Source organism: Python bivittatus, unplaced genomic scaffold (genome assembly GCF_059951505.1).
Source record: "Python bivittatus isolate LINGU-HERP-01145 unplaced genomic scaffold, Pbiv_v1 ctg000040_np1212, whole genome shotgun sequence".
NCBI classification, from domain to species: Eukaryota; Metazoa; Chordata; class Lepidosauria; order Squamata; family Pythonidae; genus Python; species Python bivittatus.
The window spans coordinates 2,575,096-2,646,308 of NW_028277032.1; the positions used below are offsets into that span (position 1 = coordinate 2,575,096).

Consider the following 71,213-nt stretch of genomic DNA (forward strand, 5'->3'; position numbering starts at 1 on the left):
TGCTGCTCTGCTCCGCAGCCTGAAATAGGACCGGGGCTGGAAGGGGCAGCCGGTGCTGGAGGAAGCCTTTTCTGGCCGATTCAAGGGCAGGAGAGCAGCGGGGAGGGGGGGCTCCAGCGGGACTTCAGCCGAAGAGTTTCGGGCTCCTCTGACCGAATCACGGCCGGCTCTGCAGCAGCCCATCCAGCGGCCCCCGTGCCAGCCTGCTCTTCACCGTTGCTGGGTAACCGCCTCCTGCCTCGTAGATCCTTTCAGCCAATGGGGGCTTCCTCGGGTGACGTCATGCCACTAGCTGATGGGTCACTGGCCAGCACTGAGCTGGCCTTTGAATATTCTGCCAGGTGGTTACCTGGGTGAAGGTTGATCTTGGGCTGGACCAGTCCTGCTGCTTCCAGGCGGGCGGATGCGTGGCACCTCCGCCCCCCCCCCCGAGGTCCCTTGGAATCGGCAGCCGGGGGCGGAGGGGGGGGTTGTTAGCGATCGGGAAGATTCACAAGTTGCGGTCAGCCTTCCAAAAGAGATGTCAGGCAACGCTCCGCCTTGACTCTTTCCCGGCCCCTTTAAAAACAGGCGCATGCCGGATCGTGCCCCAAGTGGGCACTTTCAGGGGAAGGTTTTGGGTTTCGAAGGAGCTGGATTTCTGTGGAGTGCTTCTCCCCCTGCCCATCTGAAAGCAGAGGCAGAAACTCAAGTATCCTGGCTTGGAGCTTTCTAGATCAGGGATTCACAGCATCCCCCAACTGGCCTGCAATCCTGGCTTTGGCAAGGCCAAAGAGACTGGCTATATATTGTTCACAGACCATGATTTATCCCGGCCGCTTTGACATATCGAGAAGAGCAAGGAGGACATCTTGATGCTGTTATTCTCTCATAACAGTAAGGGGTGGTCTTCACTAGGGACCCCTAAGGAGGAAAAAGGTTTCCTTTGCTATCTTCTACATGTGAAAAGTTTGGCTTTGGAGTGAAGGCCAACGAGCTCATCATAGCTACAAAATCCATCAAGGGTGCTCTCGCTTCCCTCTGCTTTCCCTCCCCTTCTGGAACAGGGGATCCCAGGCTCTGTCTAGAGAGCACATTCACAAGAAAAACAGTGTCTGCCTCAACATTAAATTGGGATTATTCTGCTGGCAATTCCAGGAGATGTAGTCTCCACCTTTGGTGGGTATCAGAGTGGAGAAGGAAGGAAGAAGGAGCAGAGCCCGGATGTGCCACAATGGAATAGGATGGCTCCTATCACCTTCTGTCGCTCTGATTTTGTTCAGCAGGATGGACCTGAATTACAGGTTTTAATCAGTTTGTACTTTTAGACACATTACTTTCAGAGGTTTTTATTCAACTACCATTTCAATTGTTTCAGTTTATGGGATGGTATTATTGTGGTTTAATTGTCAGGGTGCTGGGGTTGCATGTCTGCACATTCTGAATTGAACCTGAAGGACTGCACGGCCCTAGCTTTTAATGATTAAAAATCTGGATTTAAAGTCTGTTAACAATATATGGGAATAGATAAACATCTGGATAAAGAAACCTCTGATAAATTAACCTCTGAGGGCTCCTTCCTTAGAGGTGACTGATCCTAAACACACAAGTCATTCTCTCTCTTTCTGCAAAATTTGCAGCTTTTCTTCCGCTCAATTTTTCCCTCAATCTCCATGTTTGTTTGGTCACACATAAAAAAAAGGGCAGGCTGATTCCCACGCTCATAGTCATCATCTTGACTTGTTTTTTTCCCCTTCCGAACAGCCCTGCAAGACACAGTGTTCATGCTGCAATTTACGTTTTAGATGCAATTTTCTCCCCCAAAGCCATGGGGGTTTTTTTCCAATCTCCGGCTGCTTTTAGGACTAAACTTTTTAGCAAACGTGCTTCTGTGCGCTGCAAATGCCATGTTTGAAAAAGAGCGACATTATCGCTATTCTTTCTGGAAGCTGCTAGAAGAAGGTGCCCATTACATAGCAGAGAAAATAAAAGTAGGGAATTTCTGATCAGCATTAGGACACTGATTATATAGATATGACATTGACCACATCAGATTCTAAAATTGGATTTTCAAATGGAAAAAATGCCAAGGGGACAGTGACGGTAGAACTCTGGAAATCTTCCAGGAAGATTCATGATCAGGAAAATATAGATTTCTTGTTGAATCTTGTTAAATTAACATCAGCATGCAAGACACTACAGTTCAAGCCTGTACACATTGAGAGACAGAAATCTGGATTAAAAGATAAGCAAATCGGGTGGTAAGTGGAGGCTGTCAGCCCCCAAATCACTCACTGCTCCAGAATAATGAGGTGTGTGCCTCATTCTCCAAAAATGGGTCCTACATTGTTCCAGTTTGCCAAGATCTTTGCTCTTTCCCCTGCTCCTTCTGTTTTTGGAAAGGAATCAAGACCTTCCTCTTGAGCTGGCCTTTCCATTTGCATCGTTTACCGGTGATAAAAAGTAAATTGTTTATATTTTTAGAGATTCCGGTTTTATTGTAGCCCAGAGATTCAGCTTGGCCCAGTGCTACTAGGATTTAGGAAGGCAATCAAAACCTGGTTATTTCAGCAGCCTGTGGAGGGGGAGATGATTTGAGGGGAATTACTCCTGGGTAGGAATATACAGTTATATAGGTTTTGGGGATTCCTCAGTGTAGGAATATTTGAGCTGCAATCTTCTTGAGTTATCCAGTTATTTCTTCATTGTCTATACGTGCCAGGATTGTAAAAACAATCAACGGATCCGTCAGGGTGGGGCTTTGATCATGCCTCATGGCTGCATTGTGACTTTCTGAACCACCTGCAGACGCTTTGGGCTTAACCCTGCTTTGATTTCAAAGACCCGCCAAGGTGCATTAATTGTTCCATACACTGGAAACCTGATGATTAAACAATGAAAAGTATTGTAAATGGCTGGCAGTTCTAACGAGGATGTATCGATCTGCTTCTGGATGGGCAGACATCCTTCTTGCTCGCTCTCTCTCTGTCTCCACCCACAACTTCTCCGTCATATTCCTAATTTTTTCTTAAGACTAAAGGCATAAACTGTGTTGTTTGGGGAGCTGGGGGATGTGTGGAAAATGCAGAGATTTATTTACATTTTTCTAGCTTTTTTTTTTTCCTGTAGCTCATAAGAGGCCATAAACAGGTGGGTGATTGGCAGTCGATGGCACAGGGGAAAGAGAAACAGAAAAGAAAATCAAACTCGGCTCGATTCTTAGCCTCTTCCTGGTTTCAGAAACTTCTTCCCGGCTTCTTTATTGTGCTTTCTGGAAGCTTCATCCGCCTCAGCAACCAGGGTCCGCTGTCCCTTTTATCTGCCTCAGCTCCTTGTCTCCCCCACCTCAATCTGCTGGTCCCAGATGGATCTCCTCTTTCTCCATCTGTCCCCCCTTTAATGGGGTCTTGGGGGAGCTCCAGCATGAGCAAGAAGCACCTTAGAGCAAGGAAGGGAGGCTGAGAGCTGGAAAGGGGGTCTCTGCCAGTTGGTCGGCTCAGCCACGCAGCTGCCTCCTTGGGGCTTCTTGTGCTGAAAAGTGCCCCCCCCCCCGGGAATCTGAGCTATCCATGGAAAGGGTCAGGTTTGGCACACCTTAAGGGAAGATACCGTTTGGCCACAGAGAGTGGTGGCCAGTGGCATCACTGGGAAAAATAGAACCAAATTTTCCAGCCCATTTTTCCCTTAAAAAAAAATATCACAATTTGCCAACAGTTTTTGGAAGGTGGAGAAAAACTGGGAGGAAGAGAGCTGAGGCTGCTAGAGATTTGCCATCCCTGGCCGAAAAGGCCGTGGGGTATGAGCGGCTTTTCCTGCCACTCTGCACCCAGTCCCTGTTCCTATCTCTAAGGCTGGGCAGGAGAACACAGCGTCAGATCCCGTGTGGATCGCTCCAGCTGTGTGGGAAGTTTGAAATCCTCCGCTTCTGCACCCTTTGCAAGGCCAGCAGGGAAATTTGGGAATTGCAGTCCTAACACACTGGGATTAGATGCACTCTGTTTGGCCACACAGTCGCTGGTGGGCCATCTGGGTTTTCCAGCCCCCTCCCACACAAAGGAGATTGGCAGAGAATGGCAGAAGAGGGCATCACCCTAACTTCTTCCCTCCAAACCAAAACATTACAAGTGAGACAGGAAGGTCCCCTCTTGTTTGCAGAGCAGCTAGTCTGCAGTGGTATACTGCTGCTGCCCGTGGAAGTTCAGTGGCAGACCTCTGGTATGGCCAGTACGCCCAAGCTGCCTCCTGCTGGATACAGAGCAGGATTTGTTCAACATGTTGATCCAAGCCGGCACTTGTGTTCAGATCAGGGCTGTGTAGCACTTTGAAGTCACAATATGCAAAGTGCAGTTACTTATAACCTCGATTCATTTCCTTGTGGCTTTGCATATGCTGGTGAGTCGACTGCGTAAAGCCAGAAAACTGGTTAATTCAATCCCTGTGCTAAGCGCATGATGCATAATGTGTCCGTCGCAGCCCCACCCCTCTCAAGGACCAACCTCTCCAGAAGCAAGTGCTGGACTTACTAGAAAGTGCAGCAGCGGTACGTGTGGACTCAGGCCAAGATGACCTTAACTGGGGAATTTTCTCCGCTCTGCAGGGAGAGCCCCCGAGTCTGGGGTATCAGGAAGACTGACAGGCGCCTTTATGAAGGAGCAAGTAAGGTGGTCTCTCCAGGTTAGAAGAGAGTACATCAGAGCAAAGATGTGAAGCCTCGTCTGCCCTTTGAAAAAGCAGCAGGCCTTGGGAAGGGAGGGAAGCCGGGGGGGGGGGGGGGAGGAAGGCCCCATCGCTCAGCTGCAGCAAAAGAACAAACACGCTGCAGTTTGAAGCCGTTGTAGGAGGAGAGCCGTGTCGGTCGGTGGTAGCCAAAAATCAGGAATCTGGTCGCACCTTTGCAGAGGAACACATTTTCTTAAAAGGCATCTGCTTTCGTGAGCTGCAGCTGCAGCTGTTAAGAAAATGTTGTCCTCTGCAAAGGTGCGACCAGGCTCCTGATATGCTGCAGGTTGAGTGGCCAGGATGCAAATCAAGCCAGAGGGTTGAGCAAGGACTTCTTGAAGGCTGGTTTTCACCATCTCTTGGTCAACCTTGTGCCAATGTCCCCAAAGTCTGGCCTTTCCCTTCCTGAGGGCGAGGCTTGCCTTGACCTGAGCGAGTCACGCAGCATCACCCAGGTTGCATACAACAATCAGTTGGTGGCAACTGCCAGTCCCTTCCCAGCCACTTCTGAAAATAGGCACTCCTCCAAGAACTTTAGGCACAGCTGGAGGCCTGCATTAACCTGCAGCCCTCCAGTCCCCCAGACAGTAGAAATTTTGCCAGCTTGAGCCATAAATGAGGCTGAGGAGCAGCATGGTTCCAATGTGGAACAATTGATGGATAGCGTTGGGTAGTGCCTTCTGACATCATGTCTTCTCCCTCCCAAGCATTGCCTGCTGGTGGGAAAAACAGCCACCAACTGGCCTCCTTAACGGGGTTGAGCAAAGGTAGGTGGGAGCCTGGAAAGTGGGTTTAATGCTTGTCCAATTGCCCCTCTATGTGACAGCTGTGGAAGTGGTCTGCACCCCTGGCCTGTTGGTTGGGCACCTTCTGGAGATGAATCTGGTGCCCTTCTCAGATCTGATCCTTTGTCCCAAGGCTGACAGTTCACAGTTATGAAGGGGTACTGCAGTGCAAGTGAAGCTGGGGGAGGCGGGGTGGGGGGGAGAAATCAATCATGAATGAGCTCCAGCGGAACCACAATGCTGGCAGAGGCTCAGTGTGGCCAGCAGCACCTGGATCTAGCCATGGAGTAGGCAAAATGGCACATCCCCCCACCCCAAAACAACAGGAAATAACAGGAACTGAAAAAAGTAGGAAGCAGCATAACTTCCGTAATGCGCTCATTGGCAACAGAACCAGAAATGCACAGCTAGCAGAACCCGTTTCTTTCTCAGTTTAAACCAGTGTTTTTCAACCTTGGCAACTTGAAGGCATTGCTGGCTGGGGAATTCTGGGAATTGAAGTCCACCCGTCTTCAAGTTGCCAAGGTTGAAAAACACTGGTTTAAACTGACCTTCTGTGTACCACAAGACTAGCATTCTCTGAAGAGAGCCCTTCACACATGTTCTGGGGCTCTTTCTAAAGACCATCGAACCTGCTTTTATAGGAAGCCCAGGTAAGAATTGAGCAATTTGGGAGGTGCCCCTCAGGCATTGCGGAGCAAGATGCCACCATGGAAGTCAGGAGTCAAGCCTCTGCTTAAGCTGGAGCCCAAACAGCCTTAGAGGGCAGTTCCCCCAGCTGAGTGAGGACAGGGGGAGTGCCTACAGACTGACTGGGAGCTGGGCAGACTGCCCCCTTGGCCATGCCAGCAACCCATCATTGATGAAGCATTCCTCGTTTTCATGTGGCGAGAGTAACCCCCTTCTTTCAAACTAGAATGAAGACAATCGACTGCCTCTGCTGCGAGGCGGGTTGAGAGGAGGACATCTTGAGGACATGGCGTTAAAAAGGGGGTGCCTGGGCGCTGCGATTAGGGGGCTTGAGGAGCGGGGCTGCCAGCCCCTTGCGGGTGAAGGGGCTTTTCCACATATTAGAATGCAAGGACTCCGAGGGAACTTCAGCCAGGTGTAGTTCTGCAGATCCAGCCTGCATTTTCCTGCACCGCTCGGTCCCACACACATTCGGCCCTCCTGAAGGCCCCATTTAAAAGGTTGCCCCGAATCTTCCTGCTGCCCCCAAGCGCAAGCCGTCACCCTTCGTAAAAGAAGCTGGCGCGGATGGCGCTTCCTTTTGCACCTGGTTCCCAGGCGCACCTGCTTGACTCATCGCCTTCTGCCTGCCACATGGTATTTGTGGGGCGCTGCTCGGGCGGCGGCGACACACAGAACGTGCCGGGCCTCACAGTCTGGGCAGAGAGGGAGGCAGCAGCCGGAGGAACAGCTATTTCGGCTACCGAGCAGCGCCAGAGCAGCCCGTGGCCCGCGCCGGAGAGCAGGTGGCTCCCTGAATGACGGCATCAGGCTTTGCTGCAAGCAGGCAGCAGATGGGCTGGAGGGGGAGGCTCAGCTCCGGGGAGGGACCTTGCTCAGCCAGCTCCTGACGCTGCCTATAAATACCGCACGGCCTCCCAGCTCCCTGCTGATATGGAACTGGCGTTGCTGACTGGTCTCCAGGTCCCACGGGGGAGACCGAGCTACAGCTACGAAGGAGGAGGCGTGGGCTGCGTGCTCGCCCGTCCTCTTGAGCTTCCAGCTCTTTGTTGCAGACAAGCGCCTGCCTTCTCCTCCGGGGACCCCTTTTCAAGTTCAGGAGATTTTAGCGGGGTTCAGCGCAAGATTCCCCGCCAGGTTTCAAAGCATCCGGAAGAGTTGGCAGTAACAAGGCCAAGGAGCAAACCACCTGCTCTGTGTACACTGTGTGCTGGCTGGTTGTGGCACACGCACACAACCATTTGATGTGGCGGTTATCGAATCATCAGCGTCCGGGTGGAGCCCCGTCCAAAGTCCGTCTTGGTGGCGAATGGCAGTTTACCCACAAAAGCCCTGGAAACAAAAGGTTTCTTCTGTGCGTTTCAGGAAAAAAGAACACCAGGCAGAATTCTTGCGTGAGCTGGCTACAGCCCTGGTTGTTCCCCTGATCCCGAGCAAGCAGGAACAAAATCAGCCTCCCCCACTGTGGCTCTTGCTGAAAAGCTTGGACTGCAATTCCCAGCACTCCCAGCCATCATGGGAACGGTAGTCCTATAAATCTGGAGCATGCCGGGTGGGCAAGGCTGTTCAAAAGGCTGGTTTGGGCAGGTCAGACCTAATGGTCCTGCAGCTGACACCCAGCCCATTAAAAGGCAGTTCAACCACTGCTTTTCCACCCTGCAAGCTTAACCACTTGAGTCCCATCCTGAACCACCTGGACACTAATGCAAGAACTCCCTTTCTGCATTAAAACCTCTTCCCCTACGTTGGCCCCGGGGACGGCCTGAGTTGGGTTCTGTTTGTTTGGTCCAGGCTGTGGTCAACGTGGCCTGCAGTTGGTGGGTTCTCCTGCATCTTTACCTCTTCCTTTCTGTGGGCAGCTCTTTGACCACACGTGGTTTCTACTGATAACCCTTTTCTTTGACTACCACCGCCACCGCTACCCTTGTACCTGACACCTTCCGGTCTAGTGGATGCTATGGTGGACCAGTCAGAGGAGAAAGAAAACCCACAGTTTACCACCATTCATGGCTCTGTCGTTCGGAAGGAGGGAGGGAGGGAGGAAGGAAGGTCCGCCTTTTTGTTGTTCCATCAGTGAACTTGAAAGAAGAAAAGATCACTATTTTATCATTATTCCTATTACTTGGCCTATAAGGAAATCTGATAAAACTCTTGACAATTTCATTAAAAAATGGTTTCATTAAAAAATGGTTTCATCAGTCCAGCCACCCAGGATGAAACGGTGCTGGAGGGTGGCTACCACTGACCAAGACTGCCACAGGAGCCATCTGGAGGGCAGGGGTTTGACTGCAGAGGAGGTGAGCCGAGCAGGGCACCAAACAGCCTCGACTGAGCCAGCAAAAGCTTCCACTTTCCACTTCTGACGGAGGTGGGAAAGGCAGGCCGTGGCTCCTTTGCAGTGGGAGTGACTCGGTTGTCCTGCCTTCCAGAAGTAGCTGGTGAAACCAGCTGGTTGTGCAGATCAGCCCCATCGGCCATGTCCAAAAGGGCACTTTGAGTCCTGGGTCTTCAGCAACGGCCAAGCCAGGCAGATCTCACTCGCCTTGTAGGAAAGTGGGCTTTGGCCATTCCTACAGGCTGTTCCTACCTCGGTGGGTCCAAAACTTCTCAGTAGTAGCCCCTGCCCTTTGGGGCACCCTCCCCCCCGAGATCCAGCAGGCCCCCACCCTTCTGGCCTTCCTGAAAGCTGGCAAGACCTGGCTATTCCCGCAAGCCTTGGGGTGTGGTGAGGCTGGAGCCCAAGATAGCTTTACAGCTGCTGTCGTATGTGGGTGTGGGCTGTGTTTGGGGCACGGGAATGCTCCGTTTTGTGGTTTTTATGCTTTTTATTGATTTTATCCTTCTATTGCTGTTGTGAGCCACCCAGGGTTAAGTTACATAAGATGGGCAGCTGTACAACCTTTTAAACGAATAAATCTTGAGAGGTGGACTGCGGGGCTGGAACGTCCGAGCATCAGCAGCTCTTGATAAGCTTTTTGTACGGAACTCCCCAGACAAGGATAAATTTGGGACACTTCCTTGGACCTCCATGTGTCCCCACCGAAAGCGCACGTCACACAAGGCGGCGGCTGGATGGGCACCCGGCATAAAACCAGGGCTTGCTTGACTATGGTTCATGGGTTCCATCTGGGTTCATCCAGCTACAAACATACTTTGCAAGCCAAATTAGCTGGACTAAACCAGATTCAAGCAAACCACACGCTGTGATTATGAACTAGGCCCCTAATTGCTATCTTCCTTCTCTTCCCCTTCTCCTTTCTTTCATCTTACCGCCGCGTCACGTTACTTCCCTTTTCTCCTTCTCAGAACCGTAGCATAATTTGCACAAGCGAACTCTGACAAGCAAGACTGCTGAACATAATGCTGTTAAACGTGGAGTTGTGGGGGAAAGGAAAGGTGGCGTACGGGTGTGGGAGAAAATGGGCAGTTTTTAGTCCAACGTATCGTAAAGCTGTTTAGGGAAAAAAAATCAGAAACGAACTCCTGTCTTGTTTTCATAATTTCTGAGCCTTGTCAGAGATTAGTCATGAAGGTTTCTCTGGACTTCTGCGCTTGTGAAATCCATGGCCTCGTGGCTGGGGCTGATCCTAGCAGCTATGCTGTAAGCCCTTTGCTCTGGAAAAGTGTCTCTTGGTTTTCACAGATATAATGCAAATATTTGGGTGCACCGGAGCCTTCAGCAGCCACAGAAAAACAGCTAGGAAATAAATGTAGCTTAACCACAAAGGTGCCAAACCGGGGTGACCGTGGAGTTGTCGAGAAAGTCAAGCTGACAGCCACAGCCGTGCAATTGAAGCTCTACAAATTTTATATGTGCAACTCCCATAATCTTGACTTTTCTGACTCCCACCCCTGGATGCCAGCTTGGGTGGTGAGAACAGACCAAACTCAGATTCAGCATTGTTTCTCAGGAAGATTCACTCTTTCTCCTCCTATAACCTCCAGCCCCTTTCCTTGCCAGCATCTCTTCTGCAGCTGCAACTTGGCATCAGGTATGCCAGCAGGCATGGTAAAAAAAAGTCTATGGTAGCCATGATGGCCACTCAATTTTTATATGCGTCCCATCAGCTTCAACCCCACGCCTAGTTTGCACTTGTAGAATCATCTCTGGTCTGGTCTGGTCTGCAGGATGGGGTTGCACTGCCAAGCACGCTCAGGTGATGGGCACCCCCGTCCAGCTCCGCTTGGCACCAGTGGAGTTCGCCTGGCAGCAAACCCATTGGGTTGGAAGGCCAAGCTGGACAGGGTCTTCTTCTGGGGGGTTGATGCCTGTTCCTTCTGCACCCTGGCACACCCTTTCTGCCCCCGAGTTCTACCCAGCCGCCATGAGTTTCCTGGGTCAGAAAGAAGCAACGGAGATCAGCAGCCAACGGGAACTCTATCTAGAGATCATCCTCCAGAGAGTGCGAGCGATAGGCCTTGAGTAGCAGCGGGATGCGTTGTTATCAAGGTGTCATTTTTAATGTGATAGAAAATTATTAAGCGCATAGTTGAGAGTCGTCGGGTTAATTCTAAGGAAATATAAATTGAAATGAAATTAAATGTGGGTACCAAATGCTGCTTTTGGAGAGGAACTCCTGGTGGGCCATGGACAACCCCGGGCTCACTGAATCACCCACGCTCTAGGGATCCTTATGCTCTGTGGGCTGTTTCTTTTATTTGCTTATGAAGTTTCTGGACCTGTGTTTCCTCCTGGAGTCCCAGGCAGCTCACACAGGATCTCCCTCTATTTTTTCCTGCAACAACAACCCTGGGAGGCTGGCTGGGATAATGGCCCCAGGTCACCTGGGGGTTTCCATGGCTGACGGTGGACTTGAATCTTGATCTTCCCAGTCTTCACCGCTCTACCACACTTGTAAAATTCAACGTTGGAGCCTTTCAGTCCATCCTAGCCATTGTATGGTATTGAAGTTGGGTGCCATGTCTGTGGTTCCCAAAGGAACAGAGAGCAAGTCTATGTTCTCCTTGCGTCTCTCCTCCATCCCTCCTGAAACCTTCAGGCCCATTCTCACCACTGCTCACAACTGTGACTGTGATTGCTCTTCCAAGCCAACCATTGCAAAGAGGGAAGGCTCCAGTCACCCTCCTGTGGGTGCCCAGGCCCCACCCTCCTCCACAGCCCTTCTTCTTGCAAGAAGACACTCCAGAGTCTGGCACAAGGGCACTGAGGCACTAAGGCCACAGCTGCAGAAAGGGAGAACACCAAGGAGCCAGACGCGAGATGGCAGGAGTTCCCACGGATGGGACACTGGTCCGCCCTGAGCCCCAAGGAGCTCCAGCAATTCAAACTTACATTCTGGCCAGTCGCACCTGAAGAAAATCAGGGCTGCTGCTTAGCTGGGACACCAAAATGGGAACCCAGCAGTGGGAAGCGGGCAAAAGCAACTCATGGAAGAGTCCTAAATGCCTGGATTCTGCAAGGGTCCCAGCTTTACCCCCAGTATTTGCAGAAAGTCTCCAAACAGGCACCTCTTTTAGAACAAGGACCTGAAGATGTTTTGGAGCTTTGGAACACAGGAACATAAGAACATAAGCCGAGCCTTGCTGGATCAGACCCCTGGCCCATCTAGCCCAGCGGCCAACCAACTACCCAAGGAAGCCCCCTGGTCTCTCAGCAGATGGCCTCCAGAGGCAGTCCCACTGCCATCAAGCCACTTATCCCCACGTCAGCCCAAGGTCTAGATCAGGCCAAGAAAGGAACTCCAGATTACAACTTACAAATCACCACAGTGCCTGGAACGACTTCATCCACTTTAGGACCATCTCTTACGGCTCCTGTTCCAACACAGCCTTGTCATTTCCATTCCTTACAATTCAGGAGAAATCTTTACCCTTGTTACCAACTCAGGAAGAGGAAACAGCAAAAGCAGCATCTGGGGAAACCTGAAGAGCCTTTGCATAAAAAGAGTTCCCCTTCGTTGATAAAAAAAAATTATTTGCGGAAGCTGCTCAGAAAATACCAAAGAAAGCAATCGAGTGAGTACAAATGCCTCGAACTCTGCATGAAAAACAAAGAAGACGCCCCCACTAGATATTTATTTATTTATTTATTTATTTGGGAATGTCACATGGCTGCCCACCTTAAATACCTAACTCCAGGCAATGAACTATCGGTTTCTAAGAAAATAATATTGAAAAAGCCCATGATCGAACTTAAAAATAATCTAATACAGAGAAGAGAAGAATGAGGCACTCTATAACGGTTTCATGAAACAAAGGTGTGTAAATGGGACTCCCCTAACATCTTAGCCCTGATACCTGGGGATGAAGCCAGGTCCTCCAGAAGGCCCAGAGGGTTGAGACCTTCCACATCTCAACTCCTCCTCCTCCTCCTCAAGCAGTGTTTCTCAACCTTAGCAACTTTAAGACATGTGGACTTCAACTCCCAGAATTCCCCAGCCAGCCATGGGGAATTCTGGGTGTTGAAGTCCACCCATCTTCAAGTTGCCAAGGTTGAGAAACACTGTTCTAAAGATTGGCAATATTATTCAAAGCATACTGGCCAGTGGTTAGTAAGAATCAGCCCCACCATGTCCTCACTGAGGATGGGGATCAAACCCCCCCCGAACAGCCTCCCAATCGAAGATGCCAGTTGTCAGCCCTTCGAGGTAGACCAGACTAGGAAACCACACGACACTGGTTTCCTAGTCTGGTCTACCTTGAAGGGCTGACCTCAGCAAAGGGGCAACCGGCCAGGAGGTTAGACAAAGGCCACTGGCCAGGAGGGGGGCGAGAAGTTGCATCTGCTGAGACCCTTTTCCTAAAAATACTCTTCACATGCACAGAGCACTGTGGGCAAATATGCTTGGAAGCAACGGCTCCCGACACACCAACGCTGAAATGACCAAAGGTGGGGCTCTTTTTGGGGTAGCTGGCTATTTTTAAAAAGTTGCCCCCAACCATAGCCCTTCATCCTGGCTGGGGAATTCTGGGAGTTGACGTCCATACAGCTTAAAGCAGCCAAGGTTGCGAAACACTGCCCTGAACTATGCGCCTAAAGAGGCCTCCGTTGGGTCTGCTTGGTGTTTAACGATAACCCGTCATGGGGGAGGCAATCCAGGTTGCCCCGTTGTGGCCAGGAGCTGAACCACGGGCAGCGCTTTGCTGCAGACCTCCGGGCAGCAGACCGAGGCGGGGGCTCTGAGAGGCCTTGGTATGGCTGGGGGACGCCTCCTGTTTCACAGGCAGCCAGGTGTGCTGGTCTGGTTAGAGGGGGGTTGCCAGCGTTTCCACTGGTCCGTGCTCCTGCGCAGCAGGTTCCAGCCAACCGGCGGGTCAGTTGACGTCCCGGCCAGTGACGGACTTTCTCTTGCAGATGGAAAAACCGCTGGCAATACCTGAACTATTACTACCTGGGCAAGAGGCCCCCCCGCCGCTTCTTCCGGGCCAGCTTCTGAACTCGACCCCAACGTTTCGGTAAGCAGAGGAGGCCGGGTTGAAGTCCAGCCCCAGGAGGAGAGGAGTCGGGGAGCTGGGCAGCAAATGGCTCCAGGAATGCCCCCCCCCGGGGGGGATCTCCTGCACCCTCCTGGGAAGAGGCAAGCAGCCCTCCTCGCGCAGCCTCCGTGCTGCTGCGGGATCAGCCTCAGCCCCCAGTTCTTCCCTGGACCCCTTGACCGACCCCAAGCCCTGAGCCCTGCTGGCCACGAACGCCGGGGAGCCAAACCCAGCCCAGCGGACCAGCCGGGATAGGCTGCTTGGCTGCCATGCACAGCCAAGGTGTGGGCCAGGGAGATCCAGGTCGGGAGGCGTCCTGGGGGTGGGGGGTCAAGGGGAGAAAATGCTGAAAGCCGCCTTGGTTGTGTGGGGCGCGGGTGTGAAAGGAGCGGAGTTTGGGGATGGAAATGCCCCTTCCAAGTTCATGTCCATCCTTGGCCATGGATGCTCCCTGGCTTCCTTTGGAGCTAGACACGCTCGCTCAGCCCAGCCTACCTTACAGGGTGGTTGTTGAGGAAAAATGGGAGGAGGGAGGGCTATGCAAGTTACCTCCTGCCTTTAAAGGGCAAGTGAGACATACATCTAACAAAAGAAAAAGAAAAAAAAAAGGAAGAGAAATAAATCATTCCAGCCCTTCACTGCAGGAATTGGCAAGTCAGTTAATATATATAAGCTATAAAACCATTTCGGAATCAGAATTAAAACCCCAGCCAGCGAAGCTATTCGCATGAGCTCAGGAATGCAAACCCTGCCGCAAAGTTAAGGAGTCCCGCTTCAAATCTGCTTGGCCTTTGAATGCGCTCATCCGCGATCTTTTAGCACAGGATTAAGAACTGGATCCCCCGATATCATAACAACTTTTACCCTGGCTGGTTCCTCATTGTACAGTCCGTATTCAGTGAAGCTGGAAACGGGTTTCCTGTGTTTTTCTTAGGAACCACACAGAATACTGCTACTGTATCCCTAATCTCTTGCATCTCACTTTTTTTCCAAAATCCTGCACTTGCCAAGAAAAGCGTTAGAGCGCAGAGGAAGAGCAGACCAGTTTTTCTCCTTTTCTCACAATACTTGAGCCCAGGAGCCATGCAATCAAGCAAAAAGGTGGGAGATTCAGGGCAGACAAATGGGAGTGCAGTTAAACCACAGAATTTACTGTCACAAGATGCCTTTAAAGAGGAAGGTAGATTAATTCACGGAGGAAACGGGAATTGATAGTTTCTATTCTAGCCTCATTTGAGGCATCTGTTGGTTTTAAATAGTTGCGTGCTGCTCTTGAGGCAAAGCCTTTTCATAACCTTACGAACCTCCATTTCCAGGAGCAGTATACCCTTGAATTCCAAGCCCTGGGGAGCAGCAATTGAAGAGACCTCTCGCCTTTCTGGGTTGCTGTGGAACAGAAGACTCAGCCCGCAGACCTGGGCTCTGATTCAACTCCTCTGCTTGCATCCAGGCCAGCCTTTCGCAGCCTGCTGCCTTCCAAATTTCATTGCGGTGATAAGTGCAACGTTTCCAGAAATTCTGAGACTAGGCAAAAAAAAACCGGGGAGAAATTCCCCCTCTCTCTTATGCACACCCAAGCACCCACACAGTTACTCCAGACTTTCACATAGGTAGTTACGCACAGCAACCGAAGCCGATATCCAGCAGCCCATCAAGCTGTACAAACCTGCCTTGTCTTTCTCCAAATATGGCTTTGCACCCAGGAAACACTCTGCCATTGCAGCTCTTTGAAGGATGTCAGGGAGGAGGGGGGGCTTTGTTAATTTCAAATGCAAAAGATGATGCTCTCTGGCCTTCCCCAGCTTGACACCACCCGGAAGGTTTGGGCTACTAGAAAATTTACTCTGTATATGTTCCAAGACCCTTCTGTTATTGCCATACCTCGGCTCCCTTCACCTCCTCTGTGCATTATGCCAAACTATTCCGCATAGGGGTAGACTGGGAAAAATTCTTACTATCTCTTTCTGTCAGATTTTTTCACATTCTTTCCCCCCGGTTCAAGTTTTGTAAGCAGGACAAAGATGCTATTTACATAATTCCCGCTCTCATTTATCTGCCAGGACTATTAGACTCTTGGGGGCACTACCAGCTCCTGAAGGTGGTATGGGTTTCATAGCTTTATTCGAGAACTACCACCATAATAACAGCAAGCCACAGCTGCAGCAATTACGCCATAAGAAGAGCGAAAATGCAGGTATCAAATGTATCTTCTGATGTGACACACTATTAGCAACCCACCCAGTCTGAATGACCCATTAGCAATACAGTATATAAGTCCTTATGATATATGTAATCCAAAATGTAAATATTTTAAAACTAAAGGAGCCTAGAAAATGGGTTGACCTGCAGATCAAGCCCAGAAGCCTTGACCGGAGCGCTTCGAAGTCTTCATCTGTTGAAAACAGACAAATGGCAGATCTTCAGAGTCCACGGGGCAAATCGGGGCAGATTTCCCTCTCCACCGCTGTAGGCTCCTTGCTTGCCCCCCCCCCCCCCCCGCAGCCCCAAGAGAAGGCAGCCGCCCTCGCAGGAAGCTTTGCCGTGATGCCTGCGACCCAACCGGATATCCCAGTGGCCTGCTGGTGCTTGCAAGGTTTTGCACAGGAAAAGGCAGGCTGGCCGCAATGGGAAATGCTGCGGTCCAGCCCAGCCGCAAGCCCCTTGGCCAGCCAGCTCCGAGGCTGCCCCCCCCCCCGACCCTGAAGCTTCTCTCTCACTCCAGGGTGGCCGAAGAAGGCTCTTTTCAGAGCCCGGCTATGGGGCCAGGCAAAAGGGTATTCCGGAAGGAAACTTTCCTTCTGTTCTGCAACAGCTCCTTCTCGGCCAGGGAGAAAGGCAAGGAAGGGCCATTTTTGCACATCTGTCTTTCAGCAGCGTGGCTCCTTGGGCCAGGATAAAAAATGACTTCATTTGTTGACCTCAACCGTTAAGCGAAAGGAAGGATGGTGTGCAAACACCTGATGAAATTTCCCCGCAGCGTTTTAAGCGCAGCTCTCGGCTACCAAACAGTTGCCCAATCCTCCCCTACAGAGGGGTTGCAAACATTGGGGAGCTGCTGCCCCTCAGTGACCCCCCCCAAGACTCTTCCAATGTTTTAGTTTGTTACATCGACAAATAGATTTCTGAAACCAGACCCAGGCTGTGCATCTTGTCAAGTTGGATCAGGAGACACTGGGCAGGGACACTGTGAGTGGGTGGGTGGGTGTGAGAGAGCCAGAAGCATTATTGCCTTCACGTTTCATACTGCAGCTTCCTATGTCAGTAATATCCCAAAACTGCACTTTTGAGATGGGGCAAATTGGGGTGTCCATGGGGTGTGTTCCAAAAAAATCAAAACGGCTTCTTGAACACACCCCATGAACACCTTGGATGCAGAATAACAGAAGCCCTGCTTTTTAAAACACAGCCCATTGTTTAGTTTGGAAGTGGTAAGAGTGTCTCTGAGCGTATGCAGAAGTCATTCCTTCCCCACTGTGAAGCTCCCCCCCCCCCCAACGCACAAGGCAGGAAAGTGGCAATTGGACAGGAGGCATTTGCAGGTTCAAAAGCAGTGCCCTCGTCTTAAGAATTTTGTTTGGAAAGAATATAAGTAGGGAAAATGGAGAGCACATAAAGAGGTAGAAAGACAAGGTGCGGGAAGTGAAATGCAGACAGATAAATGACAGATCCAGTGTTTTGTGAGGACTGCCATCTTCCAAAGTATCTTTGAAGACTTTAAGGCATTGTCAAATATGTCATCTCCACTTTCCAGAGAAAACTTGAGTGTTCCTGTTGGGTTTAAGGCTGCAGAGGCTTACACAACAGCAACAGCCTTTTCTCTCCCTTTTCTTTTTTTAATGCCCAGACGGAGCTCCAAAATCTTGGGGGGAGGGGGCTGCCCCCTCGCAACTTGCTCTGAAATTAACCCCTGCCAGCCTGGTCCCGCCTCGCTCGGCTTCCCCCATCCTGTAACAAACCGAGACTCTTTGGAGGTCACCGCTGGGTACGCCCAGCAGCTGTTTCGGCCTGCCTGCCACCGCTGCACCTTATGAATGACGGCATTATGCTTTGCGGCTGCTCCCCGCCCCCCCGGCCGCCCTGTTATTTTACACTCATGCCACCCTGGCTGCGTTTGATCGTTTCTTGGCTGAGGCTGCACCTGCTGCAGCCGGCGGAGGGGGGGAGGGAGGAGGGAGGGAGGGAGGGAGGAGGCAGGTGCAGCCCCTGACGCTGCCCGTCGCCAGATGCTCAGCCCCAGAGGAGTCGGGGAGGATCCTGGCAGCCCAGCCCACGCTCGGCAAGGAGGCCTCGACGCGCTCAGGAGCCAGTCTGGCATCTCTGCAGCGCAGCTGGTGGCCTGTCCTCTGCGCAAAGAGGCCGGCGATACCTGGCTGGGCCAGATCAAGAGCCGCTGAGGTCAGAGAGGTTGGAAGAGGAGAGCCGGGCTGGCCGATGGGCGCAGCCCATCAGGAGGAGTCTGGTAGCCCCTTTTCCGGCTGACCCGTGTGACTGAAAGGCAGAAGCCCCCCGCTTCAAGGTCCTCTGCTCAAGGCCAAGGGTTGGGCTGCAGGGTGCTTGGGACACCCTGGCAGACACCGAGGCAGGGAGGTTTAGGAGCGAAAATCCAGCAGCCGGGAAGAACGTTGGAGGACGCTGAGAGAGACCCCAGCTGGCTAATTTAAGGAAAGGGTGATCCAGTGGCCGCGCTCAGCCCCCCGAACAACCAAGCAGGGTTGGATCTCGTTGGTCCTTGGATGGAAAACCGCTAGGCTGTCCCAGGCGGTGAGCTAGCCTGGAGTGGCCGAACCACCCCAGCGAACTGCCAAGAAAACGTCATCGGTGTGTCCGAGTGGACACCGGGAGATCAGCTGACTTCCAAGGAGTCTTCACCTTGATCTTGGAAAGTGGGACGGGATCTCGGGATGCTGCAGGTGAGAGATTCTGAACCTGGTCCTTTCCTCTTTTCCAAGGGGAGGGGTCCCCGGTGAGCCCCCAGGCCTGCATTCCTGTTCCTCTGAGCATGGTTCTATCGGCAGGGTTAATTTCTAATTAATCGCTTATTTGCATAGTGTTCAAATGCTTGTGCAGTCACACTTACATGATGTTCTAGCTGAGTTTTCTTTAAAAAAAACTAAAAATATTACATTTCTGAGGGCACTGTTTTAGAAGTAAAACTTCCCCGCTGCAGCCTTTACATTTGCGCTCTAATGCTGTCGTTCTACCTTTTAAAAACCAAAATTTTTGCATAATTGTTTCTATAGAAAAAGTGCCTGTTAACGTGAAACCAAGACTTGAGGTTAAAAACAACATCCTCAGAACCATCCTTCCCTCATCCAGAAAACAGCTTGTTAAAAGCTCACAAAGGGGAGGAGAACTTCGATGAAACAGGACGTACGTGTGAATGTGTATATTGGAAAAGCAACCAGCAGTTCTGGCCAACCTCTACGCTAGGGAGGAATCAGGGGAATTGGAACCAGTTCAGAGGGCAGGGAAGATGATGAAGATATTGGAAACGGAGCCTCAGGAGGAGAGATGAAGGACCGGGGGACGTTGAACCTCGAGAAAAGAGGACCAGTGGGGGTCACACCTTCGTGGACCTGAAGGGCCAGCACACCAGAAGCTCGGCTGCTTTTCCAGAGTTAATGCTAGTGGGGTGCAAAATTAAAGGAAGGCAGGTTCCAGATGAGCGTGAGGGCAAATTTCCTAACAATAAGAGTAGTTTGATGGCAGAATCAAACTGGCCAATGTGGAGCCCGAGCAGCCAACTAGCAGGGAGGAATTAATTGGGCTGAACCCGGGGCCTTCAAAAGCCTCTTCCCACTCTTGGATCTGTTGACTCCAGCACTCGTTCCCTGCTTGCACCGGCACTTAATTTCAGCAGTCTCTGCAAGATGCCAATTTTGACACCCCCCCTACTCGACTGCTTAATTAACATTTATTATTTGTTTGCTTGCTTGTCTATTAGACTCACTCCACTGCAACTCTGGAGGGTGTACGATATAAAGCAATACAAAGTAATGAACTTCAAGATGCAAAAAAACCCCAAAACCTGGCAACATAGTTTTTCTGTCACGTTAGTGACATTGCCTTTGTTTCAATGGTCTTTAGCTCTATTCCCATGGAAGTCCACTTTTCCTCCCTCTATTGCAGGGCTTCTCAACCTTGGCAACTTTAAGACGAGTGGACTTCAACTCCCAGAATTCCCCAGCCAGCATAGCTGGCTGGGGAATTCTGGGAGTTGAAGTCCACTCGTCTTAAAGTTGCCAAGGTTGAGAAGCCCTGTTCTATGGACACTGTCCAAGGTGTGTAAACTCTGTTTGGCTTTGTCTTTGGGCACCTGGCAGGGAAGTTGGCATCTGCAGGCCTCAGGGACGGAGGCCCAAGAGGAATCGGCAACGGGATGGCCAATTTCATGCCGCTGTAGTTTTCTTCCCCTTCAAGAGGGGCAGACAGCAATTCAACACAGCCGCGGGGAAAGACCCTGGAGCTCTTGGCCAGGATCTATCCTAAGCTATCATTGCCTACGTCTCGTGTGTCAAAGATGTGTCCTGGCTTCTTGTAGAAACGGCACTACTGAAGGGTGTCAGCAGGGAGAGGTCCAACAGATCAAGGGGGTGGCTGAGACTGCAGGATCCACCCCCCTTTTTTATATGCATCGGGGCTGCCATCTACACACCCACCCACCCCTGGACACCCTAACAAAGGAGTCAAGTTTGCGGTTCCTGTTCACCCCTGACCACCTGACAGGCGATGCACATGGTCACCACCATTACACGCATGTGGCTCCGGGAGATAAGGGCTCAGGGCCCCTCGGCTGAAATTCCCACCCCTGCTTCCTCTGTCCCTCTCGGCTCCAATTCCCAGGTCTTCCTGTTGACCCTGGGCCTTTTCGCACTGCCTTCCTAACCCCCACGCTGTTCCTTCCCCTTGCCATTTCCTGCCTTCGGTGCGCCTCCTGTGCCAATGCCACGCTTTGATTTATGGGCCATTTCCTTCGCCCGTCCCCAGCCCAGCATCCCTGCACGCCGGCAGGCGCCTTGGCAGGGATGGGAGCCTCTCTGCCCACAGCTCCTGCCCGTCGGCCGGACGTCTCTCCCGGAGGGAGCGTGCAAGGGGTGGGCCGCCTCCAGCAGACGCCTTCCATGCGGAGGTGCGAGCCGGATGCGCGACATATTCGGAGCAGCGAGGAAAGTCTCGGCGGGAGGAAAAGGGGCTCCTCCCTCCCTTCTGCATTCCTATCAGTGCGGTCAACTTCCCTTTGGGGCTTTGCTACTTTGCTCCATATCCCTTCCAGAGCGTATTCCTCCTGCCTTTTTCTCACAAGGCGACATCCGTTCAACTTTCACGATTTCCCCACAAGCCGCCTAAAAATGTGATTTGGGAAGGTCTGGGAAGAGATGCTTAACGCATAGCAACGATCCTTAATTCCACGTTAATCACTGGAACCGCCTCTTTAAAATAACCGAGCCAAAGGGTTCTCTTCTTTGGGATGATGGAAAGTCATGACCGAAAAGATGGGCTTGCAGAAAGCGCCTGGTCTTCCAACAGCACGAGGGCTTGGTGCTCATTAGTTATTTACAGCACCACCAGAACAGCTTGGCCACTCCAATTTTATCTTCTGGTTGCCATAACGCTCCCAGGCCAGGATTTACACAGTCTGATCCTGCTGTTTCTTCTGCTGCAAAACACCGAGGCGATGGAAGGGCGAGCGGGCGAGGCAGCATCATTAAGCCAGAGGTTTTCCATCACCTTGGTGAGGTTTGGCTTCTGCTGACGTTCCCAGTAAAGGCTCAGAATGTGATCTGCAGAACTAAGATCCCCCAGCTGTTCATTGTCACTACGTATCTCTCACATCGAGCAGAGTGAGGCAACATTATCATTATTTCCTGAACAAGTATTCTCTTAAATTAGAATTAATGATAAAGCATTGCTCCAAATCCTCCATCGTTCATCACCAGATACGACAAAAACTCCATTTCTTCCTCTTTGTAGTTATCCGGTGCTGTGTTTTAATCTATCAGCATGAGTAACATGTTTAACCAGCCATTAAATCTAAATGTAGTTATTAAACATTCAAATTTAGACCTTTCTTCTGGTCTACCAGGAACAATTAACAGGAAGTCAATGGCTTTTGTTTCAAGCAAGTTATGCTCAACAAAGGAAAATCCACATTTGCATCTGTAGAAGCAAAGATAACTCCTCCTTGTAGAAACAGGAAGAGTTGACCATCACTATATCAAAACCGCTTTTAATCCGTTAACTGTATTGCAGTTACTGTATTTCCCCCTAATACATTATTGGTATTAAGCTGTTCATTATAAAGAAATTGTCTTTGGACAATATCCAGGGCTCAGAATGAATGTATAGTTCTGTGTGTATTTTGAAGGTTGCTTTCAAGAATAAGATTGTATTTATTCTTGCCCTAGTGTTGGTTCCATGAACGCATCTCTTAACAAAACTTCAAATGCAGGGGAGCTTCAGAAAAAGTGAGGATGATACCCATGGCCATGTGAGAGAAAACCTGCCCCTTTTTACACACACACACACGTGCAGATAGCCCCAAATGTCAGCCTGGTCTGGACCCATCACATTAAGCCCAAAAGCCAACATACAAAGCAACGCTGACAGAGATGAGTGTCCCAAACCCCATTGGCCTGCCATGAATGTGAGGAATAGTGGAGATCGTAAGTGTGAAGATGTGGTCCCTGGCCTTTCAGGACCTTCTAGGTCATCCCATTCATTGTGCAAAGCTGCACTTGGTGTAACAATTGTGGAGTGAGGCACAATTTGCAGATTTGCACCTCGCTTGTACCAGATTTGAAACAGGAGGTGGTTTAAGTATATATAAGAGCTTTAGCAGACCAGATTCATAGGTGCCGAAGGTGATCTTGGAGGCAACGATCATCTTCAGATCCATCTTCACCTCATTTCTAGAACGTTTGGACTCAGTTACGATCAAGAAGCCCTGTGCCATTCAGTAATCGCACAGAAGTGCTAGGCAGTGGCATTTGGATCCAGTTTCTCCACTGATTTTCTGCCAGAGTCATTGCTTCCTGAAAACTACAAGCTTTCACTTCTGAAAAACAAAGTTTCTAGCTCCGTTGGCAGGAGAGGAGCCTGTCGCATTACACGACACAGGAGAGCTGGATGACTCTGGTTTCCATTGCATTCTTCCACACCTCTCCCACGACCAGCAAAATGAGCGATGCCTTAAAAGAAAAATTGCAGAACAAATGATGCAAAGTAAGGGAGACTGTGGAGAGACGTTCAGCTGGAAAGGGACGTGTGAGGTTTCTTTGGCAAGGAATTTAGGTTGCCTGGCAGCAGAATTTTGTTTTAATTTAATCTGCTGAGCTGTCATGCACTGGCCCTTTCTGTCCCAGGGCTGGCCACGGCTTCCATGAACGCTTCCTTCAATGCCACTCTTCTTCTCCCCGGCCCCACGCCGTGTCCGGATCTTGCATTTCCTGACTGCTGTTTCTAGCTGGCTGGCCCAGCTGGTCCCAAATCTGCCAAGTTTGCTTTATTATGTCAACAGCATTTCCGGCTTTACGCTAAGCAGGGCCTGGGCGAGATGAGCCCATGACTCAGAGGGTGACTCACCCCCCAAGCTCGCGAGGGCAAGATGTAGCCAGTGCGGACATGCCCGGGAGAAGCACGGGTCAACGAGGCAGCTCACGTCAGGAAGAAGATTCATGGAGCTGCAATGTTTGGTGCAACACAGGATGAACGCATTTCTGGTGCGGCTGTGCCAAAGTCCTAGTTCACCCCAGGGAAAGGGAAGAGCAGCAGCTTCCTTCGCCAGGTTGCGCCACCTCCGTCAGAAGCCACCGGCACAACTCTTCCCTCTCCTTCCCTCCCGGGTGAGAGTTTTCTGTTCTCCACCCAGGAGCGGCTGTGGCCCCCACCAAGAATGAAACAAAGTGGGAAGGACACGTCCTCCCTGCTTTGGAAATTCTCCTCTCTGCAATGGCCCTGGCATTCTTAGAGCAACCAACGGGCCTTCGGAGCGTCGCGTTGGAGGCCCCGTCATTCCTCCTTGCCATCATCCTGCAGGGTGGTCGGGGGCGTTCCCCCCGCTGAACCCAGATCGATGCGGGAAGGTTTGTCCAAGGCAGAGATTGGCAAACTGAGATTCTGGGCTGCATGTGGGGGGGGGGGTCACCAGAGCTCCCCAACTCGTTCCCAAACTGTCATTTTTAATACAACCCAAGGGGAAAAGGCTAAACAGATGGAACAGATGACAGGAGGGCAATCGTTTCAACTATGTTTAATGTTAATCAAATGCAAATGAAATGTAGTTTTGTTTCGGCCCCACCTGCTATTTTGGGGAGTCAGCTCCCAGCGCGCTCCTCCCAAGCCAAGTCCAGCCTGTGAAGCCAAAAAAGTCGCTCTCCTTGACCTGGGCCCATCTCTGAGTTCATGGCCAAGATGAGATCTCGGTAGCTCAGGGAGCCACCACTGAGCTGTGCAGATGAAGATGTTCAGCGTGACATGCTCACCAGATATTTCTGTGACAACCAAGATGAAAACTATGAAAGCCATGGTCTATTCCAGTGATTCTCAACCTTGGCAACTTTAGGCTGTCTGGACTTCAATTCCCAGAATTCCCTAGCCAGCAGGGGTTGAAGTCCAGACAGCTTAAAGTTGCCAAGGTTGAGAAACGCTGGTCTATCCAGTGGTAACATCTGGCTATGAAAGCTGGACTTTGTAAAAGATTGAGAGCAGGGCTGTCTGCAGGATGCAGTCAAAAAAGTCAAGATGGAGATCACAGCGGCACAACTGAAGCATCACAACACATGCACATAAGTACAGGCAGAGCTTTGATCGCACCTTGGCCACCATCTTGACTTTTCTGACCTACCCAGCAGACAGCCCTGATTGAGAGAGAAAAGAGACGTATTTCAGTATTATGGATTGAGAAAAGGTTAATATGAATACCGTGAATGGCACGAAGACCCAGTCGGTCACTCCTGCACCACCTATGGACTGTCTGCTCCCATCAGACCCTGATCAGCAAATTGCAATTCGTGCATTTGGAGCATGTGATGTGCGCAGTCTAGAAAAAATGGTTAGGCGTGACAAGGTTGAGGGAAGTGGGCAGAGAAGATCAAAGAGATTGTTGGAGTTAGGTCACGATGGGGAGGGTTTGCCACTGTGGGTCAAAGTCAGACCCAATGAGCAGCAACTGACTTAACCAACTAATCTTCCTGCTGTTTCAGAAGTTCTAGGGCTGAAGCACAGGAAAGAACCCCCCCCCATGAAAATATGAGGTTCAGCAACACAACATGTGCGCACGTGTGCAAGCCCTGGATTTGGGCCTGGAAGCACTTTGCTGTTCACTTGAATTCCTATCTGCACGTGTCTCTCTTGCAGGACCACTTGGATGTCACGCTCTCTGAGCTGTTGGTGGCCCCGTGCAAGAACTTGAAGCTGCAGAGCCTGTCTGCTGCTGGTGAATAAATATTTGCTCAAGTCCTGGGTGATAAGCCTTGGAGGTTTAAGAAGGGGGGAAATCTTGTTCACTAACACCCTGACAAAGTGGTCTGGGGAGTGAAAAATGCTGGTGAATCCACCCAGATCATTCCAGAACAGGGGTTTTCAAACTCTTTCTGGCCGCAGAACCTGTTAGTTAAAAGAGGGGGGGAGGGGAAATCCAGGCGCTGTTGATCAGGAGATAAAACTCCAGTTGGAGTGATTCCCCCACCCCCCAGTTTCTCCCCCACCTTTCTAGTGCTTTCCTACCCTTGACCTCTAAGGAAGATATACAGATTCTCTCTCCATGGGAGATGTGCAGAGGGCATCTTTAAAAGTAGAAAGAAGAAGGGGATTCAGGTTCTCAGAAGGGCGTAACTAAGTCAGGAATCAGCCAAAGCGACAGGTCTGAAAGGTCTACGTGAGGTCTGAAAGGAGTGGCGCCATGTCACTCACACACCCTGGGATTTTTCTTTTCTCTTCCTGTGTTTTAGGGCGTCTGCGGGGGGGGGGGGGGACTTTTTCTTTTTTTAACTGTTAAGCTCAGGGATAGCATGACACACAGAAAAGAACTTCAGTTGCAAGGTTGTAGCTCCCCTCTTGACTTTTTTGACCCCTTCCCATGGACACCCCCAAACAAGGTAAATCTTGACCTTTTTGACCCCCTGCAGACACCCCTAGATCTTAAATGACAGTTTGCATTAGTTTCCCAATTTCAAATGACAGAAAACCACAATTCAGTACTTCGATGACTGCCTTCTACTGCAGAAAATGGATTTCTGCAGCTGCAGGTTGCATCCCTCCCAAGAGGCCCACCCCCATTCCCATCACTGCAGTAAGAGTCAGCGGACGGCCTGATTGTGCTTGTGCAATGCACTGCGCTGCGGCCTTTGGCTTCCAGTTAGAGCAGGGAAATTGGAGGAACAACTTCTCTGTATTTTTTCAGGGAGGAAGAAATTCCCAACTGTTTCTCTGGGGCAGGAGCCCTGCTCAGCAAAAGCCCCTTGGAAGTATTCTGCGTGAGGGTTTTTCCCCTTGAGATTGAATGGGAGCGTGGGAAGTCAGGAGTCTGGAGAGACGGTTGTGCAATGAAAGACAGGACATTCACACACCCTCTTTGGCCACCTCATCATTAAATCTGTGCAGTCACACCACCCTCCATCTTGAGCTTCCTCCAAAATTCCCTTTGCCTTGGTAAAAGACTTCCAAAAGCAAGCACTCTTTCATCAGCTGGCAAGGGGAAAGCAGTATTTCTCTGCTCGGCACTTCCTCGGCACCCTGTCATGTCCGCCTTTGGCACGTCTCTCTGTGGGAAGGAGGCCCTTCTGAGAAAGCGACTCAAAGAAGCGCTCCCTCTCTTCTTAGGACTTACCCCAGACTCCGGTTAGGGTCACGGGCTCTCCAAGGAGGTTGAATGCTCTGAACTGGCCATCCGGTTCCGGGCCTGGGCGTGCGTGTGCGTGAGTGCCCGGGCAGTGACATCACGCTCTTCCTTCTCCTGTGCCCTGTAAAATCTTGGACCAGGGAGAAGACATGAAATTCAAGATTGGGGCTTGGGCAGCTGAAGTGCGGTCGCAGTGAGCCACATTTCTAGACCCCCGTCTAGAAGGCATTCCTGACACTTTCATACATGCACCTGGATGGATATGACAGTTGGCAGAGAAATGACTTTTCATTAACTTCAGCTGGAAGAAAAGATGTGCACTGCTCCCCTGTCACTGTAAATGCCAATCAGCGAGAGCCGTTGGGGTGCTAAAATGCCTCCAGAGAGCACAGACAAAAGACTGGGGTGCAGAATTCGGCTTTACAGGATTCAGGTTTCTAGTCCTTAAGGCTGCCAAGATAGATTTAGAAAATGAATGCCTCTTAACCTCTCAGAAGACCAAAAGACGGATAGATAAGAACGCCAGCAGTTCAAAGTGGGGCCTTTTTTATTTGCATAGGTTGGGCTTTGCATAGGTTGGGCTTCGTTTATTTGATTTATGTCCCACCTTTATTCTGTACTCAAGGTAGCATGCATAATCCTTCCTTCTGTATTCCCCACAACAACAGCCTTGTGAGGTGGGCTGGGCTGAGAGGGAGCGATAGGCCCAAAGACACCTAGCCGTCTTCCATCCCTAAGGGAAGACTTGAACTCATGCCTCACAGTTTCTCGTCCAACTTCTTCACCACTACCCTTTATGTTACACCGCTGGTTATGGTACTGGACCAGGACCAGGGAAATTCAGTTCAGGTCCAGCTGTAGCCACGGAAGCTCCGTGGGCGGGTAGGTGCCACTCCCTCCCTCTCAGCCCAACCTACCTCACAGGGCTGTCGTTGTGGGAGACAAATGGAGGGAAAAGTGCTATGGATATCACACTCAGTTCTGGAATAAAAATATGATCTAAATTTAAAGGACAGGCAAATATTCACGAAATGTTGTGCCTTCCTGTGTTCAGGAGGCAGGATACCTTACACCAGATTAAAAAGATCATAGCAGCTCCCTTTTGCACAACGCCTTTAACCTGGTTACTGAATTAACCCATTTGCAGGAGGGGATTGCCCAGTAGGGAAAACGCCCAAGGGGTCAGGATCTATTTTTTATTCCCAGAGAACCCCCCACCCACCCAAAATGGGTACAAATTGCAGCTTCTTATTTTTTTGTTTCAGTATAAAAAACATCATTCCGACAATAAGAATTATACAAAGGGAAACAGGGTTCCTCTGGCTGTTGGGGGTTCGTCATCAGGGGAGTTTCAGCCACATGGGGCAATCCCCTTTCATGCGCTGTTTAATTGCCTTTAATTTCCTGTGCATTGCAGAAGCAGGGAGCAGCCTCACAGGGACACCATAAGCCTAAAATGCGAGGCCAACAAGGGTGGGGGACAGAGCAAATGCTTCAGGAGCTTATTAAACCAGGGTTTCTCAACCTCAGCTGCTTTAAGATGGGTGGACTACAACTCCCAGAATTCCCCAGCCAGCCCTGCTGGCTTAACACTGGCTTAAACCATGACAACTGCAGAAATGAGCATTATTAGCCTATTCTAGGATTAGAGCATTTAAAGAGCCCTCAAACATATTTCAGCTCTGGGATATCGTAAGGATGCGCTTTCTGCTGATTGCCTGGCAGAGATCTAGAGCTCCTCCTGGCAACCCTAGGCAGAGAGAGACTTTCCTAAACCGCCCATCTCAAAGTGCCTGGGATTGCAAAGGCACAGAAGAGGCCACCGCTCTCCCCATGGACTTCGGCGCAAATCCTTCCCCCGTGCAGCCATTCCTTCCCTCCGCTATTCCCGAGCCCAAACGGAGCAAGTTCCCCGAGCTGTGCACATGCTTTAAAGTACATGCGCCGGCAGAGAGGGTAACAATGCACGCGCGCTTGAACACGTAGCATTGCTTACACATGGGAGACCTCATGCTCTCCTCTGGGCTCCAATTTCCTCTGCACAAAGGAAACGTCGCAGGCTGTTCCCAGCCGAAGGGCTGCCTCTGGTGTCCCAATTCCCCACTCATGGGGGTGGGGGGGGCCAAAAGGGTCAGGGAGCGGTTCTGCCCCCTTCCTTCTTGCACTGGGGTCAGTTCCTGGGGTGGGCCAGGCCGAGTGCCACACGGCTGAAAGGAGAGGGTCCCGGTGGGTGCCCGACGCTTCCCTTAAAAGGATCCTCCCAAACTCCTTGCGGCAGATCAGGGGAGGGCAGCGATCGACCAGGGAAGCCTGCAGGAGGTGGGCAGAGGCACGGCGGGGCATCGTGAGCCCAGGCACCGTCGCCTTCCATTCCAGCTCAAACCATTCAGGAAATGCTGTTCCTAAAGCTATATGCTGGGTGAATCGGGCGCCACTATCAATGGCAAGCATTGGGAAAGCTCTTTGATTTTCACAGTCCAGCATTTCCAGGGTCTGATTGCCCGTTTGGCTCCCTCGGACGGAGCGCTGGTGGGGACTGACTGCCTCTCTTTGCTCTTTCAGCCTCCAGGGACCCCCAGAGGAACCAGCCGCAGTCCCCGAAACTGCTCCTCTGGTTCAGATCGCAGTGTGAACGTCCTTGGTGCTGAAGGCACTTCGCTTTTCACCAGCCGCCTTCTCCCGGGGTGGCTGCTCCCAGCCCAGCATCGCTCGCCACTGCAGTAAATCACCGTTCTTTGATCAGCCGGCTTCTTTTCCTCTCCTCTCTCAGCAGCCTGTGGGGTTGGGCCATGAGGCTAATTTCAGAAGAGGGGGGTCTAAAAAGTCAAGATGGTGGACACTCCACTCCTTCTTTACGCATGTGTCACATGAATGACACACCAGAAAAAGGGCAGAGCTTCAATCGTGTGGTCGTGGTGCCATCCTGACTTTTTTGACCCCAGATGCCCCTGCTTTGGAAGAATAAAGGTAGTACAAGATTCACACAGGCAGATGTGAACGCCAATCCCAGGGCAGCACAGGTACAAACCCAAAGCCTAAGGAAGGCTTGGCATCATGCTAAACCATGGCTTGGTGCATGAATTGGCTGGGTTCTCATGTGGCGCTGAGCCAAAAATCATTGCTTACTAACCCCAACGGTTCAAAACCAAACCCAAGCCAAGCTCACTGCGGTTTAACATGATGTGTCAACACTGCCATAGGGTTATCGGGTTTTTCTCAGACCATCCTGTTGTGTTGAGCAGGAGCATGGAGCAGAATCAACTTTCCAGATCAGGGAAGATCTTTCCAAAGGAAACCCAGCAAAGGCGGTGTCGGATCCGTGTCGGAAACTCCTGCTCTGTTTGGGGTCACTCTGGTTTCTCCTCCCTCGTTGCCCTTTTAGCAACCCCGTTGCCTCTGCAGGGAGCGCCTGTCCAGGACATTGGTGTGTGGGTGCCTCAGCCAAGGATAGCCAAGGGTATCCACGGGGGGGACCCAAAAGGTCAAGATAGGGGGCCCACGTACAAACCAGACGCAGCTTCGATTGCCCAGTCATGCCTGCCCTCTCGACTTTTTGACCACCCCCTGCGGACACCCCTGCTTCAATCTGGCGGGGCTGCCCAGCTCTCTTTCCCTCGCATCAAATCCAGAGGCTGCTTGAAATTTACACTCTTGGGAACGAGGCAGCGAAGTCCTGCTGGCTGCACCATTTGCCAGTTGCCTTTCTGTTTTGCCAGAAGCTCAGCTCCCTCCTCCTGCTTTTATCTTCCCAAGAACCAAGGAAGGTAGCCAAGAGGGAGTGGGCAGCCCAAAGTTGCCCAGGAAGTAGTAGCCGTTGCCTAGTAGCCCTGGGCATTCTTGGTTGAACGCTGTGACCGCTGCACACAAGGTGTCTGAGAAGCGGTGCGTTGATAACCATAATGACTCAGTGTTTCTCAACCTTGGGAACTTGAACCAGTGTTTCTCAACCTTGGGAACTTGAAGATGGGTGGACTTCAACTCTCAGAATTCCCATGCTGGCTGGGGAATTCTGGGAATTGAAGTCCACCCATCTTCAAGTTCCCAAGATTGAGAAACACTGCCATATGCTAAACCCAAACCAAATTCATTACCTGGGGCCTCCTGGTTCTGCGCCTCCCAGGTTTCTGCTCCCGACTCTCTCCGGGGCCAATTCCAAAGAATCCGAGACCACCACGAAATGCCTCCCGGCCGTCAGGCTGAGTTCGCCCCCAGACAAACAACCCCTTGCTATTTACAGGGAGCCCCATCTCCTCGGAAGTCAGGGGCCAACTTCCTTGATGAAAACGAGTCAGGGCTCCTGGGGGCTTTCAGGACCCCCTTGCCGGCTGCCGAGGAGGAGAATTGTTGGGAAGAGCAGTGCGGCGTTGGGCTGTTGTTGATACAGACCCAGAGATTCTCCCAACATTTCTGCCAGCGAGTGCCCGCCCTGCCTCCTTCGCGGGAAATGACCCTGTTTAATGAATTCCCACGGGCATTAATTTAATCACTACAGCCAATTTAGGGTGGTTGTTTTTTTCCTGACCCTGCCCTTGCCTTTGTCCTGGGAATGTGGGCCACAGGCCATAAAGGATCACATCCCTTTGCTGCGGTCAAGGGGCAACCTCTCCCCCCATTTTTGTGCCATGGTTCAAGTCCCCTAAGTGGCCAACAGGCACTGCACAGACACGGCAGTCTGGGCTAGAAAAAGATGGTGCCAGGCAATGAATTTTGTGTACAGATCTGGTTGTACGCTTTTGGTCTTGCATAAACCCATACGGGGATCTGAGTGTCCACTGAAGGGGTGTTTGTGAAAAAAGTCAAGGGGGTGGCTTTGATCACTTAGTCATGGCCACCTTTTTTGACCCCCCCCCCTTCCAGGTTCTCCCTAACAGGGGCAATTTCTAGACGATTAAGAACAAGGAACTTTGGGGCTCCTTTATTGGGGCATACTGTTTTTATTTTTCAAATCCCATCCGATCAAACGTTCTACTTCACCAGATGCACGAAACGCTAGGCTGGGAAAAGGGGCTTGGATTAAGGTGGGAGATCGAAAAAAATTCAAACGGTGACTCTTCTTGAAGTATGAACAGTGGCCATTCTCAACATTTTATTCGTTTATTTATTGCACTGAGAACTTACTTTCCTGCCAAACCGTTGCTGTGAATAATAACAAAAGCATCCTGGAATTGGGTAAACTAATTCATTTAGCACATGTAGTGAGATGAAGTGGGGGGGGGGGACCTTTATCCTGATTCATGCCACAGGAAATCGAACTGAACTCCTCCTTTAAGCGTAACTCAGCAGTTTCTGGTCTCTCTTAGAAGTTTCTTTGTTCAAGAATGGCTATTTTCTAGGTCAGTGCCAAAGCTAGCCCTAAGTCTTTTCCCAATTTTTTTTTTAAACGATCCTTTCCTGCATCAGTTGTTTCTTTAGAGCACTGTTCCTCAAACTCGGCAATTTTAAGACATGTGGACTTCAACTCCCAGAATTCCCCAGCTGGCTGGGGAATTCTGGGAGTTGAAGTCCACATGTCTTAAAATTGCCAAGTTTGAGGAACACTGCTTTAGAGGGTGCCCTCTTTTCCCTTTTTCTTTTCACTTCTCCTGCCCCCCCTTAAAAAACAGGGAGGTGGGGTGGTAAAGGACTAAGAGTTGAATTTTCAGCCCTGCTGGGTCCCTGATTTGGAAAGTGTTTAGTAAAATACATGCATTAAGCCTGTGCAAGGCTTGGCCCTCTTACTTATTCATCACTGAGGAACGAGACGCAGAATAATTCACCAAATGTGGGGCTGAATCATAGTGCTATGATTTCGGGGTTTACAGGATCTAGTCCCGGGGTTTAAATGTGATTTGGCCAGGCTTTTGGGGCGGGGGCTGTCCACACAAGCGTAATATTTAGGCCTACCGTCCAAGCCAAAGGGTCCTTTGCAGGCTGTGCTACAGATTTCTGCTTACAGGCCCAAGGAGAATCCAAGGGACAGCAGCGTCTCCCAGGTGTGGTCAAAAAAGTCAAGGTGGCGAGTTGGCTGCGGTGTTGTGTCACCATCTTGATTTTTTTTAACCATACTCCGTGGACACTCCTGTAAGGGGACAAGGTGCACAACATCTTTATCTGTTCTAACTCTGTCCTGTAGCAAATCTCTCTCTCTCTCTCTCTCTCAATCGGGGTTGGTGCTTGGATGGGAGACCACTAGGAAGTCCCAAAGCTGTAAACTCAGCTAGGCAGTTGTGCAGTCAATTACAAGTGACTCTGATTGTGACTCAAGGGAGCCGTTCCCTTTCCCCCACCCATATTACAGATTATGTCAAGCGAATGAGTTGATTAGGGCTGAGTTAAGAGTTCCTGAGAGTTTTCCTGATGTAGCCTAAGAGTAGGAAGGAGCATCGTACATTCCACCAAGCTAGAGCCTCCAGATGTGCTGGAATTGCAACTCCCAGAATCCTAAGCTGTCGCATCTGGAAGGTCTCAGATGTACAAAATCGGGGCTGGAATTCAAAGACTGCTTGGCCAGGAGTGTCTGGACGGAGCTTCTGATCAGAAAACTCAAACCTTGTTCTATTCCAATAAACCTGCTTTAGGGAAGCTAATCTTACCTTGGCACAAAGAAACCTACGTGGCCTTTTCCATGAAATCACCAGGAATCAAGTCTGCCTTTACCTTTTATTAAGCCTCAGTTATCGTTTGTAGATTTTATAGCTGTTCTCGGTGGAAGAATATAAATATTTGTACCAGTACACAGGCTCCAACTATCAGCTGATACTTAGCTTAGTGGTGACCTTGGAAGATTAATCTCTGAGTGTGGAGGAATGTTATCCAGAGAATAAAGTTATTGCAGCTCTACCCCAGGTGAGGAAGAGATCCTGATTCTAAGCCAGACCTAAAGATTTTATCCTCCTTTAGGTGCAGATCCATGAACTGAAGGTCCATGTTCTCCTCAATTTAACCTTTTCGAAAATTACATCTTTGTTTATTTCACAGTATTTGTAGCAAAAGACTCTGTCTGGCTCACCACTATCAAACACATCATAAAGCATCATAAAAACATAATAAAAACACACAATCATTAAACATACCTAATAAACCTCATACAAGTGAAACAAGCCTTAGCAAAGAGACACCAGGGACAGTCACCGATCTTCAAGACCAACCGATCTTCATTTGTTTCTAAGCAAGCTGCAGAATAAAGTCCTCCCAACTTCCAGAGGAAGAAGATTCCACGGGGCCAGAGGGCCACGGAAAAGACCTGCCTTTGGGCTCCGGCCCCCAACTACCATGGGGAGATTCTTCTTGGAGGAGGCAGCCCTCCAGAAACTGAAGGCTTTGTTCCACAAAGGCTGCTTTTATAGGAATGGCCAACACTTGGAACCGTACCTGTAACCCTACAGTATTAGTCACCAGTGCTTTTCCTGCACAACCCTGCTAGATCCAAGCCTGTTAGTAGTTTCCAAACTTCAAGGGTGTCTGCAGGATGTATCAAAAAAGTGAAGATGGTGGTTGAGACAGTGTGACCGAAGTTCTGCCTGTCTTTTACGTGCAATGCAGCCACCATCAAACACGGAGATCAGGGCATCGCTGCTGCCAAAGCATCCTGCTCCAGAAATGGGTGCATCTGGTGCACCAGCCAAAGCTTGGTGAAGGCTCTCCTGGTTATGTTCTCCACGATACTTAAGCAGGAGCCATCAGTCCATCATAACCCCCTGGCCTGGACCAGTTCCTCTTGGGGTAGAGTGATCCCATCAAGAGCTAAAGATGGAAGAACACTGCATTCAAGTGATACTGGATGAACAAGTCCACAGCATCTCCTGGTTGGTCCAAGATGTACTGCTGGGTATTATCCATGCCCTGGTAATAGCTTACCCTGAACTAGCAGATGCCTCCCAGTGCTTTCATATAGATGGTGAATAAATGGGGCCTTGGAGTACTCCACGCAGGAATGGCTAAGGGCTGAACCTCTTATTCCCCTGCTATCACCAATAGGGCCTCAGGAAGGAGCAGGAACCACTTCAATACAGCACCTATTCCCAAACCTCACAGCTGTTCCGGAAGGAAACGATGCTTGATGATATCAAGGGCTATTGAAAGAACCTAGCTAGTTCCTGTGGACACCCTTCTGCCTCAGGTCATCCACAGGAGGGGCCAGTGCCATTTCAGTCCCATATTCAGGCCTGAAGCCTAACTGCCAAGACTCCAGATAACCCATTTCTTCAAGGATGCTGTGCAGACAAATCAACCACCTTCCTCAAAAAGAAAAGATCAGAGACTGGACAGAAGTTGTCTAAAACTCCCTTCTTTGGGAGCAGATCATCCTTGTCTCCTTGAAGATGGGAGGCAGTAAAGACAGATTTCCCACTCCTCAAATCAGTGCACTTGTTCTCTTTTGGCAGGTTGAATGAGCCCAAAGGGACAGGATCAGGGAGGTCTGCAGGCGGGCATCCAAAATTCAAGATGGCACAACAGAAACCCCAGTGCTTTTTACACACATCATACACATGACATGTATTAAAAAGGAGGAGGGTATCAATCATGGGGTTGCAGCCTCCATCTTGACCCCTGACTCAGATGCCCCTGGCTGAGCAAACACTACAGAGGACCTGTCTGCTTCCTCAGGCTCCACAAATTGAGAAGAAAACCAGATGACATTGTCAGCCGTTGCTCCAGTCACCTCAGTAGATTCTTCCCATGTCAGTAGATTCTTCCAGCTAAGACAACTTTCCTGATAGTCTGCAGTCCAGCTAGGGAGGTCCAATGATATAAAAGGTCTCAGAATCTATAGTGGTTGGCATATTTGCTTCAAGGCCGCCGATATTTCATTAAAAACTTAGTGTCATAAGGGCTGAGGATGGAATTCCTAGAATAAGTCTCTTTCATCATAACAAGATTGACAATCAAAGCATGTGGGGTACCTTGGAATGCTCGTTTTTGTAATTTTGGGTGGCAGGAAAAACATCAGAATAAGGCTCCTGGGAGAAATCTGTCCACATCCTGCTTATTACCAGGAAATTCCTCCTGGACGATGTATGTTATTCTTCAGTAAGTTCTGAGATTTGGGGCCTAAAAATATGATGTGGGAAAGTGATCTTTCCTGTTCCAGTATGCCGTTCAACTTGGAACTGACAGTAACAGCTCCACCTCTTTGAACGTGAGGTTGGTATTTCTTTCTGACGGTGCAAATGGCATCACATTCTGTACACCTAAATTTATAGGGTCCACCATGCTGTTCACAGGCACAGTAGCAGAATCCTTCTGTGCAAAAATCTGGCCCACCCTTACAAAAGTCCATTTCCCCCCATCTCTTTTTAAGAGGATGTTTGTGAGTCTCAGGATTTTTTTTTTTTTTAATGACCGTCTTTCAGGCATTTTCAGCTTGTGTGTGGCCCAGATCCACTGCTTTCAAAGTTGCAGCATTATCAGCCTTATTTGTGGAGCGCTGCTGCAGAACAGGGTTTCTCAACTTCGGCAACTTTAAGTTGTCTGGATTTCGGCCCCCAGAACTCTGGCAGTTGAAGCCCAGACGTCTTAACATTGCCAAGGTTGAGAAACTCTGCTCTGGAAGGTAGGCCCCATTTAGTAAAGAAGAAAGTCTCAGGAGTGTGAAACCAACTAGAAAGGATCATGAAATCAATTCTGATAAAAGGAGACGTGAGACTCCAGATCGTTCTAGTTCTACCAGATCTTGCCTGGGCTCAAAAGTTCAGTAGGGCTAACCTTGTTATTATTTGGACGAAGGCCATCAGGAAATGCCAGGACTATAATCAAATCATGTTCCAGAAGGACACCGAGGCAAAGCCCTTCTGCACAGTTGCCAAAAAATGAGATGAACGCGTTCAACAAATCAGCAAGCTCACTCTGAATTCCTTTGCTTTCACTTTTGGTTTGCCATACAGTGTTCAGGAGGCACAATTCAGTCGTTCTGGAGAAACCAAGTGCGTGTGGGGAATGTAGATGTAAGGATTTAGGATTTTTTTTCTCTTAGGAGTGATGCTTTGCTGTTTGCCGTTGGCTAAAGGATGATAACTCGGTCGTTATCAGCATGCGGTTCTTCGTCATGTCCAACAGATTGCAATGCATTTGACCAAACGTGGCAGCTTACAATGCCCGATGCCTATGGTAGAGATTAACTTTTTGTTTGTATATCATTGAACAGCTGAAGGCACTGGGGGTGAGTAGGAAGCGTTGCGTAGCAGGACAAGCAGAACCTCTAGCGAAGGGGCCCCCAGCAATTCTGCAGCAGCTGCTAGGAATCGCCTCTTTTGACAAAGGGAAACTGGAGCTGCTCTCTGCCTTGTCTGTAGAAACATTTGTGGTTTTTTGGAGGGGGGGCATTTGTTTTGATGGAGGCGGGGTGTGTTTGAGCCGTATCCTCGCACTTCTCTCTCTGAGTGAGCCAAGCGATCAACTCTCTGCTTTCCTCCCGTCACACAGGAAGGAAACACGATGACAAAGCAAGGCTGGGAGCTGTCCCCGAAGGGCCCTGGTGCCATAATATGTATTTGCTGCCTCGAAGGTCCACGAGACTCTTTATACTTCTGCCCCTGAGGATCAGCTGCCTGTGGGCAAGGCGAGCCGAGGGCATACGAGGAAGGCCTTTCACACGTGCTGAACTCCAGGCTGCAGCAGCGCCACGACAACAGCCCTGGGGCAGCCATCTCAGCCACCAAGGAATGACCTCACATGAAGTGGGCCTGTTGCGCCTTTCGCGTTGAATCATTTGGGACGGTTTTGTTGTTTTCAAGCGCAGAGAGCAAAGGCCTTTTACATTGCAAATGACATCACTGCAGGAAGGGATCTCTACACATGTACGAAAGTTGCATTTGACTCACCGTACCTAGATCTGATAACAAGCCCAGACAGGAAATGCTATATAGCCAGGGACCTGACTGTGTGAGTGGGAGCACACAAAGCAGTGCGTCTTCTGGCCATTTCACTCCCACCTTCCAAATTTCAGCTCGTGCAAAGCTCTGGGAGTTGAGCAAAGTCCTGGCATGTCCAGGAGCAACACCTGCGGTGGGCAAAAACATCCTAACCGCAGCCATGACATTCACAACTCCTGGGGCAACGGCTGGAAATGGGCACTCTCAGGATACTCCGTGTGTGGGTCTGAGTTAATTCTCTGCTGAAAAGTGCACGCTGTACCGCAAAAGGTCGCAATGCGTAAATACTGTTTTCGTTTTGGAAGAAGGAAAAATAAAAGTCTCCTTGCCGCAGCTGGCTCGGCAGGCACGCTTTGAAGCCTGCTGGTAGATTAGACAATAGTGCAAAAGAAAGGCAGTCTGCTGGACCACAAGTCCCATCACTCTGCACCTTTGGCTGAGATGCTAGAGCAAGAGCATTCAGGGCCACGTTGCCCCTCCACCAGCTAATGAACGGGAATGGCTGCAGCACATTCAGATGGTCTAGGACAGTGTTTTTCAAACTTGGCAACTTTAAGACGCGTGGACTTCAAGTCCCAGCATGCTGGGTGGGGAATTCTAGGAGCTGAAGTCCACACGTCTTAAAGTTGCCAAGTCTGAAAAACACATTCCTGGTCTAGGAAACAGAAAAGGAATGGAAAAGGAAGCCGCTTTATCCCAAGCAATTATTTTCCACCTGTTTCTTTGCTACCAAGCAAGGAGTCGGCGTGCTCTAAGGGCTTCCCGCTTTGAGAAATGCAATGGTTAGGCTGGATAATAAAGGGTTAGACGGCCAACCAGCACCAATGACCTGTTTACCCACTCTTTAGTTTCATAATTAAAAGAATTTAAAATGATGCCTGTGATTATAGCATGGTCACCAGGATCCCCTTGATCTCCAACTCCTTTTGCCCTCTCCAAACAAAACACGGTGAGGTTTTCCAGGGTGGCAACTTGTTTATTTGATGTATTCTCTGGGGGAATGGATCTGGACCTCACCCCAGCTTTATGGCAGGGAAACCTTTGGAAGAAGGATCACATCTGGAGCAATTTAGTAATTGGAGTAAAGGGAGGAGACAGTCCTATGGATCCACCTAAACACCAGTCGCAAAAGGAATGGATCAGCTTTTGCACAGCCATTTCAGGCCTGTCCTTAAGGGTTGTTTGGGGATAAAGGCATCCACAGCAGGTCAAAAAAGTCAAAATGGCACCTGCACCCGTGTGATCAAACCCCCACCCTTCTCATGAGTCATACCCAAGATACATATAAAAAAGGTGCAGGGTTTTCATCATGCAGGTGCAACCCCCATTTTGACTTTTTGGACACACCCGTGGGACGTCCCTGCTTGACAGCAGGTCTCCGTAGCAAAATGGGGCCATGAGCAGCACCCGTTTTCACGTATTCTTTAGGCAACCGGTGCGTGCCTTGAAACAATTCACATGGCCGCTCCTTTCATAGCAATGACTCTGGGCAGTGTGCAACTATTAAAAGCAGCAGTAAGGACACCAGATCCAGGTAACAAATGTCTGAGGTGGCAGAGATGATTCCCAGCTTCTGGCAGCAAAGCAGCAACCTCAGTGAACACCAGGCAACCAGGAGACATTGCTGCACCTCTGGGGCCAAAGGCTGGGCGGGGGGCGTTAGCACCTAGGGAAGCCTAGCACGTGGGGGTCATCCAGATCCCTGGAGGGAGGCTGTTCCACAGGGCAGGAACTCTCTCTTTTCTTTTTTTTTTGCCCCTGAAAACCCCGTAGAAGAAAATGCAGCAAAGAGGCTGCGTTTGGTGCTCTTCTTTGGTGACTTCTGGGGGCCAAAAGCGAGGTGCTGCAGGCCACGGGGTACGCACTCCGCAGAAGCTTCTCCCCATCTCGTGACTGTCCTTCAAGGGGCTGCATGCACGTGCAGGGCAGAGGCCTCTCCACCTGCTCGAATTGGCCGTTGGGCAGCCGAGTTCGGACCCAAACGACTGGGGGCCCGTTCTTTCCAGGTGTTCCAAAGCCCATCTCCAAAGGCCCCGTCTCCGCCCTGCCCTGCTCCTCCTCTCCTCCGAGGTGGGAGCGCGGGAAGGCAGCCGGTCATTCGGGGCCCAGCCGTGGCCGCTGCAGGGTTGCCCTGGCAACCGCAGCAAAGCCCGAAGCTGCCGGGAGGAAGGAAAGAAAGACCTTTGTGCAGCCTTGGAGATCCCTGGGGTCTTGCCTCAAAAATTGGAGGGGGGGTCAGAGCACACACTGCAAGCCCAGAGGTCTCCCCCTCTGTCTAGGAGCGATGCAAATGGGGGCGGCTTCAGCCATCCTCTTGTCTTGCCAAGCGAGCGCCAACGGCAGGAAGCTCAGCGGCGGGGAGGACGGTCTGGAGCCAGGAGAGGAGGCTGCGGGTAGCAGTCCTCCGGGGTCCGCAAGGCGGTCAAAAAGGTCAGGGGGGTGGCGTGATCAATGCCCTATTCTTTTTTTAGGCGCAGTGCAGTGGGTGCATCCATGTGATGCACGCCCTGTTCCTTTTATATGTGCATCATGTTGGCATCAAATGTGCGGGTGCAGCCACCAACCTGACTTCTTGAACCCCCACGTGGACACCCCTGCTTTAACGGGAGGGGCCTGTTTAGATTCCGTTCTGGCCACGTTTCCTCCCGGGCCTCGATGTTCCCTCTCAAAGGATGGGGTCTGAGCAAACGCAGTTTTCTATGGCCAACATGGCACTTTTCCTGCATTCCTGAGATGGTGAAATCCTCCTTTCTCTATGTAATAAATGTCTGCCTCTCCCTCCCTCCCTTCTGCAATCACAGGCCTCCGGAACAAGCCACAAGGCTGCCCGAGCCTCATTGCACAACTGATGGGGAATAATGCAACTGGGGACTCTCACATCACGCACTTGCTTGGTGCAATGATGCCACGACAGTATGACGTCACCTTTGTGTCTGCTCCTGGGAACGTGCAGCAGGATTTCGATCACAGCCGTAACTTTGAGGACTGCAATTTTAATTTCTTTGAAAGAACAAGTTTCTAGATCTCATCGTCAAGGATACAGTCAGGCTTGACGCGCCTCCAGAAGACAAAGAAAATCGTGAGTCAGTCTGGATTCGCTCCCCACCCTCCTGCTCCTGGGGCTCAAAGTGCAGAAGGACACGCAGAAGAGAGGCCGAGCCTGTCGGGAAAGGAAGGTGCAGCTAGTTGAAGAACAGGCTCAACCAGTCAAAGGTTCTGCGGCTGTTGGTTTTGTCCTCTCCTTTGTTCGCAGCTTCACTTTCTGCCAGAGACACCAAAGAAGGTCGTCTGGCCGATTCCAACAGTGCGCTTCCCAGAATTTGGAAGATAAAAATACGTTGCGTGAACCAGACCATACTCTGGATTTCAAGCCGTGGTTCAAAAACGCCTGTTGCAGAAAAGCAACCCTCTGTGATTTGTTACAATCACCACAAAGACTTTGTGACTTGGGAAGATCTAGCTACGCAAAGCTGGAAGGCTCCGTGGACTGCATACACCAGTGTTTCTCAACCTTAGCAACTTTAAGATGGGTGGACTTCAACTCCCAGAATTCCCCAGCCGGCATGGCCGGCTGGGGAATTCTGGGAGTTGAAGTCCACCCATCTTAAAGTTGCCAAGTTGAGAAACACTGGTATACACCTTGCAAAAAGAAAGTTAGCATCAGATAGAACAGGGATCGCCTATGTACTTCCACCTTCCTCATCCTGATACCCTCCAGATGGGTTGGGCTGCAGCTCTCCTCGGCCCAGCCGTGGGCTTTGGGGGTCGGGGTGCCCGGAACCGTTGCCAAACATACCCAAGGCGGCTCCAGGTGGGAAAAGGCTGGTTCACACTCTTAGCTTTTCAAGGGTGTCCAGAGGCAAGATGGTGGCCCCCACCATGCAAGTGAAACTCTGCCCCTTTTGCAGGCGTTGCAGTGCACATACAAAGGTGGGGTTTGGACTGTGCAGTCATGGCCGCCCTCTTGACTATGGGCACCCCTGTTGCTTCTGCGCCTTGATTACGGTGTGTGTCTGCTGGCTATGGCCTCGGTCTTCAACCCTGAACCTTGGCCGCTCGTGTAGGTAACCCTGCCATTCCAAAGCACAGTTCCAAGCAGCCTCCTCCCAATCTTCTGGCAAGGTGCACCAGTGTCTTGAGATGTCAGACAAAAGAATACGGGCCACCTTTCAAGTTCCTTGACCTGCTGCCTGTCAGTTTAACAGAGAGCATGATGTTCTGTTCCACTGAGGTTCAGGGAGGTCTTTTTAGATTCTGGGCTGAGCTGTGTTGCCCCATTGCCAGTCCTCCTCCTCCTCCTCCTCCTCCTCCTCCTCCTCCTCTCACTTCTGTTCTGGTTCAGTGCCAGATGGGGCTGTCTCGACTTTGCATGCGCAGAGCATAAGAAGCAGAGACATTGATCCCCCTGGCTTTGCCGCCCTCCTCTTTGCTCATCCTCAGCCAGCGAGAAAAACAGCTCTCAGTCACAGCGCCGCAATGAGAATAAGGCCAGCCTGGCTGCAGGTCTCTCATCTCATCTCATCTCATCTCATCTCATCTCATCTCATCTCATCTCATCTCATCTCATCTCATCTCATCTCATCTCATCTCAATCTTATCATATCATCTTAATCTTCTATTATCTTGCATTATTCAAACTTGGCAACTTTATGATGTGTGGACTTCAACTCACAGAATTCCCTAGCCAGGGGGATTCTGGGAGTCGAAGTCCACATATCTTAAAGTTATCAAGTTTGAAAAACACGCTTATCTTATCTTATATCTTATCTCATCTATCTTATCTCTTACCTCCCCTTACCTCGCATTACTTTACTGAATTTGCGCACTGCCCGCCCAGTTCCCAACAATGCTGGGCTTTCGCCTGTGTCCATCCCCCAGCATCCATTTAGTCATATTCTCAGCTGAATAAAGTGAAAATAAACAGAGTCATAAAAAGCTGAGTCACAAGCATCACATTTATTTACAATCTCTCTCTCCTTTCCTTTTTTTCCGGGCAATAAAATGCCAGCTTCCAAATTGCACTTTCATGTAACAGTCAGCTCCCATCATGGCATATCCTGGTCAAGCTGTTTCAATATTACACTATTTCACAGTTCCATCATTCAACCGCTTTGAGATCTCACTATTCGAGCATCTGATTGTCTATGTAGGTGTCCACAGGGGGTGGGGGGGAAATCAACATGGGGGCTGTGACGGAACAATCCAAACTCTGCCTGGTTTTTATGTGCAACGCATTGCAGAGCTTGGATTGCACCAACATGGCCCCATCTTGACTTTTTTGACCACCCTCTGCAGAGTGTCTTGCAATTTCAACCTCACATTAAACCCATCCGGGCCTGAAGTCCGGCTCTGCTGAGCTTTACACAGCCTGGCTTGAGGGCACAATTCTGCCCGACCACCCCTTAAATCTGCAGCTGCTAATCGCTTCCAGCCTGTGTGGCGAGGCCGGAACCCTTGCATCTCACAGTGTTGTGTGGGTGGAGGTGTGCTGGTGGCAGGGACCCCTTGCATGCAGCTAGAAGGGAAGCCTTCTCCTAAAAACCGTGGCTCTCCCACTCTTGTGCAAATCCAGAGGACTACAAGGCCAGGGTCGCCCTGCCCAGTTCTTAAGGATGTCAACCGCAGAATGGCCACAGATCAGAGGAGCCAGTAGATGCCCACCTCGGCCCAAAACATCAAGAAGCCCCCTCAGACCTCACCCCCTATGGCTTCCTGGCTGATGAATTGTGTGGCAAAACGGGACAGACTTTACACACCTTGCAGCTGTCATTAGGTGCAGTTTGGCGTAAGGGGGAAGCTACCTTCCTACCAGCTCGGCTAAGGACGACTTACATTGGGCTCATTTAAGGGCTGGGGAGGGGATGAAGGCAACATCAAGGGGTCGTGGCAGGACCAAGAAGATACGTGGTTACAAAGACATGCCGGTGCCATGTTTGGCTGCCAGGGGAGACCTGTCTCTGCCGGAGAGTTCATTTATGTGAGTTTCCACTCAAGCTTAGTTTGCAAGGCATCCCGTGGCGAATGGAATTTGTTTCTTCTTCTTCCCCATTGATGTCAACAGCCCAGGATCTGGGAGGGTATGTGAAAACCATAAATACTGAAATAGCTCTTGGGTTCTCTTTTAACTGAGATGGGGGTGATGTTTTAATTATATTTTGCCGCTGCCTTTGGTGACAAGGTCACACCCACTTCATTATTGCGGATATTTATCCTTGCTTTGGAGGAGCCCCTCGCTCCTCTTTGGGGTCTGGGGCCTGCCTGCATTGCTTTCCCCTGGACCTGCAATCAGGGGTGTCTGCAGGGCATGGTCAAAAAAGTCAAGATGGCAGTTGCAATGATGTAGTTCAGTGTTTTTCAACCTTGGCAATTTTAAGATGTGCGGACTTCCCCAGCCAATTCTGGGTGTTGAAGTCCACCATCTTAAAGTTGCCAAGGTTGAAAAACACTGTTGTAATTGAACTGTACTGTGAGGGCACCCTGACCTGCACTGCGGAATTTATAGGGTGGATCGTGCCAACTCTTTGCGGAGAGTCTGAGACATCAGCTACTGATTCTGATTTCTTCAGGGGCATCCCACAGAACTCAGTTGAGGCTCAATGGCCCCTTGCTCAACTCCAGATGCCAATCTGCAAGCAGAGCCCAAAGCAGAACCCAACTGGGAATGCCCATTTGCCCCAGTTCTAATATGGCTTCCATCAAATGGACTTTAAGAACCGGGTGGCAATCAAGTGTCCAGGCAGGGCTGCCTACTAGGGGATCAAAACGGTCAAGACGGTGCCCTCAATTGCACCATTGTAGCTGCCACCTTCACCTTTTTGACACCATAGCCCCCCACCCCACCGGGGATGCTCCTGTCTCGGCTGGCCTGGTGAGTGGCATTTATAGAGATGGCAACAGTTTCCTGCAGTTTAAGATGGCAGATGCGGGTCCGATGTGACAAGAAGCCCCCCACCCCGATTCCTGTATGTCCCTGGATCCTAGTGCCATGCCTGAAGCAGCACGAAGCATTTCACCCACCTTCTGCTACTAGAACTGGTGCTGTCTGGTCATTCCATTCTCATGTTCTCATTCCCCTTAATCGTCTCCTGTCTGGACTACTACAATACGCCCTACACGGGGCTGCCCTTGAAGACCACTAGAAATCATGGTTTACAAATCACAGACTCACATGTTATCATTTCTTTTATTTATGTAACATTTATAACCCACCCCAACCTTGGCAGACTGTCCATGGGGAACAACAGAAAAATGAAATTACTTAACAAGATATTGAAGTAATTCATACAACAATGGCAAAAAATCAGGAGAAGCCCGGTAGCATCTTTTCTGACTAACACATTTTCTGAAAAGACATAAGCTTTCACGAGCTACATGCCTGTTCAGAATGAGCCATGACTTTTGGGTTACTACAATGTGCAAACATGGTTACAGACCAATTATCCTTCTTTTCATTTTTCTGTGAAGCAAATTGCTCTGTAAAATACAGCAAATTGTTTTAGGGAGCCCTTCCCCTCCACTCACTTTTAGGCAGCATGCTTGCAAAGAGTCCTCTGCCCTCGGCGCAAGGCAATTCTGAACAAAATGGTGCAGAGGGACATTTGAGAAACAGGAAGAAATAGACTCTGTCCTTCGCAGATCCCCTTGCCCACAATCCAGAATGCAACGTGGTCTCGTCGGCAGATGAACTGCCCTGATGGAGCTGCTCTCGCTGGGGGCAGGGTGGGGCGCTCAGAGCCCCTTCTCCAGCGCCCGGGCCTTTGGCGGCATTTCGGCACAGAGGACTCTCACACATGTAAAATTGCGAGCAGCTATTCTGTGGTTGTTCTGTTTGCTTCTTTTTCTTTCTTTCCTTTCTTATTTCTAAGGCTTTTTGGAAAGTTTGGCATAAAAGAATATCCTTGGCTCGGATAAAGGGCATCAGCTAGTCCAAAGGGGGTTAAGAGCAAAGGAAGCGTCTGTTCTGCGTCCTGTCTGAATCTGGAGCTGTGCATGGGATGTCCCACAGCGGGGGGAGGGACCCTCTCCCCAAGAGGCCGGGGGCGGTCGCCCTCCCCTTGCCTCGCCGGAGCACGTGCCAAAAACAGGCCCCATCTGGTGCCTCTGTTGTGCGTGGCGCTGGGGGGGGGGGCGTGGGGAGGGCCGTTGCTATAAATACAGAGACCGTGCAGCCTGCTGTGACCCTGGGAATGAGATTGCAAAGGGAGGAGGAGGAGGAGGAGGAGGAAAAACTCTGTCTGGTACAGGGAAGGGAAAGGAGGGGGCAGGGCAGGGCAGGGCAGGGCGGGGGGGGCGGAATTATTATTCAAACTATGTCGCTGGCCAAGGTCGCACCGTTTCCTATGGATTCCCCATGTTCAAAGAGGGCAGGAAAATGCACACCCAGAGAGATCTGGGGAGATCAGCGAGGAAGGCCTGCTTCGGACGAGAGGCACAGCCACGAGCCTTGGAAAAGGGGTTGGAGCTTTGCAGAACATGCAGATGGAAGATGCAGCCTCTCCTTTTTCTGAGCCTCCCTCTCTGGTTTTACCTGGGGAGGAAGCATACTTGTACTTCTGTCCTACAGTCAGCGTGCTTGCAAATCTTTGTGGCTGATTTTACGCAGCACAACTCAAACAAATCGTATTAGGGACGTCCATGGGGGGGTGTCAAAAGAGTCAAGATGGCATGCTCAGCTGTACAATTGCAGCCACCATCCTCCTTAGAGCCCCCCTGCCCAGCAGCTTTTTTATTAAGGACCATCTTCAGAAACCTCTTTTTCTATACAGAAAGACACATCTTTCCTTCTTAAGCAAAAAAGAGCAGACAAAGACTCCTGGCGCTGGTCCATCTATTCCTGTATCCCAGTTCCTGCAGCATCAACCTTTGGGCAATTCAGCAGCAGGACGCAAAGGCAGCCTCCTTGTCTTGGATCTAAACCATACAGCTGAGGCTGCTAGCTGCTTCTACGCCTTCTCTGTTTTATGCAAAAGCATGATGGGGAAGCCTCCCTTGACCCAAGCCAGGATGGGTGTTGAGGTCACTCCCTATGGTCCATCTGGTGGTGACTGTGCCATATAGAAGGCTGCGACTTGGAAAGCAAGAGCAAAGAGCATGGATTAATGAAAGAAATGAAATTCTTAAAAATAGGTATGTTGGTTGTGTATGAAACTAAGAGAAAAGGGAAGGATGTCATAGACCTGAATGCAGCTGGCCTGACCTTGTAAATAGGGGTTGATAAATATATGGAGGGAAGCAAAGGTGTCAATTTAATGATGCATTAAATTGTTATTATTAATTAATATTAAATTAAATTATGAATGGAGTCAAAATGTCAGTCAGAAAGCATGCATTTGCATCATCCAGGTTGCTGTGGATATATATGAAAGTAGGAATCCATCCATTGGCGATAGATGTGCATGATGTGCTAGTGAATGGTGATAATGAGAGAACCAAATACAAATTCGGGGGGAAATTGTGCAACACTCTGGGTGAATCAAAATCAGGGGAACAAATTACTCCCCAAGAGAGTACAGAAAAAGAGTTATCAGGCCATTTGGAAACTTGAGAATAAATGGAAATGGTGAGCAGGGAGTATCTGCTTAGAAAAATGTCTTTCAAGTGCATGATTTAAATGTTAGCCTATTTTTACACACAGACAGCAAGTCTGTAAGTGTGTGTAAATCATAATTGATTGATTTAATTGTTTATGATGGAAGACTGAGAGAATTGGTGAAGGACACAAGGGTGATCAGAGGTTCTAGATGTGGGTCAGACTATTTTTTGGTAGTGTTGAGTGTGGATTTTCAGAAAAATGGACTTGGAAGAAAAAAAGTAAAAGAACTAAAGGAAAACATTGCAGAATATGAAGTTCTTATGATTATAGATTAGTTTGGCAAGTGCACCTGGGAAGCTATTTGGCAGAATTCTGATTGGAAGGGTACAAAAGATGACAGTGAACAAAATTTGGGGAATGCAATGTCACTTTATGGGGAGAAGGGGGGAGCAAACCAGATTTTTTTTCAGCACAGCCTTCGGAAACGTATGAATATGAGAAAGAAAATGTATTGTACGCTTGTAGATTTAGAGGAAGCATCTGATGAAGTGAATAACATTGACTTATGGAATGTTTTACGCAAATGTGGAGTTGAAGGTTGGTTGCCTAATGTGATAAGAGCAATAAATGATGGAATTAAAGCATGTCTGAGCATAAATGGCATGCTTGGAGAATAGCTCAACTCTGAGCAGAGAGTAAGACAAGGATGTTTGATACCCCTTTGGTTCTTTAACGTATTTATGGATAGAAGTATGAGGAATGCTTGTGATGTTAGAAGTGGGTTAGTGGAGGGAGTGAATCTATATGTACTTTTGTAGGCAATGATACCATGTTATTGACTTAGAACTCAAATTACGTGCAGCAAATGTTGAACAGATAGTATGAGTCAGAGTAAAGATCTGACAATTAATGCCTCAGATCAAGCTAATTGTGTTTAGTAGAGAAAATGATATACATTGTCTTTTGTTCCTTAACATTCTCACTTCTCTCTTTTTTCAGAATCTCATCAACTCTGTCCAGCCTCAACTTTCTTCTCCATCTTCCAAGAAAGTATGGAGAGGTATAATGAAGCGTGTTGGTATAAACTACCCTTTCTTTTTCTTTTCTTGTGGCTTTCATTTCTTTGGCTTACTCTTTTTAGCTCTTTTTTTCCACACTGCATACTGTTACCCCAAAAGGGAATACTCAGATGGATGAAGATGTGTGCATGCTTGCCAAAATCACCTACAGACCATCTTCTCAGTCTCCTCCTGGCAAGGAGAACCATCAGCTAACTGAAGAAGATTTCTTTGGTCAGAACAACAAAGAAAATTCCACATCTGTTCTCTTCCCTCCTCTGTAATGTTTAACCCACAGAACAATCCGTTGCTCAAAAGGAGTCATAGATAACATTGTTATATGCTGTGGGAAAGCAAGAAACTGACCCCACAGAACCACTGGTGGTTTAACCAGGGCAAGCATTATGGCTTTAACCCTTGGCCAGACAGCCTGGATGAAGGGAGAAACAAGCAGACACAGCCCTCCAGATCTGTTGGACTCCAACACCATAATTCCAGCATGCCATCTGGGAATTATGGCAGTGGCAATCCAACACAGTTGGAGGGCACCAGCTTGGGAAGATAATAGAACAATCTTTGTCCCTTAGTTTCAGGGACCTCCTTTTTGAAGTTCCTCAAGCAGCACCATGCCTTGTGGAAAGAAGGGTGGATGATGAAGTTCACTAGGAAACCTTGAGCCTAACCTGTCTCACAAGCTTGCTCTCATGAGGACTAGCAGGAAGGTGACTCTTACATGACCAGAAATTCTTTGGAGGATCACCTGTTTGAGCACTACAGATGATGGACAATGGTTGCTCAGTTTGGATGATTCTCTGAAAATGAGGGAGATATATTCAGAGACAAATAGGCATCTGTCACTGGCAGTCCACAACTTTATGCTACATCTAGAGAAAAACAGCAGGGCGAAGGTGCTTGTCAGGCCTAATTATAACTTGGATAGGAAAACACCAGGAAATCTGAGGACATAGACTAACTTGGGAAATTGAAAACATCCCAGAATCTGGCAGTGGCAAATCCTTTCTGTATTGTTGCCAAACGCGAGAGCTGATTCTTGCACAGTCCATGAAAAACAGTATCTTAGCAATCTAACCCTTTTAGTCAAATTTGTGGTTGGAAGAACCATGGATAGGCGGAGACAGACCAGCCCACCCAAAAGAGGGGATTGATAAGTCTGTTAGATAGAGCAGGAACAAAAAAAATTCAATGTAAGAGGATCTGAACAGGGTTTCACTATAGAGGGCTTGTTCATTTCATTGGGGTGGGGGGCTTCCTACTTTCTTCAGTAAATGGTCCCTGGAGATCTTATCAGCTTGACTAAGTGGTCGGCCAAGAAAACTACCTGGGTGTGTCCATGGACTTAGCAGGAGTCAAGCTTAACTGAAGAAAACTGTTATGCCCAGCTAGGGAATAGCACCTGGCCAACTTTGGCTGATCTCCAAAAGCTCAGCAGGTCAAATGGGAGACCACCCAGGAAATACCCAGGCTGGAGGTTAGGCTGGGGAGCAGAGAAATAAATCTGCAGATTTATACAAGGGCTAATCACTTCCATTTGTGGCTGAGGAAACACCATGGATGTGTCCAGGAAGTCCCCAAGAGGCGAGCTTGACTTGAAGGAGGCTTTTCAGCTTTTTATGAGCTGCCCCCTCCCCTGCTGCACTGCAGGCTTGGTGGGCTGGGTTCCTGAAACCCCCTGAGGGCCACTCTTGGCATCCTGTTCAGTCCCATGTGCCAACCCTTGAGCACTTGGTGGAGCAGCAGGGAGGGGGTGACTGGCCGTCCAGTTGATTCAAAAGCCCCAGGGACAAAGGAGTCACCCCCCCGACTTGGAAAGAGGGAGCCCCTGGGGGTGCTGCCTTCAAGGCTGCTGGGAAGTCCACACAGCCAGGCAGGAGAGGAGCTGATGTGGCTACAAGCTCAATTGACTCTGAAGTCCACTGACCCCCAAAGACCTGCAGATCAGCCAAGATACTGGCTGTAACTGGAGGTGGGAAGGCTCCAAAGACAAGGGGCTGCTGTCCCCTTGTTAACCTCCCCCTCCCCAATAAACCAGAGAGCCAGCAGGCTGACGGGTATTATGATTTGGAGGGCTCCCTTCTGAGAAAACTGAGCTTTGTAGATCGAGAGCTGTTGGGTGCGTTTGTGTGTGAGCAAGCTAGGAAGAGGTTATGTGTGTGCAAGTGAGGATGTGAATAATTGAGAATGAAGACGCTGCTGTGTCAGAAATAAAGATAGGTTTGTGAGCAAGCACCTGGAAAGGTAGAAAGAAGGAGGTTGATGAAGACGTCTGTGGGTTACAATCCAGTTCTGCAGAGATGCTCTGGAGAGTTTAATATATCTGAGTTTAGCCATTATTCTTATAGCTCATAGCTTAGTATTCACAAAGATCCCTGCAAAGTAGGAGACTCTGGTGAGCTTAACAACAAAAGGGCAATGGGTCCCCTTCAAGGCCCACAGAATCGCCCCCATGTCATATGTATGAATTTTAGCTGAGTGATATATTTTGAACCCGGGTCGCCCAACTGTCTCTCTGCCCAGCCCCTTTGCCTTGGTGCTGTTCGCACACATCACTGAGTGTCTGGGTGTGTGTGTGTGAGAGGGAGAGAGAGAGAGGCGGGGGGGAAACTGCCTGCCCAAAAGGGATGTGCGAGGGGAGGGGGCTGTGGGAGAGGGGGGAGGTCTTGGCAGTGCGCACACATCCTCCCACGAGCGCATGGGAGTGAAGGAGGGAAGCCGCCACGGGATGCCAATGTGAACGAAGGACTGTGTGCAAGCTGAGGCAGGCGTGCGAGGGAATGTGTCCCCGAGTGAAGGGAAGTGGCCTGTGCGCGAGGGAGGGCCCTCATAGGCTGGCTGCTTCGTCGCAGGCTTCTCTGGGAAGAACAAGGTTAGTGGGTCACTGGAGCGCTGCAGGCTTCCTCTTCAGCTGAGCAGCTTGGCTGACAAAGCCTCCCAAAGCCGCCGCGCCTTTCCCACCAGCAGCCGCGGCCGGGGAGGGAAGCGCGGGCAGGCGGGCCGGAAAGCAGGCAGGCAGGCAGGCAGGCAGGAAGGAAGGAAGGAAGGAAGGGAGGAAGGGAGAGCAGGGTGGCTGCCTCAGCTGGCCCAGCCGCCCTGCCCCACCAAGCCTTCCCAGCCTCTTCCCTTCTCCAGGCCCAGGAGCCCTGGGAGCCCGGATTCAACGAGAGAGCTGCACGAGGAAGAGGCGTCCGAGCAGCAGAGAAGAGGGCTGCTGGGCAGATGCCAAGGCTGGCATGAAGCTTCTCCTTGAGCGACCATAGCTTTGCGTGGTCCACCAAAGCAGCACAGATGGGGGGTCCGAGCTCCAGAAGACAGTTAGCTTAGTCGAACTTCCACGAAGGAGGGGGCAGGAACAAGCCTTGGGGACAGGCCCCCTTCCCCAGAAAAGCGAGGTCACGTGTGTGCGCAAAGTGCTTACACAGGCAACTGCACACCCCTGAGTCCTGCACCCTTTCCAAGAGGAAGACGGGAAATACATAGTTACCTCTGCTTGCACAAACATCTCCTTGCAAATAATGTATAGTAATTAATGCGTGAAACGAGGGTGTCCCTTGGATTGACCGCCTCAGGCACTCAGCTGCCCGAGAATCACAACAGCAGTGCTGACTCTTCCTGGGCAAAGCCTCCTATTTTTTTAAGTACCAAGTTCATGTTTTGAACCAGGAGTGCTGCTGAAGAAGGTGAACGCCAGCGGCAACGTGTGCACGGTGGAGCTTCCGTCTAAACAGAGCCGGAAGTACAGGGTCAGAGCTCATCCAGGGACAGGGGTGCGTCAAACCCCAGGCAGGCTCTGCAGCCGGACTGCCCTCGGCTGCACGTGAGGGACCAGGACTTCCTCTGGCGATCTAAAAGTATGAACAGATCAGTGCAAGAAAGCAATCTTTCCTTCTCCAACCGAGGCCTTCCAGGTGTGCTGGGACCATGAGTTTCAAATGAGCTTCACATCTGGAGCACCAACACATCAGCCGGCAGCTCCTTTAGTGCCTGCCAAATGTCCAGCCCCTCCAGATATTTTGCAATTTCAGTACAGTTCCACGTACAAAGACACATACAGAAACATCTCTGCCATCTCCATCCATCTATCTATCTATCTATCTATCTATCTATCTATCTATCTATCTATCTATCTATCTATCTATCGTCTGTCTGTCTCTCTCTCTCTCTCTCTCTCCATCCCCTTGGAATTAAGGATTTCTCTTTTAACATTCCAGGAGTTCGTTAAGACTGAACTTTTCGATTGACTGTTTGGAGATCAGTTGAGCGCCACCATCCTATCCAATTTTTATTTTCAAATAAATGGATTCGTTTGGTTTTGTAACTTGGCTGTATAATTAATTTCATTACTGGTGGTAGTACCGGTGGTGGTGATGATGTTGGTTTTATATTTTCTGTAAATATTAATTCCTTAATTGTTACCACGGATATGTTAATTGCATGGCTGTTTATCTGTGGACTTGTAAACCACCACGAGTCCTTGATTCATCGGTATATATAAATACATACATACTGAGAAGCTGGCAAAATGCAAAGCTAGTAACATGCCTTCTTTTTTCTTGCTAGGTTACCTCTTGGCACCAATGAAACAATTACATCTGAAAGAATTGTGCTTTGTTTCTGGAACTCAGTCATGCTTTTGCCTTATATTTGATTCCTCGACAAGGTTTTGGGTGTTCTGGGTCTGGTTAAATGCTTTGCGTGGGTGCAGTTTTGTAAGGACAGAGGCATAATATTTTTTCAAAATTCCACATCTACCACCAACCCTAAAAATACTGGAGTTTCCAAAGGTTAAAACCATCCCTTGTGCTTGCAGAACCAATATCCAGACGTCTTGAATTCTGCACCAGATTACAGCTCCAAGCCATCTTCTGTGTTTTGACTCTTATGTTTTCAATCTGTACGCCTCCCCACCTCATTCTGAGTGGGCAGTCTACAAATGTGACTAATAAATAAATGAATAAACAGAGAGCCCCAGAGGTAGCAATTAGAGCAGTCCGTCCATTTATTTATGCAGCTTGATGAGTGAAGCTAAATATAGGCAAGAAGGAAGAAAGGAGGGAGGGAGGGAGGGAGGGAGGGAGGGAGGGAGGGAAGGAGGGGGGAGGGAGGAAGGAAGGAAGGAAGGAAGGAAGGAAGGAAGGAAGGAAGGAAGGAAGGAAGGAAGGAAGGAAGGAAGGAAGGAAGGAAGGAAACTGTCTTTAGAAAGAAATGCCTTGACATTACAGCTTCCAAATGTGAGTTTTTCCTGAGGTGATGCTGCATCACTTGATGCCACTGGCATCCTACGCTATCTGCTGTGATCCTACCAGTCACCAGACTGCATCTCACCTTGAACTCCTCCAGAATACCCATCTCAAAACAGCCTTCAGTTGGATCCAGGTTTGGAGTCCTGGGCCAGTAGATGATCAGCGTGGTTTCAAAGTGGGTGTGAAGGAATCTGTTAAGGGATGGGTTCTTCACAATCAACAAGCCCCTTGCCACTGACGTCCTCCACCCACAGATAGTTGCAGTGACGCACTTTCTGCACCTTCACTTTCAGAGCTGCTGAGTAACAGAGATGCCTTCAGGGTGGGGTCAGAGAAGCCAAGACGGCGGCCGTGACCTGCCCTGCGGGCTTTGATTGTCCAGTCATGGACACCATCTTGACTTTTCTGACACCCCTCTGTGGATGTCCCTGCTTCCGTGCTGGCCATAAGCCTCCCACAGCGCTGCTAGACACCTGCTTACCCATCCCACAGTGTCCGACAGCGAGCCCCCAAGTTGACTGCCCAATCCTTGTATCCACTGAGCACGCGTTGCCCTCGCCCCACCCAGCGACGGCCTCCCGTTTCACAGGCTTTGCGGGTTGGTCCCCGAGACAGCCGGTCCCGATGGGTGCCCAGGATGGGAGAACTATGGTAGGGGTCCGGCGCTGCTCTCCTTCCCCTCCTCCACCTTTGAGTTCTCGGCTTGGGCAGCCTTCTTCCGCAAGGCCCAAGGCAAAGGAGAAGCAGCAGAGGAAGGGTTAAAAGTCTGCTCAGCAGACAATGTGGCGCTGTCACAGCAGCCCATGTGCTCGAGCATTTAAACAAACAAGCCGGACCTTTATGGCCCTGATAAAAGGAACAAACAGATGCAGCTCGCCAGATCCTCCGTGACCTGAAGGCTATTTTCCTTCTCTTCCACCACTCCAAAAAACCTGCTGGCCACCAGCATTTCTCTTTCCCAGCCTCAGCATTTTGCTGGCTCTCCTCCACCATCCCACCGCCTTTTGCCCGCTTCCCCACCTACCACGTGTATAACACTTTGGAGGAGGGGTGCCTTTGGGGGACACCTAACAGCCAAAGCAGCTGCACATTAGAACTATACAAGCAGAAGGCCCCTCTGTCTAGACCAGCGTTTCTCAACCTTGGCAACTTTAAGATGTGTAGACTTCAACTCCCAGCATGCTGGATGGGGAATTCTGGGAGCTGAAAGTCCACAAAGTTGCCAAGGTTGAAAAACACTGGCCTAGACCTCTAGCTGCTGTCTCTGTCTTCTTCTACACATGCGTGCATGAACTAAGATGCCTTCCCCCTGTATTGGTTGGTTTGTACAGGACTGGTTTTCTATTCCCAGAGCGGCTGCACCCGGAGTTTATCCGAAGCCCAGGGGTCTTCTTTTCCTGGGCCAGGGCTCTCATCCACTTTGGTGCTGATGGTGAAGCTATCCCCACTGAGCACCTTCAATTCAGACTTTGGAGGGAGCTGTGGGCTGAGCAGACCTAGATCTGGAGCCAACTCACCTCCCTTACAAGTTCACCGAGGGCCTGTAAAGTTGCTCACACTCTTTCAGCTACTATATGGAGAGAGGAGGAAGGCGCTGCTATGCATGGTGTTCAGGAGCATCATTCTCGGACACCTTGTAGGACGTCGTTGCTTCAGAAGGCTTCCTTGGAGGGCTGGTCTGATCACAAAACAGCTGCCAGGATAACCCTCGCCTGTCCTAAGTGCATTCACCAGGAGGCATCCTATGGAAGACACTTTCTAGCAACCTTTCCAGCTTTACAGGGTGCTCCCTCCCTCCCTCCCAACTTCTCTTTATTGATTTATTTGCAGGGCAGCTGGAGACATTTTCAGACCAAGCTTCAATTGCCTAGGACACTCGTGAGGTCAATGGGGGGCCCAGAGGCTTCTGGGGGGTAGACCCTTCGCTTTGCAGAATGCCAGCAGCTCCTCGTTTAATTGGACTTTAAATCCAAATAACCTTTTTAAACAAGGTTTCAAAATCAGGTGGGACAAAGACACTGGCGAGTCGCCAAAGGCGCAATTCCCAGGCATACTGGTGCCCAGGGGCATCATGTTGCAGACAGGGGGATTGAAAAAAGAAATAAGTCAAATAAGCCATCTTAGCCCTCATAAAAATTCATTCATCAAGGCTTCCTGGAAAAAATAAGATAGCTTCTCATGTCCTTGTGCTTCTGAAATTGAACTCTGATGCTGGTGGCTTTGATTATGTTTTTTGGGTCAAAGCCTTTCGCTCTGTCTCCTAAATGCCATCCCTTTTGCCTGAAGTTCTGGCGCATAACTTCCTCCCTTCCTTCCTTCCTTCTATCCACTCACCCACCCACCCACCCACCCACCCACCCATCTCCTTCCTTCCTTCCTTCCTTCCTTCCTTCCTTCCTTCCTTCCTTCCTTCCTTCCTTCCTTCCTTCCTTCCTTCCTTCCTTCCTTCCTTCCTTCTATCCACTCACCCACCCACCCACCCACCCACCCACCCATCTCCTTCCTTCCTTCCTTCCTTCCTTCCTTCCTTCCTTCCTTCCTTCCTTCCTTCCTTCCTTCCTTCCTTCCTTCCTTCCTTCCTTCCTTCCTTCCTTCCTTCCTTCCTTCCTTCCTTCCTTCCTTCCTTCCTTCCTTCCTTCCTTCCTTCCTTCCTTCCTTCCTTCCTTCCTTCCTTCCTTCCTTCCTTCCTTCCTTCCTTCCTTCCTTCCTTCCTTCCTTCCTTGGCAAACTATGCTCTTTTTCTTCCTTCTTTTGCCATCCCAGAGTACGAGCAGCAGCTGTTGCCATGGCTACAGTCACGCATGTCTTCTTGGCCAAGATGGCTCTGTCACTGACGTTTGTGGAACAGGCTGGGAATGGCGGTGTCTCCGTGCGAGAAGAGAGGGATCTGGGATTAATATAGCAACGTTGGCTTTGGGTTTCATGAACGAGGCTGCAGTGAGGTTTGCAGTGAAACCCAAGAAAGGCCAAGCTGGGCGGGGGGTGGGGGCAGCTGAGATTTCTTAAAGCAGGGCCAGAGGGAAGGTCTCTCTTCCTCCCCCCCACCCAAATCCAGCAGCAGTTGCCCGAGGCCGCCCAGCAAATTGGGAGCTGAGCTCTGAAAACCAGGGACTTTCCACCCCACCACTGATACTCTTCACACAGGCAACATTAGGTGTGGATCTGCCTGTATGAATGAACCTTTGCAGATGTAAAACTCAGGCATGCTGGAGATCTCAAGTGGCTTACAAGAAACCAAAGATTTAATGGTGCAAAAATCATTCCTCCCTAAAACAAATCCTTAAGCAGCAGCCAGAGACAAAAAACGCAGCCCCCAGTCAAAATATTTAAAGCTCCGCCCACTTTCTACGTGCGCCGCGTCTGCCACCTCGATGCACCTAAAAAACAGGCAGAGCATCGATGGCTTTGACCGCACCATGGCGGCCACCTTCCTTTTTGACCGCACCTGCAGACCGCCCTGCATTCACCCCAAAGCATCTCTTTGGCCCGCCTGCAGGATGTTCTCTGCCAGTCCAGGCTTACCTTTATCTGTTTCCTGAACAGGTGGGAAAGCGGGTCTTTTTGGGGCAGGGAAAGGACCTCCTCTGCTTTCAGGTCTCCATCAGAGAAACGGGGAGCCCAGGAGCGACCCTTCCCAGCTTCCCCCCGGGCTCTGCTGCTCCTGCCACCCGGGGCCGGGGCAAGGCCGGAAGGAGAGGTGCTGGTCTGCTCGGTGGCACTTCTCCTGGGTTTTCCAAGCCCGTTTCCCTTCGAAGCAGGGCAGCCCCATCTGGGGGGCTTCCCCACGTGCTGCTGCCCGGCTGCCCCGTCACCTAGCGCTGCAGCATCGAAGAGGGCCCATTTTAAAGAGGTGCTTAGCGGCAGCACTGGCGGGGGCATGCCTGACGAATGTCTGTCGTCTCTTGGCACACCATCGCCGGGCCTCAAGGGGACACGGGTCAGCGGTGTCCCCACACACCGCCGGGCATGTGTCTAAAGCACCCTCTGGAGAGAAGCAAGTCTGCTTCCCGCACTTCTGCGGGGGAACTGCCCCCGGGCAGCCTGACCCTGGAAGGGGGAGAAGACCCTTCCCCCCTTCTCTCCTCCTCTTGCGCGGCAACTTTTGGCAGAACTGGGGGGAACAAGAGAGGGCATGGCCTCTTCTTCCCCTTCCCCAGGGGTCCCAGGAAAAGCGGGGGGCAGCGGAGTTTGCCAACCCTCTTGGGATCGGAGTAGCGAGAGCAGAAGAGCTGCGGGTCTTCTGCGGTCAGCAAACAGCCCCCGAGGAGAGGTGCCTCCACATTTCCCTCCCGCCTCAGGCTCCCCCATAGACGGAACCCCAAATCCGCTCCTTGGCCGAAGCAGACAAGACGCCCAGCGTGCAGACGGCCCATTCTGTTCCCGCTCGGGAGAGCAGCCCTTTCTGGAAGGACGCATCATGGCCCTGATGCCCTCTTCTCAAACGCAGAGAAATCAAGTGGGCCACATAACTCTATGGCAGTGTTGTCCAAACTTGGCCACTTTAAGATGAGTGGACTTCAACTCCCAGAATTCCCCAGCCAGCATGGCTGGCTGGGGAATTCTGGGAGTTGAAGTCCACTCATCTTAAAGTGGCCAAGTTTGGACAACACTGCTCTATGGGCTTCGTGGCTGAATGGATACAGGGGGATCCATGCAGGTGGGTCACAATCTGCAAGACAGTGGGCGGGGCATCGTGACTGCACACGGACAAAAGGGGCAGGGCTTCTCTCATGACACCCCGCCCACCACCTTACGGATCCTGAGCCCCCTGCAGATACCCTCGCTGATGGGGATACCTGCAGGGACAAGGCCCCCACCAAGGGATCCTGGCGGGGAAGCTGAAATGCATCCCTCGGTGTAGGTGCATCTGTTGAGCTTCCGCACAGCGTCCTTCCGCAGCTCCTTTGAACCACGTTGCCCTTGAAAGTTATCTTTCCTCGAATGGAACGTCGCTGGGCACTTCTATCTCCCAAACCAGATCAGAGTTAACATTATCTTCCAAGCTGAGTGGGTGGGAAAGCCTCACCGGTGGAGAAGCGTGTTGAGAAACAGCACCTTTGTTGTCATGCAAAGGAGATCTGGCCTCGTGCTTTGGGCTTTGACACAAACAATGAGATTAACTCCACCGCTGGAAATATATTACCTGAAGGTGACGGCCTCTGAATGAAATCCTGTGCTGCTTCTCATGATGCAAAAGCAGGAAGCTTTCCAAGTGACTCAGACAAGGATCTACTGTTTTACCTGCCTCACCGCCTAAAAACAGATCGCTTTAAACTAGGTTAATCCTGGGCTCATAATTGCATGGCGCAATTGATAGTGGGAGTGAAGCAAACGGCTTGCTAAAGTTTGAACCTGCTCGAAGCACTTTTTCATGCCCTGAATTGGCCACGACAAGCGTGCTGCCTTGCCTTGGGAAGAGGCGTTGTTCGTGCGGGGCTCTTCTTTCAAGGGGAGTCAACGTGGTGCCCAAATCTCTCACATGCCTGCAGAAACGTTTCCTGGTGCCTCCCAGTCTCCATCTGATTTTAATGTCTTGTCTAGGTATTTGCTGTATTTAAAAAAATCAAGCATTAAATAAGATACTTCCCCTTTCCCAGGCTGCAAAGGGGAAGTATCCGTCTTCAGCATCTTCTTTATTTCCAAGAACTTTATTCTTAGAAACTAAAAATGGTGGGTGGCCACAGCTCGGGGCTTTCTGGGGAAATCTGCCCATCTGTTCAGGAAACAGATAAAGGTAAGCCTGGACTGGCAGAGAATACCCTGGAGGTGGGCAAAAGAGATGCTTTGCGGTGAATCCAGGGGAGTCCGCAGGAAGGCGGCCGTCATGGTACGGTCGAAGCTCTTCTTTATGCGGACATGAACCTTGACGTTTCTGGCCACATCCTGCAGACACCCCTGGGTGAATGGGTGTCTTGGAAGTAGCTTCACCCAGCAAGGCAATGGCTGTCTTTGCAACCGTTGGGTTGGGTGTTGGGTGTGGCCATTTCTGTCACCTCAGGCTCCCAAAGATTCCTGCCCCCTTCGTTCCCCCCCTTGGTGTCCTTCTGCCGTCCAGAAGGCATTCATGGTCCTCCTTCCTTAGCTGAAGCAGGAGGTTAACCCAAATCTTTGCACATTCTTCCCCCTCATCCGCCCTGTCTTCGTTTCCTTCCAGGTCCAATATTACCTCCCGCGCATGTGTGTTTAGAGTGTAAGCCCCTTGGGGCAGACACTCACCCTCCATCAAGCCTGGATGTGGGTTGTCTCTCTTGCTCGCTGGCTCGCTGCCTTGTTCTCTCTGTCTCTCCAAAGAATTATTCCTGGGACAGCTCACCTGCAAAAATAACTAACGTGGGAGAATAATATTCATAGAGGGCTTTGCTCTTCCCCCAAACGCAGCCAAAGTGTGTTTCCTTCCAACCGTGAGTCAGAAACTCCAACCCTGAAGATCTTCTCCCTTCCAGGAAAGCAGAGGACTTACCACCAACCTCGCAGCTCTCAAAAAGTCCCCCTGGCCTCCTTTCCCCCCGACTTTTAAACTAGCAGCTGAAAACCTCACAGGGGACTTTCAGTTTTGCTTTGTGAAAGGGGATATTTTCTCTCTCCTCTGGCAGGGGAGAAAATCCATTTGGAAAGTTTCAAACGAGTCTCTTAGTCTGAGGGGTGTCTGACTCTTTGAATTGCATGAAAGCTGTGATCTTGGTCAAAAAGTCCATTTTTTCATCCCCCCCTTCTTTTTCTTAATCCCAGGGGGCCAGCTATAGCTGCTTGTGTGAGGAAACTGTACTCTGCATATGCTCAGTGGCTCTCTTCTCGCTTTCTAAGAGAAATCAGGATTTCACACCTCCTCAAAACTGGTAACCCAAAACCTCAGGGGTGTCCACAGGGGGTCCAGGCGGCAGCCACCATCATGCGATCAGAGCCCCACCTTTTTTTATAGGCATCATACAAGAGGTGGGGCTTCAATCACACGGTGGTATCTGCCATCTTGACTTTTTTGACCCCCTCCCTGTGGACACCCCTGAAAAAGCATAAAAACCCTTCGCCCTCATAGCCCAAGTGGAACCAGAATGCCAATTTTGGGGTAATATAGAGTAAAAACGGTCAGGGTTAAAAAAAAAAAAAATAGGAACGTTCTGGTTGGAGAAGCAGCGGTGTGGAGGTTAACGGCTTTGACACTCAGAGCCCACTAATTAGGCTTTAAAATTAACAGCCCATTTCCATGACATGGGCCTGCTGGGGGCACAGGTGCTTCTGCTGGTTCCGCCTTTGCCCAGGCAAAGGCAAGGCCCACATTCTGACTTTTCCTACAATCTGGGCAGGGCCCTGCGGGTTTAAAGAACACGCTTGTGCACCAGCAGGGATCTAGGCCTTTTCCGTAGCACGTGGGTTCACCACTGCTGGGGTCCACGGAGTCCTGAGTGCACAGACGGAGAGACCCTTTGCCGCACTGGCACCGTCAAGCTGATGGGCAGTAAGAGCAGATGACACAGACAGATTCCAGGAGGGACAGAGGAACAGAAGCAGCTTCACTGCGCGCAGCCAGCTTAATCCGACTGCAGTCAGACTTCGTGCACTTCCACTTGGCATGACGCAACGCGAGAACACGAGGGCAGCTCCTTTTCAGGCTAGAATAGCTCGCAGCAGTAAAGGCCACCTGCTTTGAACAAGGCAAGGGAGACAGGAGACCCGCGGAAGCCGTGGGTTAGGCTTCCCTGACCCGGCACCTGGCCAATGGGTTGAGCCCGCCACTGCCAACATCCCTGGTCAGCGAGGGGTCCTGGGAGTCCTAGTCCCACCTCTTTGGAAGGGAGCCTGTTCAGAAAAGGGTCTCAGGAGCCTTGGCTAAATCACGGTGCTTATTGGCCCATTTCTGGGGATGGTCCGAAGCAAAGGAGCAGGTTGGGCCGGTTGAGTTTTGGTCCATCGGCAATTCTAGATGACGGAGAAATCTTGCTGGTGCGCTGATCTTATGCTAGTCCAAGATGGAGCCCTATCTGCATCGCTATCTCCTTTAGGCACTGAGAGGTTGCATCAATCCCAAACTCTCAATACGCTCTTTCAGTGTGGATTCTTCTAGAGATCTGTCCATGAAATACTAAGATCTTAAATCCATGTGGCCCAATCGTGTGGTTACTTCCCTCTTCCTTGCCCGGTGGTTCCAGGACGTATAATGGTGAGGTTCTTGGAGAAGACCAAGGAGACCCACATTCACCCTCAGCCACAGAAGCTGCAAGAAGGACAGAGGGCCAGGGGTTGCAGGAAGAGCCACGTGAGGTCAGAAAAAATCAGGAGGGGTCTTTTCTGCTGAGCACATCTGATTAAGGGGCAGAAGCCACCGTGAGCTGCAGCTTCCTCTGATTTGGGGCCAATCACAGAGCAGTTGTGGGGAGAAACTGAAGGGGGGAGATAGCAAATAAAATATGTGGATCTGCATTTCCAATGGATAAAAGGGAGGGAGGGAGGGAGGGAAGGAAGGAAGGAGGAAGGAGGGAAGGAGGGAAGGAAGGAAGGAAGGAGGGAAGGGGAAGGGGAAGGGGAAGGGGAAGGGGAAAGGAGGACATTTCTGTATAGACAGTTGCTGGCCAACTTGTACAGCTTGCCCTGAAGGCTGCTTCTGAGATGGGTCTCTCCGCTTTCAGCCTGGCTGCCCAGAGCGGACCCAAACCGGGTACTTGGATCCTTGCCTCTGTGCTACTAGCATGTAACACCCTCGCTTGCTGGTGGGCTTTATCCCTGCCTTTCCTCTCCTCTCCCCCACATCCTCCTTTCTCAGCACAGCCCAGCTTTCTCCCCCCGCCCCCGCCGCCCTGCTTTTCTGGGGCCGTCAGATGCTGCTGAAAGGAAACAATGCTGGGCATTGTCTCTCCTGGCACGCAGGCTTCAAACTCCAGTAGCACAACAAAAAGACACATTGACTCGGAGGGAGAAAGGGTCCCATAGATTGCAGTGTCACATTTGGGACTGGGGGGTGGGGGGAGAGGCCTGCCGTGGCGGACAGAACATCGGAGGATTATTTTCTCTGGCCGCAGATGCTCAGAGCCGGAATGCTGGAAACGGTCTCCTGTTTTCCTGGGCGAGCGATCCCCAACGGGATCAAAACAGAAGCTGCAGCTTCAGCTGAGTTCACACGACTTGCTAGGCTGGGCTAAAAGGAGGTTTGGGGTTTTAATGTGTTGTGTAAACCAGGCCACCACGTTAAGCCATAACATGATTTGCTCCTTTGGGTACATGTAATGTGAACACAGTATCTGTGTGTGTTAATCTGGATTTAGTCTGGGATATCAGCGCAGCTGGTGCGGCTTAACCTGAGCAACTGTGAGGGATCCCCCCCCCCCCCAGCACAGCATGAAGGTGTCCCAGGACCATCCCTTTCTCCTCTGACCACAGGATGTGGCCGTCGCAGTCTCAGGTCACAGCGGAGCATCTTAAAGTCACCGTTACAAGTTTGGTTTCAAAGTGGGTTTTTTCTCTTCTCCCAACACACTTTTTGACAATGCTGTGGATGATGTGGGAAGAGACAAGAGTTTGCCCGGCTCCTACTGGCTTCTGTGGGCACGCTGCCTCCTCTCTATGGCCATTTTGGGCATCTGGGCAGCAGGAGAGTTGAGACATCTGGCTGCCTTTTCAGGGTGGAGACTCAGAGCTGAAACGGGCAAAGAACATCTGCTTGGTGCCTTTGCAAAACCCTTGTTACTGTCTACAACCAAGAGTGACCACATAAGGGGAGTACAATATTCAGAGCAGAGGGACATCTAGCTTCTTGGTCTCACTGCCTTTTCAGTAAGTCAAAGTTGAAGACAAGAATCATGTCATGGTAGTATGGCACAAACACTGCCCTTTCACCCAAACACATTGCTCCGCGTCTGTCTTCACAGATATCTGGTGACTTCCAACGTGTTTTCTGGGGGAGCGGGGAACAAGGCTTCTTCAAGAAGCTCACCAGAAGGTCCTTATTTTGGAGTTCACTCATGACTTCTGTTGTCTAGATATTTTGTTTCTGAACCTTAGCTGGCCCGTTGCCTCTGATCTCCTAATGGGATGTGCATCACTGGGAACCGTTGAGCATGATCCAAGCACCCTCTTGGTCACACAAGGTGACACTGAAGCCCATCAAGGCTGGCAACCTACAAGAGTTCCATGGCAGGTGAAGCCCTCTGATAGGCAATGGAGGTGTGTGTGTGTGTGTGTGTGTGTGTGTGTGTGTGTGTGTGTTGTTACTGCATGTACTAAGTACTACTGAACTACTGAACTACTACTCTGTGCAACCTGACACCTCTCTGACCCATGTTGAAGTCCTGCTGTCCAGTGCTTGCACACTTTTTCTTAAGGTAGTCTCCTCTGCTTCTCTGGCTCCTCTCATGCCGCACGTTATTTGTTGGATTTGAAGCTAGCTGTATGTAAACCATGGATGAGCTTAGAGCTTAGCTGCACAATCAGCCTTGTTTAGTATGATGTATGAACCTGGTTTTTTTCTCCACAATGGATGCTTGCTTCCTATGGTGTCTACTTGTAACGTTATGTGGGAATGACGTTGTGAGACGGAGGAAAGAGATGCTGCCTAGAGAACGATCAGATAAGAGGGGGGATAGCCCGCAGCTGCATAATGGGTGGAGAAAGAAACTCAGAAAGGAATCTCCCTAACTTATCAGGCTGCGAAAGAGAGCATGGGAGATTTGTACTTTCAGACTTGCAAGATTCTGTTAATGCAGCCTGACAATAAAGTAGAATTAGCTCATCTGGTCGTGGTTCCTGTCTGGTCTACCTGGGAAGGCTGACATTACTCCACCTCTGTTGAACACATCTCTTCCAGAGGTCCTCAACAAAATGCCATCTGCCTTTCCTTAGTACTGGGCTGGTGTTTGAGGAATTATCTAGGACAGTGTTGTCCAAACTGGGCCACTTTAAGATGAGTGGACTTCAACTCCCAGAATTCCCCAGCCACCCATGCTGGCTGGGGAATTCTGGGAGTTGAAGTCCACTCATCTTAAAGTGGCCCAGTTTGGACAACACTGATCTAGGAGGAAGAGAACACAGATCATGTATCAACAGTGCACAATTTCAGGATGATCAGGCAAAAGCTGTAACATGTATTGCTTGCCAATGGCATGGCAATCCAAAAATATTTCATCATTCAAAATGGCTACAGCGCACAGTTTTGGGCCTCAAAATCCCTTTCACAACAGGGGAAGTGAGGGATTGTCGGAAGCTGGCAGTTCAGGATGGAGCCAAAACAGCTCTCAAGAATCTGTTGCTGTATTTACTTGTTACTAATTTATGGTTCTCCCCAGCTTGCCAGTCACTGGTTCTGCATAAAGAAGTTTGTAACTGAACACTGTTTTTTTCTAGCTGTATAAGAAAATCCTGGCGTTCAAGGATATAAATAGGGGCCTAGAACAAGGCCCAGGGACCAAGGACACTTGGGGCCCCAATAAAGACTGGGTTCCATCCCTGGAACCAAAATTACAGTATCATCAAATCGCAACTTCTAATGTGACACCGAATGGAAAAATTATTCAATAAATAGGGAGTAATCCTAGCAATTGTATTTCATTAACTTTTGATTAAACTAGATTAACTTTAATTTTTTTCCTGGCCACGCGGTTTGGAGTGTGGCCACAGGATGCCATGCAAAGGTCGAGCACAGCCGTCAGCCTGAAAGAGATGGCAGACCCCTGCCCCAGAGCCACTGGGAAGCCCACCCACCAGCTGTGCACATGCTTAGCAGGTCCCTTTAACCCCTACAGTCGTACAACATGGAAAGCTTGGTTAGCATGAACCTTGGTTAGTGGTGGTTGCTTTTTATGGGGTAGCAATGGTGCCAACCCAGCTCGTTTGGCCAGTTTGCGGTTCAGGGCCTTTTGCAAAGCCAGAAAATGGATTCATTCAGACCCAGGAAGCGGGTGATGTGAATCTCATGGCCGAGCACCAAAACGTGATCTGATGGTCCCCTGGAGCCAAACCCAGCTCCAGCTTCAGGAGAGGGACCGTCAGGTTCAGGGCCTGAATCTGCCACCCCAAAGGTGCCCAGCAAAGGGCTGGTGTGCCAAGAGCATTGCCCGGCTGAGGGGCTGTTCTCTGCCTTCTCCCAGGCTGGGGGCACTGCTGACTGGGTGGGGCCCAAGAGCCGCCCACCCCATGGAAGGGGCTGGATGCCCGGCCGGGCCGCAAGAGATGCGCCAAGGGGCCCTTCTGGCAGCGGTGCCAAGGCTCTGGTGGGAAAAGTGCCATTTGGCCTGAAACACCCTTTTGTTTTCCTTCTCGGCTTCCCTTTTAATGAGGCCCTGAAACCAACTCCATCTTCTGCCCTGCGCCTGCCAAAAGCTGACTGTGCAACCACAGCCTTCTGCGGGCAGTGGGGGGGGGGGGAGAGGGCGAGTGGCCAAAGGCCAAGAGAGACTTGCGCCCTCCTGGCCTGACCCCCCTTCCCTTGGTTGCCAGCTAGAAGCTCCATCCTCCCTCTCTTTCAATGAGGGCTGGCAGCAGTCCGTTGGCAACCCAGCGACTCCGGGTCCCGGGGAAGCCTCTCTTAAGCTCGCTCGGCCAGAGGGCTTGAGATAAGAGACGGGGCTCAGCCTCCCCCAGGATGGGACTGCTCGCACGGAGCCCCCCCTGCTCCAAGGCCAGCTCCAGAGAGCCCCCTGGCCCCCCGCCCCCCAACGAAAGAGCTGCAGAACGGGCCTTGCCTTCTTCAAATGACTTTCTAGACCAGGGTTTCTCAACCTGAGCCACTCCGATGTGTGGACTTCAACTCCCAGAATCCCCCAGTCAGCATTAAAAGCTCTGATCCCACCATAGGCTAATAATGATCATTTCTGCCCTGAGGTGTGCAAAATGACTCTGTGTTTGGTTAATGCAAGGGATGTCATGGTTTAAGGCAGCGTTTCTCAGCCTCAGCAAGTTTAAGACGGGCGGACCTCAACTCCCAGAATTCCCCAGCCAGCCTGCTGGCTGGGGAATTCTGGGAGTTGAGGTCCGCCCGTCTTAAACTTGCTGAGGTTGAGAAACACTGTTCTAGACTAAGGAGGCAATGAATTCCTTGGCTGTCTTCCTCATTTGGTTATTTTCTTCTATTCTTTTCTCCCTTTTAATTCCCCTTTTCGTGCTTTTTTCCTTCCTTAACCTTATTTCCTTTGGAAAATACATGAAGGGGGACTGGCTTTACTGATAATACCTTGCTAACCATCTTTTGGGCTTCCTTTTTTACGTTTCCTGTCCAATCCAGTCCAATTCTATTTTACGCTCAGGCACCTGTTTCTGGTTTTTTGAGGTGTTTGTTGCAAGATAAAGTATCCTCCATTTCCATCTACCTCTTGTGCCATACATAAATAATAAAAACAGCTACTTCAAGGAGTTTTTTTTTTCTTCCCAGAAATGTTGGGATCCTTTGGAAGGACTCCTTCTGCCCTCGAGACACTTCCCCTGTCGTGGCATATCATGTCATCATGACTTCTATGGGAACACCAAACGTGCTGTTTTAGTCCTATTTTAGAACAATTGTGATGACCACCAGAGCACACAACAGTTTAGCGTGTACGCACTGCCACAGACGAATCCATCTGGTCAACCGGAGACCCTAACGGTTGCGTCAACCAAGAAATGACCATTCACACGTTGGAGGCTAACTTGAAAAGCTTTGTCCTGTTTTGGAAGCCTTGAAGGGACACGAAGGTTCCCGAAGCAGCACTTTTCTCCCCCCCCCCCCATCCTCCAGGTGTCCTGGACAATCTAGCCTTTGTAGTCATAACTTTTGGCAACAGAGAGGTAGAGCCTGGATGGCCCCGCCTGCGCCCTCACACCTTCCCTCCCTCTCCCTGAGCTGGCCATCAATTGCGTCTCTTGAACGTTGCATCCATTGACATCAATGCTGGATGAAAAGGTTGCTTTCATCTTCTGAATAGTGAAGGACAGAGGGAAGATAGCCAGATCTCATTTTCCATGCCTCAAATATGTTGAAGTCATCACAGCCGCCTCCTCCTCCTCTCCTCCTCCTCCTCTTCTTCCTCTTCTCCTCCTCCTCCTCTTTTATAGAAGGTTGAAAGCTGCCTTGTTAAATGGCATGACCCTCCCAAAGTCTTTGCTATCATCTCCGCCAACTTCCCCAACCCTTTTCCTCTAGATGTATTGAGACTGCAACTCCCAGAATTACCACCATCTATGGATTTGGGCTGGGAATTCTTGGAGCTGCAGCCCTAAGCGAACAGGAGGCCACCAACCAACTTGAAGAAGGACTGATCTGCTCCAAGAGCAGCAGCTCCTTGGGATTTTAAAGCATAGGATTCTGTTCCAGCCTTCTCAGGACACACCAAACATTCAGTCTGGGACTTTGGGCTTGAAAAGCTGGTGATCTGTTGCTCAGTTACATGCTTTCCCCAAGGATCCCGGCACCACCAAGCAGCGTGGATTCCTTGGGCCCTGCAGGAAATTAACCTACAGAAGAATGTCTATGCCCTTTTCAAGATGATGACTTAAATTGCTTAGACGGGAAAGTAATTCTATTAGCTCTATTAAATGTTAATGACGTTTCAATGCAGATGAAATGAAATCAAATTTAATTTTTCCCCTGGCCCTACGTACTAAGTTTTGGAACGTAGCCCCATCACGCTAAAGGCCGACAGCCTGGATCACCCACTTTAGAGGCTTGGTGGGATGGAGCTGAGCTGGAGCTGAGCTGCCACATCTGGGCTGCAACAATCCGGATGACCACACGAGGGCAGCCACCCTGAGCAGGAAACGTTCTCTGTTGCCATCTAGGATCACCCAGGCCTTGCAGGCTGGATATGGTTGTCCTAGAGGGGGAACCACTGCGAAGCAAGACCTTTGCATCCTCCTGTGGCCCTTCTCTGATGATCCAGTAATAATCCACCATAATTATCCACCACATAAAAAAATGCCACCATAAAACACAGACAACCAAAACAAACACATCCCTAATAAAACCTCACAATTAACTTTATAGGGCAGCTTTATGGGCCACTCTTGAGAGCAAGCTCCATTGAACTCCTGCTTGCTGACTTGGGGCTGCTCAGATTCAGCGGGGAAAACACGCCGAGCTTCCACAAAGGGTCTCCCATCAGCTGAAAGGCAAATAATCGGGCAAGGAGGGTTCCCGTTCCAACGGCCGGCCGGCGTGAGCTAAACCCCCCAGGATCTGATTTCTTCGGTGACCAAATTCTGTGTGGTTCGCCATAGCTGCTGGGAACGATTGGACCTGAATCTAATCTAGGTGGGCTTCATATCCATTGTGAATGGGACCTTGACTCTGGACACTGTTTTTGCCCTGTGACTGTGCTTCAAGTAATACATTAAAACATCTCGCTTCACTCGCTTCTTTTCTTTATCCTCTGACTTCCTCTCTGCCAGCCACTCGCGAATAATAATAGAACTGGGAAGACTTGTTGCATCTGCCAGACCAAGAGTGAACTGTCAGTTGGCACAATGGGATGGCATTGCTCCTGGTCGGACGGGGGGACACCCACGGTATGTTCTATCTACGCTCCTGATTCTGTGCTGGGGTCCCAACTCAGGGCAAAACACCCTCTTGACAGCCATGCGTGACAGCAGTGTGTCACCAGTGTGTCACTTACACAAATGCACCAAAAATGCATGTGCCAGAGCAGCCCACAATAGCTTTTGTTGTAGCAGGGTAGTTTGGAAGTGACTGCTACTGAATTTTTTACGTGGTCCCCCCCCCCCCGCCTCCTCCATGTTGAGTTATTTTCTATTACAACCCTAGTCCCTTTTGGTCTAGACTGGAAAACGGCCTTGGAATTTCCTGGGGGCTGCTGTGCCTTTAATAAAAAGAAACCTCTTTACGTGTGCCATTATAATGTAATATTTAAAAGGAAGCAGTAAGATGACGAAGAAGAAGAAAACACTCTCCTCTCCAGGAGGGAGAACTGACTTAAAAAGAGCGTTAAGGAAGGTTATTTAAGGGGCAGTTATCCAACTGTTCATCGTTCCTCCTGCTGCCTCAATGGAAGCAGTAAAAGGGGCAGCCGTAGCAAGGAGGAAGCTACTAATTAATCTTGCAAGGGACCTTCGCTGAACCACGCTGACCTGCAAGTACAAAGGGCGAAGGCTCTCGGGGAGGGAGCCAGCCACTGCTGGGGAATGGGGCTGTGTGAAATTGCTGCTGCTTCCAGCCGGTAGTGGAAAAGCAGTGCCTCAAAAGCGCTCAGGGGCTGTGGTGTGGAAGCAGAGCCTCTGATCTGTGAAGAATGGCCATCTCAGCCACGTCCTCTTAGCATTCCACGGCTATTCTTAACAGCCCAGCACCGGCTTCTAGACAGTGTGTGGGTGGGGAGTCTGCCCTGCCCCAGGCACAGACATGAGAAGTTATGGCCTTGCCAAATGCTCTTGAAATACATCATTCCAAGGGCGAGGGGAAAGATCTGTTTGGGAATTTGCCAGAAAGGACTACTAATGGCTCTGAATAATAAAACAGTGCCTGCTTTGAAAAGGATTCTGAAGACGTGCTTTAGACCCCCCACAAGCAAACACCTCTCTGCAATTAATTAAGGTCACCCAACTTTTTCCAGGCTTCTGCAAGAGCCTGGGGGGGGAGATGCAGCTGCTTTAAAGAGCTGGCTCATTGAAGGGAGTCCAACTCTTAAAGCAGCTGCACATTTCTTTTTCAGGCTTGCGAAGAAACTTGAAAAGGGCTGGGCTGCTTTAATTTACAGCACAGAGATGCAGGGCGACAGGTCCAAAACGTTTCTTTTGAATCGTTTTTGAAGAGTGCACAGCCGTGCTGAATAATACCAAGCAGGTATTATTAACTCGGTGGCAGGGTGCTTGTCTTGTACCTGGCATCCCCAAGTACAGCTGGAAAAGTCTTTCCAAATCTTAGACCAACGTTCCCTCCAAATGTGCTGGGGTTGCAATCCCCCCCCCCCGAATTCTCTAGCCATTCCAGCCCACTGGCCTAAATGGTCACCAACCCTATCAGCTGAGTTGACCGTACCAATCTAGCCCAGGGGAGCACAAAAAATCCGGTGGAAGATCATCCCCCTGATTGGCCCTACTGATTTTCCAGAAATCCCTTAAAACTTGGTTTTGTCAGCAGGCTTGGGAATCCCATGGAAGCAGGGAGTCCACAAAATGGCTATATTGCATGTAGGACCTTGAATGCACTCTCCCGTGGTTTTGTTTATATTTATGTTTTTAATTGTTAATGGCTTTTAAGGTTGTTAATTGTTTTGCTTTTATTGTACACTGCCCAGAGTCAGATTCGTGAGATGGGTGGCTATGTAAATGTGATACATAAATAAATGTTTTTCAAGCCAAGGCCAAATACAGCTTTTCAATGATGCTTCAGGGGCAGAACTCCCCCCAAAATGGGTGAGGTCTTGGGGGAGAAATGAGGGCATAGCAGCAACAAAAACACTTGCTTTAATTTAGACATGAAGTTTAAATTCTAATATTGGTTTTGAATTTAAATTACTTGAAATTAGACTAATTAAATGCAGTTAATGTGCTTATTCCCCAGGCATTTTATAATTTTCACTTTCTGTAACCTTAAAACTCTCAGAGCCAGAGAGACCATGGAGGGTATTTAAGCGACTCAAAATTGGGAAATCCATTTCAAGAGGGACCTACCGTGTCTACACAAGACGCTATCCTGGATCATGTTCCTAGACTCATTTTCCTTAAAATGTGAATGTCCGATTGCACAAATGAACAAGACACAATTTAATTTAGCAATTGTACAAATGGTCATGTAACCCAGAGGACAAATTAAACCAGTGTGATCCTCCTTTTCTTTCTTTCATCAAAGTAAGTTGCTTTCTTATGTTTTCCCAAACGTTTTAGTGATAAATGCAAATAGGCTTGCCAATAATTTACTGTGTTTGGCATTTTATATTTTCACACACACACACACACACACACACACACACACACTCACATACAGTGACTACCCTTGATTTTATATTCAGCATCCAGGAATGGTATTTGAAATGCATGAAGCAGAACATTGTGGCTACCAAGAGCAGGACTACAAGGAGGCCAAAAGGGCCATCACAGATTTTAATTGTTTTCGGTTAATAGCAGAAAAATCTGCCTTCAGAGAAAAGCAGTCAGGAAA

The 71,213-nt window shown here is 50.1% G+C and overlaps 1 long non-coding RNA gene across 1 annotated transcript; it reads left to right on the top strand.

The window, feature by feature from the left end:
- The first annotated feature begins 17,809 nt into the window (after window positions 1–17,809).
- Window positions 17,810–29,383, top strand: LOC112542652 (uncharacterized). Its single transcript, XR_003086314.1, has 3 exons — window positions 17,810–18,520; window positions 24,966–25,044; window positions 29,011–29,383. It is a non-coding gene; the product is annotated as an uncharacterized LOC112542652 (long non-coding RNA).
- The last annotated feature ends 41,830 nt before the right edge of the window (window positions 29,384–71,213 follow it).